At 38.8% G+C, this 61,736-nt stretch overlaps 3 protein-coding genes across 3 annotated transcripts; 2 read left to right on the plus strand and 1 right to left on the minus strand.

The window, feature by feature from the left end:
* Positions 1–29,448: 29,448 nt before the first annotated feature.
* On the plus strand, positions 29,449–30,046 carry LOC140873590 (UPF0057 membrane protein At4g30660-like). Its single transcript, XM_073276772.1, has 2 exons — positions 29,449–29,591; positions 29,684–30,046. Exons 1-2 carry the CDS (start codon positions 29,502–29,504, stop codon positions 29,810–29,812), a joined length of 219 nt encoding a protein of 72 aa, XP_073132873.1. The 5' UTR covers positions 29,449–29,501; the 3' UTR covers positions 29,813–30,046.
* A 1,754-nt stretch (positions 30,047–31,800) lies between these two features.
* LOC140873586 (F-box protein SKIP1-like) lies at positions 31,801–34,268 on the plus strand. Its single transcript, XM_073276768.1, has 2 exons — positions 31,801–32,384; positions 33,455–34,268. The coding sequence occupies exons 1-2, from the start codon at positions 32,041–32,043 to the stop codon at positions 34,026–34,028; spliced, it is 918 nt and encodes a 305-aa protein (XP_073132869.1). The 5' UTR covers positions 31,801–32,040; the 3' UTR covers positions 34,029–34,268.
* An 862-nt stretch (positions 34,269–35,130) lies between these two features.
* On the minus strand, positions 35,131–40,804 carry LOC140873584 (eukaryotic translation initiation factor-like). Its single transcript, XM_073276766.1, has 9 exons — positions 40,483–40,804; positions 39,782–39,853; positions 39,242–39,337; positions 38,921–39,142; positions 37,900–37,991; positions 37,459–37,546; positions 36,975–37,325; positions 36,611–36,853; positions 35,131–36,527 (listed from the first exon to the last, which is right to left on the minus strand). Exons 1-9 carry the CDS (start codon positions 40,645–40,647, stop codon positions 35,478–35,480), a joined length of 2,379 nt encoding a protein of 792 aa, XP_073132867.1. The 5' UTR covers positions 40,648–40,804; the 3' UTR covers positions 35,131–35,477.
* Positions 40,805–61,736: the final 20,932 nt, after the last annotated feature.

Consider the following 61,736-nt stretch of genomic DNA (forward strand, 5'->3'; position numbering starts at 1 on the left):
CAATCGGCAGAATACAATTGACGCTATCACAAGTGTATAAGTACTGTTATACAACCAAATCGAAGGTTCAGGGTAAATAAATCTCTACCATCTGCAACCTCGCACTCTCCAAAGCTTAATCCTGCCGAGAGCCGCTTAGACCGTCCAGCCTCAAACCTGCCCCGCCACAAGGTACACAATACCCAAACACAGGGGCATGAGCTAGAACGCTCAATACGAAGAAATGATATAAATACAAATATGCGCACACAGATAATTTAAAACTCAAGTGAAAACACTTGCTCATGGCACCAAGAATATACAGTACCGGCTAGAGAGCTACTCCGCGGGGTACTCGTATACTCCATATCAGGGCTGAGCCAACCCCATCCTGACCCGAATCCAAAACAGGATACAAGCCTCATATGGAAACTGTCATACATGACTCGAGTCCAAAATGAGATCATTGTTTCCTATGGAGACTTTCAATGACTCACATCTCTCCGGATGCAGTCACACGTAAAATCATGTATGTGCTAAGACGGTAAACATGCTAAAACACGATAAAGAATATAGCACATACTCATGCAACATACAAGCAAATATAACATGCTGGATATCTCGGTCAGTACTTACGTACCTCTAACACTGCTGGTCAAACCTAGCTCTGCTGGTCTAGACTCCAAGCCTACTAGTCCAGTCTACTAGCTACTACAATGCAAATATTCATGCATCAACAATTAAGCTCTAAAAGCCTTAATTAAGCTATTGCATACTCCTAAATATTTTTAGGATGCCAAAGCTATACCTGCGTTTGTCGTTATCCCTTTGCTGTCGATAGCCTCAAAACTAGGCCATAGCTCCGCGATGACGTCTAGATCACTAAGCCACTTCCGGATTACCGATAGGATTCCTAGATCTCCCTAGATCTGAGTTAGAAGGCTTAGGAATCAGAGAGAAGAGAGGGAATTGGTGTGAGAAATGAGCATCTCGAACCCTATATTTATAGGCGACGTTCGGAACCTCCGAACCTGGTTTGGACCATCCGAACACAATCGGAACCTCCGATCGCACCTTCGGAGCTTCCGATCGCTCAATATTACGTCAACCATGTTGTCACCTTGCTGACGTAAGAGATGACGTGTGCCCTGGTCTAGATCGGAGCTTCCGATCTCGCCGACGGAGCGTCCAATCTTGATCGGAGCCTCCGATCCTGGCACGGAGCTTCCGATCCACTTCGGATCGTCTGAACTCCTCTTCGGATCGTCCGATCCTGCTGAACCAATTCAACTAATTCGAGTGCTCTGAATCCATTTTTGAAGTCCGTTATCCCAACAGGAACTTACTTAATCATGTTTTACTTAATCTAAACATGATCACATGATTAATTACTCATTAATCGCTAATTAGAAATGCGGGTTACTACATTCTCCCCCACTTAAGAAATTTCGTCCTCGAAATTTAAGTCTTAGAGGAAAACATAAATAGCCAACCAAATGTTCTTTATTACAACTGAACAAGTACAAACTCGATGCTAAGAAGTACAAAATCTCAAAATAACTCGGGATGCTCGGCTAACATCCGGCTCTCCAACTCCCAAGTAGCTTCCTCTGTACCTCTGCGCTGCCACTGTACCATCACCAACGGTATACGCTTATTACGAAGTACCTTTTCCTTCCTGTCAAGAATCCGCTGGGGTTTCTCCACATACGATAGATCTCGATCTACCTTTTCCTCAGTCGGATGCAAAATATGCTACTCGTCCGCCACATACTGCCTCAACAAGAACACGTGGAACACATCGTGGATCTCCGAAAGATCGGGTGGCAAGGCCAGATGATAAGCAACATCCCCAACCTTCTCGAGAATCTCGAAAGGACCAATAAATCTAGGTGTTAACTTACCCTTGCGACCAAATCTCATCACCTTCCGGAAAGGTGACACACGCAAGAAAACGTATTCCCCTACCTCAAAATGAAGTGGCCTGCGGTGAGTGTTCGCGTAACTAGCCGGTCGATCCTGGGCTGCCTTAACCCTGCGTCGGATCAACTCTACTGCATCAATCATCTGCTGAATCATCTGAGGACCCTCAACCTGACGCTCACCAACCTCGTCCCAAAACAAAGGTGTACGACAACGGCGTCCATAAAGAGCCTCAAATGGTGCCATGCCAATGCTGCGATGGAAACTATTGTTGTAAGCGAACTCCACCAAGGGTAAATGATCATGCCACGCTGGACCAAAATCCATCACCGCCGCGCGAAGCATATCCTCTAAAGTGCGAATAGTATGCTCCGACTGTCCGTCCGTCTCTGGATGATAAGCCGTACTCAAGCTCAAAGTAGTACCAAGGGCTCGCTGGAAACTACCCCAAAATCTCAAGGTGAATCTCGGATCTCTATCGCTGACAATGCTCAACGGAATCCCATGCAATCGAACAATCTCCCGCACATACAATTGCGCCATCCTATCAAAGGTGTAATCGCGGTTATAGGGAAGAAAATGCGCTGACTTCGACAACCGATCCACGACAACCCAAATAGCATCACAATTCCTGGAAGACATTGGCAAGTGGGTGACAAAGTCCATCGTCCACTTCCATTCAGGAATCTCTAAGCTGTGAAGTAACCCTCCGGGTCGTCTAAACACTGCCTTGACCTGCTGACACATAAGGCATCGGGATACGAACTGATAAACGCTGCGCTTCATCCCTTTCCACCAAAATCAAGTGCGAAGATCCTTGTACGTCTTAATGCTGCCTGGATGTACAGAGAATCGACTACGGTGAGCTTGCGATAAGATCTCATCCCTCAAAGTAGAATCCTCGGGTACCACAACTCGACCAAAAAGACACAACAGACCGTCTCCTTTCAGATGAAAACCAGAAGTATTATCACTCTCAGCCAAACGGGTCAACTTCTGAGTCTTCAGATCAGAATTCTGAGCTTCCCGGATTCGTTTGTATAGCGCTGGCTCTGCAAGCACAGAAGAGACATGAATCCCTTGCTGTTCTTTCTTATGACAAAATGTGAATCCCAAAGAACAACACTCCTCCACTGCCTTCGAAACCGAACTGGTACGAAGGGAACTAACATAGATCTTGCGACTAAGCGCGTCAACAATAGGATTAGAAGAACCTGGATGGTACTTGATCTCACAATCGTAATCCTTCAATAGATCCATCCAACGACGCTGTCGCATGTTCAACTCAGCCTGAGTGAACAAATACTTCAGAGTCTTATGATCGGTGAAGATCTCAAATCGTTCTCCGTACAAATAGTGACGCCATATCTTAAGAACAAAGACAATGGCTGCAAACTCTAAATCGTGTATGGGATAGTTCTCCTCGTGAGTCTTCAACTGTCTGGAAGCATAAGCGATCACGTGGCCATTCTGAGTCAACACACACCCCAAACCCTGGAGAGAAGCATCAGTGAAGACTACAAAACCACCTGATCCAGACGGTAAAGCAAGAACTGGAGCTGTCGTCAAACGACGTCTCAACTCACGAAAACTGTCTTCACAAGCATCATACCAAACGAAAGAAACGTCTTTCTTCGTCAACTGAGTCAAAGGCTTAGCTATCTGAGAGAAATTTTCCAAAAAACGACGATAGTATCCTGCTAAACCAAGGAAACTACGAATCTCAGAAGCTGTAGTCGGACGTGACCAATTCAGAATAGCCTTTTTCTTTCTAGGATCAACAGATACGCCATTGATAGTTGTGTTTTTGTTGCATTTGTTAGTATCATTTTAGTGTCGTTTAGCATGCATTTATATGTTTTATTTTAGCATTTTGTTCATTTTGCATTTTCAGTGTTTGCATGATGGGATTCTTGTTTTTATGGTTAGGTCTCTTATTTTGCGGACTAAGAAGGAACCCCGGAGGAACGGAAGTTTGAAGCAAAAGAAAAGGGCCGGGAATTTTCTGGGAAGCATCTCTCGCTCGATCTGCAGAAGTATGCGGATCGAGCGAGCGCACACATTATGAAGACAGTAGGATGATGAAGTTGGTCTCGCTCGATCCGCAGAAGTTTACCGATCGAGCGAGACCCATTTTCCGCAAGACAGTAGCATCTGCATATTTCTCTCGCTCGATCCGCAGAATGTTGCAGATCGAGCAAGAGCCGTGTTTCGGAAAATTTTTTTTATTTTTGGCAACTTTGTTAATTTAGTTCCTAGCCTTTATTAGACTTTTATTCTGTTTTTATTAACTTTTATCAGACGTTTTTTGGGAGGATTGGAGGCTAGGGTTGGTTCTTGAAGATTAATTCCTATGTTTTTCTTCTTTTCTTTGAATTTTTATGAATTTTATTATGAATTGTGTTGGCTAGTTTTTAATACTTGGTTAAGGAAGACGAAGCCCTTGATTAATTTACTCGTGAGATTTTTGTTTTACAGAGTTTGATTATTGTTGAGTATCAAGTATTATTCTGATTTATTTCATGATTGTATGTTTGATTATTAGATTGATCACCTGATAATTCTTATATATAATCTAATGCTAAATTGGAGTTTGAATCCGTAATTGTCCGAATTATCTGATTTGCGAAGCAACTACAATTAATAGTAGTCCGCTTGTGAGATTAGGAATTGTAGGGATAATAATTGACTAGGCTAAATTCATCCGCTTGTGTATGAGTTTTCTAGATTTATCAGTTTTACTAGTTTGCATGCTATCGTGAGTTTAAATCTAATCGCTTGTATTGGGTTGATTCATTGATAAAGGTTATCTTAGAGCGCTTGTGTCTAGTTAACTAAGATTAAGGTAAAACAGGAATTTAATTTCCAATGATGAATATTCAACGTGATTAAAGATTTTTAGATAATCGATGATCGAACGAATGAAATCAAGGGTGTAGTTGACCGAAACCAAGTCTCGTCTCCTATTGAATTTCTTCAATCTTTATTTAATTTTGCATGCTAGTGAATTTTAGTTGCTTAAATTTCTTAGTAGTTAATCCAAACTTGAAAAACCACCTATTTTATTTATTTAGAACACTTTTAAATTTACCCTTCCTTGTGGGAACGATCCCTACTCACACTACTACATTTTTATTGATTATCTGATTGAGTTGGGTAATTTGGGCGTACACGATAAGCGCGACCAAATTTTGGCGCCGTTGCCGGGGAACGGTGTTAATTTATTGTGTTCTTTTTCTTTTTGTTTTTATTTGCATTAAGCTCACTCTCTTGTCTTTTCTTTGTCACTAGTTCTTGCTAGTTCATGCTTTCAGGTGATTTTACTGAGGAAGACTTTCTCTACGATCCGGAAATTGAAAGAACCTTGCATAGAAGGAGAGAACTTCGTAGGCAACAACAAGAAGCCGCTGCTCGAGCTGCTTTTCCTAAAGAAGAAGAGATGGCTGATAATGCGAACCTGAGCCTCAGACAATTGGGCACTCCAGATTTGAATCAACAACCCTTATGCATTACTTTTCCCCCATTAGAAAATAATGCTACATTCGAATTAAAATCTGGATTAATTCACTTGTTGCCTTCTTTCCATGGTCTTGCAGGTGAAGATCCTCATAAGCATCTGATGGAGTTCCATGTAGTGTGCATTAGCATGAAGCCACATGGAGTAACATAGGAGCAGATCCAGCTTCGAGCCTTTCCTTTATCTTTGAAGACTGCTGCTAAGGATTGGCTATACTACTTGCCCTCTGGATCGATTACAACCTGGACTGACATGAAAAGAATTTTTCTTGAAAAATATTTTCCAGCATCGAGAGCAGCAAACATCAGGAAAGAGATCTATGGAATCAAACAGATGACGGGGGAATCACTTCACGAATATTGGAAGCGGTTCAAAAAGCTATGCGCTAGTTGCCCGCAACATCAGATAAGTGAAAACCTCTTAATTCAATATTGCTATGAAGGTTTGCTACCTCATGACAGGAGTATGCTAGATGCTGCTAGTGGAGGAGTTTTTGTGGATAAAACTCCGGTGCAAGCAAGGAACTTAATAGAGAATATGGCTGCCAATTCTCAGCAATTTGGCACCAACAGAACTGATCATGCACCGAGGAGAAACAATGAGGTAAATGTCTCTTCCCTTGAACAACAATTAATTGAATTAACCACTATTGTGCGTCAGATGGCTGTAGGGAATGGACAGACTGCGAAGGCATGTGGCATCTGCGCTGCAATAGGACACACCACTGATATGTGTCCTACACTTCAAGAGGACTCAGTTGAACAGGTAAACGCTACTGGCGGATTTCCTGGACCACCACCACGGAAGTATGATCCGTATTCCAACACGTACAATCCTGGTTGGAAGGATCATCCTAATTTTAGATACGGGAATCAACAAGCAATTCAACCTGGACCTCAGGCTCCACCGCAGAATCAAGCTTTTAGGCCACCATTTCAACCACAACAACAGCGCCCTCAGATTCCTGCACCAGGTGAGTTTCTTGAAAAGATAGTTAAGGATCTTGCAACTAACACTTTGGCTTTCCAACAGGACACCCGGACAAGTATCCAAAACTTAACTACTCAAATGGGACAGCTCGCTACCGCAATCAACAAGCTGGAATCACAAAATTCCGGCAGTTTGCCTTCCCAAACTGTGGTGAACCCAAGAGAGAACGCAAACGCAATAACTCTAAGAACTGGGAAAGAATTGAAGGTGAAAGAGAAAGAAGTTGAGGTTGAGCCCCAAGAGAAGCTTAAGGAAGAAGAAGAGAAAAAGGTGAGTGAAGAAAAATCATCCAAGGATGATTCGTCAAAAGGTAAGTTTCCTCCTCTATCTGAATATAAGCCTGTTGCCCCTTTCCCCTTAGCTCTTAAGGACTCTAGGAAAGGTGAGGGAATTAAGGAGCTATATAAAACTTTTCGTAGATGTGAAGTTAACATTCCATTGCAAGATGCCATCAAGCAGGTACCTCGATACGCAAAGTTTTTGAAAGAGTTATGCACCGCAAAGACGAAACAAACTTTGAAGGGTTGTCAGAAAGTGGAGTTAGGTGAGAATGTATCTGCAGTGATCCAAAGAAAATTACCCGCCAAATGCAAGGATCCAGGTATGTTCTCCATCCCATGCACTATAGGAAATATTAGACTTGAAAAGGCCATGTTAGATCTAGGAGCATCAATCAATGTCATGCCATACTCTATTTATGCATCCTTGAAACTTGGCCCACTGAATAAGACTAGAATTGTCATACAATTAGCTGATAGGTCTAATGCATATCCTAGGGGCGTGGTTGAAGATGTGCTAGTGCAAGTGAATGAGTTAGTTTTTCCTGCAGACTTTTATGTGCTAGACATGAAAAACGGTGATCATAATAGTCCTATTTTGTTAGGCAGACCGTTTTTGAAAACATCCATTACTAAAATTGATGTTCACAGTGGCACACTCACTATGGAATTTGATGGCGAGGTTGTGAAATTTAATATCTATGATGCTATGAAATTTCCTGATAGTGATGATTGTGTGTTTCCTGTTGACATTGTGGATTTCTTGGCCCAAGATATTTTTGAGCATGCAGGAAAAGATGAGCTAGATGTGGCTATTACAGCACCCACTATGAAGACAGAAGAAGGAATTAGATGCAGCCGAGAAGTGGATGAGATTGAGGATATTCTGAACAGTGCTCCTGAGCTACCACAGTCAGGTGATGTATCTTATTTGTCTTTACCGATCTCTAACACTCGGCGCCTTCCAGCTGTTTTGCAGGCACCAGTGGTTGAGCTAAAAATGCTTCCAGCCCACCTTAAGTATGTTTTCCTTGGAGAAGGAGAAACGCTACCTGTTATCATCTCCAGCAGCTTGGAAGCCGAGCAAGAGGAACAACTGGTCAAGGTTCTAAAAGAAAATAAAACTGCTATTTGGTGGACCATAGCAAATATCAAGGGAATTAGCCCTTCCACATGCATGCACCGAATTCTGATGAAGATGGTGCAAGTCCCTCACGGCAACCACAGAGGAAGCTGAATCCACCTATGATGGAGGTGGTAAAAGCTGAAATTCTGAAGCTACTTGAAGTTGGGGTCATCTACCCAATTTCTGACTGTCAGTGGGTCAGTCCGGTACAGGTGGTACCCAAGAAAACTGGAATTACAGTGGTGAAAAATAAGGACGACGAATTGGTTCCCACCCGCATTCAAAATGGGTGGAGGGTTTGTATTGATTATAGGAAGCTTAATGCAGGAACCCAAAAGGACCACTTCCCTCTCCCCTTTATTGATCAAATGATTGAGAGGTTAGCATGTCATCCTTACTATTGTTTTTTTTATGGTTATTCTGGTTATTTTCAGATTGCGATTGCACCGGAAGATCAAGAGAAAATGACATTCACATGCCCATTCGGAACTTTTGCATATCGACGCATGCCCTTTGGTCTATGCAATGCACCGGCTACTTTCCAACGGTGTATGATTAGTATATTTTCTGACTTTGTAGAGCATATATTAGAAGTCTTTATGGATGATTTTACTGTCTATGGTAACTCGTTTGAAGACTGTCTAGCTAATCTTGCTCTAGTTTTAAGAGGTGTGTCGAGACCAACCTGGTTCTTAATTCTGAAAAAATGTCATTTTATGGTTGGACAAGGTATAGTATTGGGTCATGTTGTCTCATCTAAGGGGATAGAGGTAGATAAAGCAAAAATTGATATTATTCAGTCTCTACCTTACCCCATAAGTGTGCGGGAGGTGCGCTCTTTTCTTGGCCATGCAGGTTTTTACAGGAGGTATATTCAGGATTTTGCCAAGATTGCATCCCCTATGTGCAAACTTCTGCAGAAGGATGTGTCGTTTGAATTCAATGAGCCATGCAAAATTGCTTTTGATAAACTCAAGGACTCATTGAATTCAGCACCAATCATCCAACCACTGGATTGGACCAAGCCATTTGAAATCATGTGTGATGCCAGTGATTATGCCGTAGGAGCGGTATTGGGACAAAAAGTTGGGAAGGCATCGCACGCTATCTACTACGCTTCGCGAATTCTGAACGATGCCCGACGAAACTACTCCACTACTGAAAAGGAGCTTTTAGCAGTAGTGTTTGCTTTAGAAAAATTTCGTTCATATTTACTTGGTGCTAAAGTTATTGTCTATTCTGATCATGCAGCTCTTCGTTTTCTGATGGCAAAGAAGGAGGCAAAACCAAGACTGATAAGATGGATACTACTACTGCTGAGCGAATTTGATGTGGAGATTAAGGACAAGAGGGGGACTGAAAATCGAGTGGCTGACCACTTGAGTCAGCTAGTTCATGTTGACGAAGAGCTGAAGTTGCGAGAAGAATTTCCCGATGAGCAGCTATTTTCAACCAGCACGGAATTACCATGGTACGCAAATATTGTGAATTATTTAGTTACTAATGGATTTCCGTCTGAATTCTCTAAGGCACAAAAAGATAAGGTCCGAAGTGACGCTAAATATTATGTGTGGGATGATCCATACTTGTGGAAGCACTGCGCTGATCAAGACATACGACGATATGTATCTGCTAGCGAGGTAATCCCAATTCTCACATTTTGTCACTCATATGCTTGTGGTGGCCATTTTGGAGCACAGAGAACAGCTAGGAAGGTATTAGAATGTGGATTTTTTCTGGCCATCCATATTTCGAGACGCTTACATGTTTTGTAAGTCCTGCGCTCAATGCCAAAAGACAGGTAATATATCCCAGCGTAAGGAGATGCCTCAGCAACCCATTTTAATATGTGAAATCTTTGATGTATGGGGCATCGACTTCATGAGGCCTTTTCCTAGCTCATATGATTTTAACTATATATTACTTGCTGTGTATTATGTCTCGAAATGGGTGGAAGCCAAGGCCACCTGTACTGACGATTCCAAAGTAGTTGCAGAGTTCATTCAGCATAATATTTTCTCTCAATTTGGAATCCCAAGAGCCCTCATTAGTGATAGAGGAATGCACTTCTGCAACCGGACTGTGGCTAGTTTATTGAAGAGATATCATGTGACGCACAAACTCTCCATTGCATATCACCCGCAATCGAATGGCCAAGCAGAGGTCTCAAATCGAGAAATCAAATCCGTTTTGGAGAAGACAGTGAATCCTACTAGGAAAGACTGGAGTTTGCGTTTGGATGATGCACTGTGGGCATACAGAACCGCATTCAAGACACCGATTGGGATGTCCCCATATCGGTTGATTTTTGGAAAACCATGCCATCTGCTTGTCGAATTGGAGCATCGAGCCTACTGGAGCTATTAAAAATTTCAACATGCAGATGGATGAGAGTGGAGCGCACAGGAAGCTGCAGTTGCAAGAACTAGAAGAGATACGCAATGATGCATATGCAAGCTCAAAGATTTATAAAGAAAAGACAAAGGCCTTCCATTATAAGATGATCTCTAGACGGGTGTTTGAAGTCGGTCAAAAAGTTTTGCTGTATCACTCACGACTTCGATTATTCCCAGGTAAGTTGCGTTCTAGATGGATTTGCCCGTTTGTTATCACTGATGTCTTTTCTCATGGTGCAGTGGAAATAAAAAGCTTAGAGACGGCAAAAACATTCAAGGTGAATGGCCAACATTTGAAACATTATTTTGAAGGGGCCAAAGCAAATGAAGAAGAGGATGCACATGATCTTCAACTTGATGATCCGCCACAAATTGATTGAAATCACGGCATGCAGTCGAGCTATAGACTAACTGCAAATTTAGCGCTGACTGGGAGGCAACCCAGTGTTTCTTTTTTTTTCCTGCTTTATTTAGTTTTAATTTTATTTTTTTTTTTGTTGCTTTTTGTTTTGTTTTTTTTCGAAATTTTGAAAAATCCAAAAATATTATTTTCTTGTGTCTCGCTCGATCTGCGGGATTTTACGGATCGAGCGAGCGTGCTTTTGCTCGGGGCAGTAGGGTAAGTATTTTGGTCATGCTCGATCCGCAACATCTCGCTCGATCCGCAAGATCTTGCGGATCGAGCGAGAATGTTTTTTGCTTTAAATATCGCAGATCGCTTCCTTTCTTTTCTATCTTTTCTTATTTCCTTCCCCTCTCTCGTTCAACCTCCCTACACCTCCCTAATTCTTGCCTCCATATTTTCTCTAATTTACTTCTTGATTCAATTTCTCTCGCAGGGATCTCTCGGACGCACCGCTCTACCTCATCGGAATAATATTCTCCGGTCACCTTCTCCGACATCTCTATCGTCAGAACTTTGCTCAATCGCCGGTCCCCGTTCGAAGTATTTTATCATCGTGGGTTGTTTTTCGTCGGGTTGCAATTCTCCGTTGGCATCTCCTACATTAGTTCATCATTATTGATCTTATATTCTTCAAGGAGTGACGGATTCTTATTCGCCCACAAGGTGTTCGACAAATTGTCCCTACCACTACTACTCTCATCTTACTACTCTTCATGGGTCCTAAACCCGCACGACAAAAGGGCGAATCTTCTTCTCGGGCCGCTGAGCGAGCCGCTGATCATGTTTATCAAGAGTTTGTGGGCCACTTTGTTAGTGAAGCCGCTCGTAATAGATACTTCAAAGCCAAGGTGAGTCGTTTACCCATCCCTGAACGTGGCTTTGAGGCAAATTTGGCCTACCCCGAGATTGTCCATCCTATTCATGACCGTGGGTGGACGAAATTCTGCGAGGACCCTGCACCAGCTGTGGTGCCGCTTGTACGGGAATTCTATGCCAATGCAGCTGAGAGCACTGATAGCAAGGCATTTGTATGGGGGAAATTGATCTCTTTTCTCCCCCATGAGCTGAATGCCTTATTAGAAATACCGGAGGTAGACGACTTGCTCTACCAAAGCCTGCAAAACGGTCCACTTTTGACCGAATTACTTGATCAGCTGGCGTTCCCCGGTGCTACATGGGTCAGGCCCGCTTCTATACTGAGCTTCAAGGAGCGGTTCTTGCGTGTGATACCTGCTACATGGTATGGCTTTGTGATTCGGCGTCTGATGCCGATCTTGCATTCTAGCGAAGTCAGTCTAGAACGCGCCACCATTCTTTATGCACTGGAAGTCGGCGCACCCATTAACGTGGGACGGATTCTGCATAGTGAGATCCACCGGTCCATCCATAATATCACACTGGGTCTCTACTTCCCCACGATCATCTCCTATCTATGCTTGAACGCCGGTGTTGCAGTTAGGAATGATGAAGAGTGGTTGTCACCTCAGCGACCACTCGACTTCGCTTTCATCGAAGCAAAGAGGGCACACCGTGCTAAGCACTTTATGAGGGATGGCCACTTCCAGCCACCGCAAGCTCCGCTAAGACCACCACCACCTGCTCGATGATCTCAAGCTGACGCCATCCGCGAGCTTACAGCTTTTGCCCAACATCAGAATGCCTACAATACGGTAGCGGCGCATAATGCGCAGGCTTTGGATGCTTTGTTGCGTAATCTGACGATCCATCATGGACTTGATCCAAATGCCGTGCCAGCCGCTCTGCCGTACCCGCCACCCTTCCCATTTCAATACGCTGCCCCTGTCCTTCCTCCGGAGGCTGAAGAGGAAGATGTCGCAGATCGCTAGACCAGGGGAGTCCCGTTTTGTGTTTTTTGCATTTCATTCTGTTTAGTTATGTGGTTGTGTTCTTTTGTTTTTTCTGCATTGAGGACAATATATTGTTTAAGTGTGGGGGGGTTGCATTACATGCATTTTGTTTATTTTGTTTCGTTGTTACATTCTGTTTTGTTGTTATGCATCGTATTGCTGTTATGTTCGTTTGTATTGTTCAATTACATGAGTTAAGGATGATTTCTAGTCTTCTTAGCCTATGATGAGTTAGTTGAAAAAAAATGGATTTTTTTTGAAAAAAATTTAACTCTTGATTGGATTTGAAAAACTGTAGGTTGTTTGTTGAATATTCTTAAGCACGCATGTTTAACCAGTGAAGTGTAGCGATGTATGAGATATCGTGGATGTCTGTTGGACCATTGCACGACAATAGGTGTTTGTGAAACCTGATAAAGTTTGAATCTTGATGATTTCTTTGATATGGCATAAATGATCTTGGGCGCACCTAAAAAAAAATAAAAAAAAATAATAATAACAAATATACAACTCCATCCGGGCCTTGACAGGATTGAAATCCTAAAAGAGCAAGATCAAGGCTAAGTATGCGGATAAAATGGGGTTGATGCTCCATCCGGGTTATAGATGAGTGGATTGAAATTCTAGTCCTGTATTTGTTGTAGCTAAGTTGCGGGTAATTATTGGGGCTATTGCAATACCGGGTGCAAAATCCGGAGGTGCGTAATTATTCTCAAGAAATTTGTGTTGTGTTGAAGGATTGTTAGGAGGAAAGTTCTTGATGGTGTAGCTTACACTGAGTTGTTAATAGGTCGGCGAACAGTTTTGAAACTTTGTCTTTTGAAGTTGCATGTAACTGGGGTAACATGGCACACACTCACATTCGCATTCGACTGAAGGTGTATCATTGATAATTGAGAGTTGCTATGAATTTATTTTTAGTTGAAAGCGGTTTTCTCTGAGGCTATGTTTGCATGATTCATCCTTGCTTGTGTTTTTGTTCTGTTTCATTTTGTTTTGCATAACTTGCTCGAAGGCGAGCAAAGTTCAAGTGTGGGGGTATTTGATAGTTGTGTTTTTGTTGCATTTGTTAGTATCATTTTAGTGTCGTTTAGCATGCATTTATATGTTTTATTTTAGCATTTTGTTCATTTTGCATTTTCAGTGTTTGCATGATGGGACTCTTGTTTTTATGGTTAGGTCACTTATTTTGCGGATTAAGAAGGAACCCCGAAGGAATGAAGATTTGAAGCAAAGGAAAAGCCGGGAATTTTCTGGGAAGCATCTCTCGCTCGATCTGCAGAAGTATGCGGATCGAGCGAGCGCACACATTATGAAGACAGTAGCCTCTGCATATATCTCTCGCTCGATCCGCAGAATGTTGCAGATCGAGCGAGAGCCGTGTTTCGGGAAATTTTTTTTATTTTTGGAAACTTTGTTAATTTAGTTCCTAGCCTTTATTAGACTTTTATTTTGTTTTTATTAAATTTTATCAGACGTTTTGGAGGGAGATGGGAGGCTAGGGTTGGTTCTTGAAGATTAATTCCTAAGTTTTATTCTTTTCTTTGAATTTTTATGAATTTTATTATGAATTGTGTTGGCTAGTTTTTAATACTTGGTTAAGGAAGACGAAGCCCTTGATTAATTTACTCGTGAGATTTTTGTTTTACAGAGTTTGATTATTGTTGAGTATCAAGTATTATTCTGATTTATTTCATGATTGTATGTTTGATTATTAGATTGATCACCTGATAATTCTTATATATAATCTAATGCTAAATTAGAGTTTGAATCCGTAATTGTTCTAATTATCTGATTTGCGAAGCAACTACAATTAATAATCGTCCGCTTGTGAGGTTAGAAATTGTAGGGATAATAATTGACTAGGCTAAATTCATCCGCTTGTGTATGAGTTGTCTAGATTTATCAGTTTTACTAGTTTGCATGCTATCGTGAGTTTAAATCTAATCGCTTGTATTGGGTTGATTCATTGATAAGGGTTATCTTAGAACACTTGTGTTTAGTTAACTAAGATTAAGGTAAAACAGGGATTTAATTTCCAATGATGAATATTCAACGTGATTAAAGATTTTTAGATAATCGATGATCGAACGAATGAAATCAAGGGTGTAGTAGACCGAAACCAAGTCTCGTCTCCTATTTAATTTTTCCAATCTTTATTTAATTTTGCATGCTAGTGAATTTTAGTTGCTTAAATTTCTTAGTAGTTAATCCAAACTTGAAAACCCCCCTATTTTATTTATTTAGAACACTTTTAAATTTACCTTTCCTCGTGGGAACGATCCCTACTCACACTACTACATTTTTAGTGATTATCTGATTGAGTTGGGTAATTTGGGCGTACACGATAAGCGCGACCATGGATAGGGATCCCAGGTTGGATCTCAGGCTTCTACTTTTCCACGACAGCAGCCAGCACCATAGAGTTCTTCTGGTTATCGTCCACAGTCTCAAGGGCAGGTATTTGCTCTGTCTCAAGAACAGGCTACTGAGGGAAGCGATCGCATGTTGGCAGGTACCTTTTTGTTATGTGGTATTCCTGCACTTGTCTTAATTGATACTGGAGCATCACATTCCTTTATTTCTAGTCGCTTTATTAAGAGACATAGATTACCTTATGTATCATTAGATATGGATTTAGTTGTATCTACTCCGCTGAAGCAGGAGATAGTAACTAAGCGTCTAGTGATGGGTTGCCTTCTAGAGTTTGAGGGTAATACATTATTGGCTAATTTGATGATATTAGCGATGGCAGATTTTGACTGTATTTTGGGAATAGATATGCTGACTTTGTATCACGCTACTGTGGATTGTTATCAGCGTCTGGTACAGTTTCATCCTGCTGAGGGTGATAGCTGGTATTTTTATGGTGAGGTTGCGCGACCTCCGATGCCACTTGTTTCGGCTCTGAAGGCATGTCATGTCTTGGAGTCAGGTGGGGAGGGCTACCTCATCTATGCAGTTGATATGTCAATGAGTAGTACAGGTATTGATCAGCTACCGATAGTCAGTGAGTTTCTTGATGTATTCCCTTATGAGATTCCTGGTTTTCCTCCGGTTCGAGAGGTTGAATTTGGTATTGATCTAGTACCAGGAACTACGCCTATATCCCGAGCACCTTATCGTCTGGCGCCGTCAGAGATGAGGGAATTGAAACAACAGTTACAGGATCTGCTTGATAAGGGATATATTCGTCCGAGTGTTTCTTCGTGGGGAGCACCTGTTTTATTTGTCAAGAAGAAAGATGGATCGATGCGATTATGTATTGATTGCAGGCAGTTGAATCGTGTCACCATCAAGAATAAGTATCCTTTGCCGCGGATTGATGATCTTTTCGATCAACTACAGGGTACTTCTGTCTACTCCAAGATAGATCTGAGATCTGGATACCATCAGATGCGAGTACGGGACTCAGATATTTCTACGACTGCTTTTAAAACCAGATACGTGCATTATGAATTTCTGGTTATGCCATTTGGTTTGACGAATGCACCGGCAGTCTTTATGAATCTGATGAATCAAGTATTTCAAGAATATCTGGATAGATTTGTCATCGTCTTCATTGATGATATTCTTGTCTATTCTCATGACAAAGATGAGCATGCACAGCATCTGAGGATTGTGTTGCAGAAATTACGAGATAAGCAGTTGTATGCAAAATTGAGCAAGTGTGAATTCTGGCTTGATCGGGTAGTGTTTCTCGGTCATGTGATTTCTAGTGAAGGGATATCTGTTGATCCTAGTAAGATAGAGGCAGTGCTGAACTGGTCTCATCCGACGACGGTTGCTGAGATTCGTAGTTTCTTGGGTCTAGCTGGTTATTACCGTCGGTTCATCGAGAATTTTGCACAGTTGGCCAGGCCTTTGACACAGCTTACACGGAAAGATGTTGCCTTCATTTGGACTTCGGATTGTGAGGAGTTATTTCACGAGCTACGTAGACGTCTTACTACTGCACCGGTGCTAGCTCTACCATCTGGATCAGGAGGATATGTTGTCTATACTGATGCCTCTGGTCAAGGGTTGGGTTGTGTTCTGACACAGCATGGACATGTTATTTCCTATGCTTCTCGACAATTGAAGACGCATGAGAATAATTATCCAGTACATGATCTCGAGTTAACCGCAATTGTATTTGCACTCAAGATCTGGAGGCATTATCTTTATGGTGAGAAATTTGAGATATTCACGGATCACAAGAGTTTGAAGTATTTATTCACTCAGGCAGAGTTGAATATGCGACAGAGACGCTGGATGGATCTTTTGAAGGATTATGATTGTGAAATCAAATATCATCCAGGTTCTGCTAATCTTACTGCTGATGCCTTGAGTCGGCAGGTGAGACTTTCTGCACTTCAGACTAATGAAGTATCTCATATGGTTCAAGAGTGTTGTTCATTGAGTTTTATGCTCAAGCACAGAAAATGGAGGAATGGAATTCGATTGTATACTATTTTATCTAAGCCAGCATTGTATTCTCGGATCAGAGATGCTCAAATATCTGATGTTAAGACTCAGCGTTTGGCACGTTTAGCCAATGGGGTTAATACATCTGGATTCCATTTTCAGGCAGATGGATTATTGTGCTTATCTAATCGAGTGGTTGTACCTAATGTTGTGGAGCTCAGGAATGATATTCTTTCTCAAGCTTACAGGAGTCGATTATCAGTTCATCCTGGAAGCATGAAAATGTATAAGGACTTGCGAACTAGATTCTGGTGGAAGGGGATGAAGCGTAGTGTGTATCAATTTGTTTCTCGATGTTTGGTTTGTCAACAGGTCAAGGCTGAACACCGACGACCAGGTGGATTACTGCAGAATCTTGAGATTCCCGAATGGAAGTGGGAGCACGTGACTATGGATTTTATCACCCATTTACCTATGACTTCACGCCAGTGTGATGCTATCTGGGTCATTGTTGACCGTTTGACGAAATCAGCACACTTTATTCCTTACAACCGGGAGTATTCTTATGATCGCATGACACACTTATATGTCCAGGAGATAGTGCGATTACATGAGATTCCAGTAAGCATATTCAGTGATAGAGACCCGCGATTTACCTCACGTTTCTGGGGTAGTTTTCAGCAGGCGTTGGATACCACTTTGAGTTTGAGCACTGCATATCATCCGGAGACTGACGGGCAGTCAGAGCGGACGATTCGTACTTTGGAGGATATGTTATGTTCTTCTGTTATGGACTTTGGCTTATCTTGGCAGGATCAGTTACCTTTGATCGAATTTGCCTACAATAACAGTTATCATCGTAGTATTGATATGACACCTTTTGAGGCATTGTACGGTCGACGGTGTCGTACTCCGTTATTCTGGGATGAAGTCGGGGAACGACAAGTCGAGGGTCCTGAGTTGGTGCAGCAGATTGTAGACAAGGTGGATTTGATCAAACGGAGGATCAAAATTGCTCAAGATCGACAAGCCAGTTATGCTAATATTCACCGCAGGCCACTTCAGTTTGAGTCTGGTGAATATGTATTCTTACGAGTATCACCTTTCAGGAAGGTGATGAGATTCGATGTGAAAGGCAAGTTGTCTCCTCGTTTCATTGGGCCTTTCCAGATACTGGAAAAGATTGGAGATGTTGCATATCGTTTGGCGTTACCTCCAAATATTTTCAGTATACATAATGTTTTTCATGTATCGTTACTTCGACAGTACATAGCTGATGAATCTCATGTGATTCAGTCTACTGATATTCAGCTAGAGCCAGATCTGTCTTTTGTTGAACGACCACTCCGTATCCTAGACAGGAAGGAGAAAGTTCTTCGGAACAAGACTATACCACTTGTGATGGTACAGTGGCAGCGCCGAGGCGTTGAAGAAGCAACTTGGGAAACCGAGAGCCATATGCGAACAGAATATCCTAAGTTGTTTGCTTTATACTTTTGATTACCATATAAAGATATAATTACAGTTGTTGTAATAAAACATGGTTTGATGTTTTATATTGTTATCTTAATTTGTCTTTAGATTTTATTTCGCGGACGAAATATCTAAAGGTGGGGAGAATGTAGTAACCCAGATTCCATTTTAAGATAATAATATGTTAAACATGATTAAGGATTAGTAATTAACCAATTTCGGAGTGTAATTGGACTTCAGAAGAAAATTTGGGCTTTTGACTTTGGGCCGGATCGAAAGCTCCGAACCCAGATCGGAAGCTCCGATCCCAGCCATTTCGGAAGCCGATCGGAAGCACAGAGATCGGAAGCTCCGATCCAGGAACGGAAGTTCCGATCTCCAGCTGCCAGCAATGCTCGATGACTCAGCCGCAAGTTTTGACAAGTGTCGAATGGAGCGTAGATCGGAAGCTCCGATCGTCGGATCGGAAGTTCCGATCCTGGCGTGTCAAGCATGCACGCAGTGAGCGGATCGGAAGCTCCGATCCTGAAATCGGAAGTTCCGATCCTGGCCGGGAATTTTGCCTATAAATAGGGCTTGTCTGATTTCATTTGAATTACAAATTCCCGAGTTTCTTTCTTCAGTTATATAGTGTGAGTTATACACTTGAGGGCCCTATCGGTTATAATAGAGGTTCTGGAATAACCAAGGTGTGGTTATAGTCATCCGGGACTAGTGACTCCAAAGGGCTTACTACGGACGAAGGTATGGTCCGAGAATATATTTAAAGTTTTGGGAGTACTTATTAGCTTAGTTAAGGCTTATAGAACATGTGTAGTGATACGGTAAACTTTTGAATATAGGCTTAAAACCTAGGATCCTACTATACTTGAACTAGCCTAGAGGTACGTACACATTGACTGAAATTGCCAGCGAGTATACATGTTTATATGTTGCATTTTATTTGGCATTATTATATGACATGAGATATGATTTACCGCTTTCTTTATTCATATGTCATGTGCATATACACGTTGAGCCTATACCTTGTTATACCTGACTATAGAGCCACTCAGTTCTATATTCGATAGTCTGTCACTGAGAGTACCGCGACGGCGGGGGCATTTATGTCTGACTACTCTGGTGTACTAGATGAGTGTGGTTGCACCCAGAGGTTGATCCGTGCGGTGGCAGCACTCATGTGGCGCCGGTACTGAGCATGACTTTTCAGATGATCCTTTATCAGTCATCATGTTGCATGCATCGTATATATATGTTTACTCATTTTTATGTACTGGGCGTTAGCGCTCACGTCCTAGTTGTTATCTTGAAAACCCTATTCCACGGGGCAGGTCGTAGGATGGACGGAGCTGGTAGTTCAAGGCAGGACTAGGGAGCAGGAGCCTTGAGGAGTTAATTATACAGCAGGATTCGATATAGCTGTATAATTTAAATTATTCGATATGGTTGTATCATTACAGATTTAAGTCTGAATATGTTTTACTAAGCTGATATGTAATTATGGATTAAGTTTCCGCACGTTTTACTATGTTAAGCGTTATTGCTTTATTAAGTTTAATGCATGCTATTAGTTGTCAGTTAGTAGGTGATACCATGCAGGGTCACTACATATATGTTCGTGAGATATATAGATCGATTTAATTCATATATACATTGAAAAATAATATTTTTTTATTAATCGAATCGGAGATCCGTCTTAGAAAAATTGACTCGTGAGACAGTCTTATATAAGTTTTTGTGACGTTGAATTGGTATCCTATGAGACGGGTCAATTCAATCCTTATTTGCATGAAAATAATAAATTTGACAAAAAAAAAAATTAACAGGGTTCCATAAGTCAGGTCGAATTGGAGTTCCTGTTAACAAAATTGACAACTCTCTCATACGGTTTGATAATAATATATAATAAATTTTGAGTGGAATATGTCGATAGTAAATCTTTTAAACTACTATGTTTTTAATCTATCATCAGTTAACAATGTAAAACATGAAAATGTTATATTGAATGATTTATAATGAATTATTCCAAATATTGAAACATGAACAGTACAATTTTTCTCAAAGTATAAAGAAATAAGACACCATCAAAGGGCATCATAGCGACAATATCATTTCGCTTACTCGATTGATGAGTGTGCATGCAGAAAATCAAAAGTACCTCACTTAACCTTACTGAAAAATTAATGTTGGGAATTTTTTTTAATAACATATGAACCGCAATCGTTACTTTTCGATAAACACTGGATAAATTTCGAACTAACGCAATAGCCTGCAAACCATGTTATTTATGTTAATTATTTGACGGATTCGACGATCACATATATGTGTGTATGTATACACATGAGGAGGGGTACATAGTTACACGAGTCTCGTATTGAAAGAAGCATATAGAAATTACGTGCATGATTATTGATTTCTTGTAAAATGGAAAGGCCTATGTTCCTCTCACATGGGCCTGTTCCAATTAACATTTAGATGTGTACAATATCATCTATATTTAAATCAACAAACTATATATACTTGAAATATCTCTAACCTAAAGTATCAAAAAAAATAAAATAAATAAACATCTCAATTTATTAATTAGGTCACAATTTTTTTTATATATAGAATACGCTTAACAAGGCTTATATAAGAATAGGCATGACTAGACATGGCCAAGGGCCGGATCTAACCATCGGCCCTTGGTCAACAGGTTTGACCTAGAACAATGATCGGACCGGTTATTAGGTGATCTAGTTACGATTTATGAGTATCAAACCCATCGACCCGACAGGTCAGTATTTTTTAAAAAAATGAAAATTATATATATATATATATACACACACACACATATATATATATATATATGTATATATATATATGTATATAGTTTCTTTCAAGTGCCTACCATCATGCCCACCAATGATGTGCCACTATTCTATAATGAAATCCGAGTGAATGCCATATAATATAATGATTTAATAGCTTTTTTTTATTTAAGATGATAAAAATTGAAATTATATATATATTTTTATTTAATAAATGTAATAGATTTTTTGTTGAGATAATGAAATATTTGATAGAGTTTTTATAAGTTCAATTCTGAAAACTTTTTTTTTAATTTTTATTATTTTAAAAAAATAAAAGGGTCGGCCCGAACCTGACGGTTAACCGGACCAAAACAGTCGGTTCCACGACCCGTACCGGAACCGACCACGAGCGGGCCGGTTAAGAGTTGATATTTTACCGACCCAGACCCGAACCAAACTCGGCCCGTGGCTAAGTCTAGGCGTGACAGAGAGGCGAGTCTCACCAAACCCGGCATACGACTCATCCCATCAAATCGATGGATCTAATTCGATTGAAGTCGCTAGAAATTCTATTTTTAAAAACTTAGTCATTATATATAATAATTTTTTTAAAAAAATAATAAATCTATATACCCATAACAAAATAAAATTATAATTATATATTTTGTTTTAAACACATTATTATAAAATAAAAATATTTTAGTATTAAAATATTAGGAGCTAAAATTAGGAATTAAAGTATACATTATTCAATAAATAAACTATATAATTAGATTCTTAATAATATACTAGTTTCGGTGGCACACACGATACATATACGTAAAATAAATGATATGATATGTCATGCTAATCAATAAAGTTTTTTTTTTTGACGGTACTAATCAATAAAGTTGATGATATAATATTTTCATGAAAAATACAATATTTTTGTGGAAAAAAAGAAGGAATTGGAAGAACAAAAAAATTGTAAGTAATTACCGACTTTGAATCGTGAGAACTGGATCGAGAAAGCAAGTAAAGTAAAAGTTTTACCTTTTCTTTCTTTGTTTTAGGCATTTTATCGGATTTTTTTATGTGCTTTTGATTATTTTTTATTGCTCCGATCCTCTCGATCTTCAGCCTTCGTCGTCCTTCGCCTTTTTTACAACCCTAAAAAATCAAGGCATTTGGATGAGGAACTGTGGTTGACGGATTTCTTTTAGAGAAAAACGGTTTTTTTTTTCAAATTTCAAATAAACTTGCTCCGTGATCCAATCATTATCTAAGTTGTTCGAAAAAAAAGAAGGATGATATTTGAAATTTATCATACCATCGGACCAAAAAGAATTACTATCCACTTCTCAGCCTTAATAAAATATAAAAGATGTATATGTATATTTATAATATATTGTATTGATCAGAGTTCCGTTTTATGCGATTGAAATGGTGAAACATGATTCACATGTCGTTTATATGTGGAAAATAACTTAAAAATCAATTCTGAGATATCCGAAAATGGTTCGGGAAGTCCAATGACCCGAGTAGTTCGGATTCAGCCACACTGGTTCGGAAGCAGAGGGTCAGTTCGGACCATCGGAGCTTCCGAACTCCATCAGACACACACCTATATGAGGTGTCAAAAAGATGTTGACAAATGACAAGTTCGGTCCCTCCGAAGGGGATCGAACGATCCGTACAACAGTTGTCCAGTGAGGTGTCTAAGTGTAGTTGATGCGTGAGATGCATGTGAGATCGAAGCGTCTGAAATGTGAGATCGGACTGTCTGAAGATGATCTGAGCTTCCGAAGACAGGCTTCCAGATACGTTTCAAGACATGTAGGATTAAATCTTCCAAGCTAAGGTTCGGAGCTTTCGAACTCCGTATATAAATAGACCAAATATTTTTTATTCTAAGTGCATGTTTTAGGTGTTTGGTGTGTGTTAGTAAATATTTTGAGTGTTTTTAGTCACATTCTCGAGGGCCAGGATGGTTACTAATTAAATAAATCATGGGATTAATTGGAATTAAAATATGAAGTACAAGCTTCGGAACCATCAGAGAGTTTGGAAGATCCGAAGTCTAGTTCGGAGGCATCGAACCAGGGCCTTGACAAGTTCAGAAACAGGGCAGTTCAGAAGGTCCAAACTCCCCCACTTCGGAAGCAACGAAGTATGCATTGTTGGTTCGGAAGCAATGGACAGTTCGAAAGTTCTGAACCCATGATCAGAACGTCCGATCCCAGTCCAAGCCAGTTGTTAATGAGATGTCCGAACCAATGTGATTCTCAATTGCATGCAAGTTTCGGAAGATCTGAACATGAGTTTGGAGCGTCCGAACCTAGACACCCAGATATGTGTCGGGCATGCAGAGTTTGGAACGTTCGAACCCGAGTTTGGAGCTTTCGAACTGTGCCTTTAAATAGGGGTCCAAGACTTCATTTTCAAACCACATATTCAGTCATTCCTTTCTTGATTTAGTATAAATAAGATAAGTCTTCACTGGTGTTAGTTGTTCTTTGTTTATTCCTAGCTTTAGAAATGCATCATAAAAAATTATGTCAGTAGAGCTTTCGGAGTTCACCAATACTTTATTCACAGAGAAGTTAGATATCTGGACTGAGATGATTATCGCATCATCATTCTTAACTTGTGGGTATTTGAATTTTTCATTGCTGAAGTATAATTGTTCATGTATCTTAATGATTTCAGACGCGGGCTGAGAGGTGTAAGCTGACAGACGTGAGAGAAGGTTCTTCCTCAATAGCTCTTAGAAGATTTTTTCCCGCATTCTCCATGTCATCACGAGCTGGCCCCGTATTTATCACCGCAATTACTCCTCCAATGGTCACGTGTTCTTCCCAAAGATCTTTAGGATGCATATCGTCTCTCCTTGTTCAATCAACTTCTCTATTTCAGCTCGCAAGTTGTGGCAATCTTATGTCGTGTGTCCCTTATCTTTATGGAAATCACAATATTTGTCAGATCGTTGGCGATTTGGATTTTTTTCATTGGGTATGGGGGGGGTTTTAGTAAGCCTTGTTGTTCAACTATAATAACAATGTCGGACAAACGTGTTTTCAATGGAGTGCACTGAAAGTGGGTGCTATAAGATGTTTGCTTCTCCTCTTCACTCCGTACTTCTTGTATTTATTCTTCTCCTCTTTTTCCTCCGTCAGGTTTTTCCTCTCGTTTTCTCTTCTTGATATAACTAGGTTTCATAGCTTCTGCTACACAGGTATACTCCCATGACCTTTCTAACAATTATTCTAGAGTATTTGGAGGTTTTCTCGTTATTGATTCTTTGAGTTTCCGATGATGGAGATTATGCTGTATAATACCCGTCAGTAAGTCATGATTAACGTGTGTAACCTCATGAATTTCCTGAGTGAACCACTGTACTAATTCTCTCTCGCTTTCTCATTCTTTCTGGACTATCGAGAACAAGTATACCGTTGTTTTTGGATACTTTCGATTAATGGAAAATTGGTGAAAGGAGCGTTCTGTAAGTTCCTCAAGACATCCTACCATCTCAGGAGGTAGCTTGTTGAATCATGTGAGAGCTTGTCCTGATAGAGTAGTTCGGAAGATTTTACAGTATGCAACGTCGCTGATGTCATAGAGATCAGCCTTTGCGTAGACTGTCCAGAAGATCTTGCGTATCCCCCGCAACATTAAATTTAGGTAGGTGTGCTATTGACTCTTGTTGGCACTTGGCAGTACCTCCGCCAAGATAGCGGTGGTGAACAGACTGCGACGAGCGAGCAAGATGGCTAAGGAGCCCTTATCTCCTTTGGCACAGCGCAGCTCCCTAAGGAGGGGTGGTGTGTGACTATCTTCCACAACTTTTCGAAGTTCGGTCCTTTTTCATGTTCACATGAGGCACTTCGTTAGTTCTGACGACCTTGTTTTTCCTATGGGAACCTATCGTAGTGATGAGAATGCACGTCTCCGTCTGGTGGACCCTTGTTCGCACTACCCTCCTGCTGAGCCACCAGGTACTGTGCCATAACTTCAGCTACAACCCTGGTTTATGCATCCTCCAACAAGGCCTTCAGGACCTCTAAGGTGATTAGGAAATCCTGATTTTTTCGGGAAGCTGAAGGTGGGTGATCTGGTTCCTCTTGGGTGTCGCGAGCTGCATGTGATCGTGTTTGCATTCTTAGTGATTAGATGACTCTTTCCCACAGTCGGCGCCAAACTGATGCTCCCTAAATAAGGAACTCCAAGTGACCAGTCAATTAGGTTGAATAGTAGCTTTGGGAGACCAAATGCTCCTTATGTGTATAATCCAGTAAAATTTGGATCGTCACCCGTGTCAAGAAATAAGGTTAGAGACGCCAGGGGATGCCCTGCAAAAACTTCCAATGTTCAAGTCAGCGATCATCTCAAAATATGTACTAACGAAAACTAAATAACTTTTAAATCATAAATTGAGAGAGAATAAGAGTGTAACTTGAAATAGAAAAATGTCTTCTTATTTATATACTTTCCAATATGGATTATGGGCTTTGAAAATGTGGGCATCTTCTTCCGGGCTTAATAATTTTTATAATTATCTAAGTTTTCTAATTCTATAATTAAAGTAATTTTATTTTCCATACTTTTGAACATATGATTACAAATTGGACCGGTACCTCTCATATTCACTAATCTTACTCTAGGAGATAATGGGACGTTTGAAATTTATGACTTTAAAAATTAGAAATAATTTGATTGTATTATATTATGCTATGTTTGGATTAAAAGATTTATCAGATATTTTGGATCTTAAATTCTTATCTAAATTCATTTATGAAAGAAAAACTAGTTAGCTATATAGGTTTGCTAACAAAGATATGACTTATATTCTGAATTTATATCGACAATTGTTCAAAACCTATGGACGAACAGATGAAACATCAAAGACTCAAGACTTTTGTTTTCAAACACCATTTTCTAGACGACAAATGTGAAAATTACACTCTTTTTAGATCAACTCCAATTCTCAAGGTTTACATCAAATTTGGAAGTTATCTTCAAGATTCCAAGTTCTATTTCAAAACAGAGACACTAGATATTTTTGACAATTACTGCAAACTCTATTCAAGAATGGTTATAGACATGCTTCAAGATGAATTCGATCCAGAACCAATAAATGACGATGAGCATTATGACCTCATGGATCTTCTAGGAGAAGAAGGATTACATAATATTGATACATAATTCAATATTATGTCCAATTTTAAAATTCAAGTTCCTTGGAATTTTCAAAAACCCGGGAGGGAATAGTGATGACAATACTTTCAAGAAGTTGTATTATTGTAATCTATTATTAAAAAGAAAAAAACAAGAAAAAACAAAACAAGAAAAAGAAAAATCAGACTACACGTGAAAAAACAGTAGTAAGTTGTCAAGAAAAAATACATTTCAAAAGCAGACTACACGTCAAGAAAAAGCAGTAGTCTATTTTCAAAAGATGCAAAGATTATGTCGGCCAACACAAGCAATTATTTTGCTTTACGACAAAGAAAAAAAAAAGACAAGACGTCCACTTCGCCACCAAGAAAAGCAAAAGAAGATAAGACGTCCACTTCGCTCAATAGTCAAGATTCTCATCAAGTGCTTTCAAGAAAGCAAACGAGACAAGACCCTTCACCATTATTGACAAGGAAGAAATCCTACTACAGGCGTCCCTCAACTGCTATAAAATAGGCAGGACAATCAAGAAGAAGGAAGAGCCAATTTAGACAGAGCAAAACATAGAGAGATAAATTTTCATATTTTCCTTCTGTATCTGTTTTAAATTCCTCCGAATCAATTCAAGTTTTTGTAATTCAATCTTTCAATATTTTTGTATTTCATTCTTTCAAGTCTATCAATAAAATTATTCTTCGATCAATCCATCTGTTTACTTCTATGGGATCATATATATATATATATATATATATATATATATATAGAGTAATGATACCCTGCACACCCTTACCCTGCACACCTGTGGGCACCTGCCTACGTGGCGCGCCCACAACCACACAATTGTTTTTTACAAAAACTGGCTGACCAATCATGGACCGCCACGTATGCGGTACTCATGTTACCCTGCACACCTAGGGTGCAGGGTATCATTTCTATATATATATATATATATATATATTATTCAGCAACATGAATTGATTAATTTGTATATCAATGTCAGTGAGAAGAACTGATGATTTTGTCTGAAGCAAAAACCTGCCTCATGCATTTCTATGAAAGTGTGCTATAGGAGAAACCAAATTCGCACTTGTCAAGAGATACGTAAGAGTGAATTTTACATAGTCGAAAATTGTACGTGTGATACGTGCTTTTGTACGATGAAATGTTGGAGGTCTCAAAGAACAAAACCAAAATCCCCACCAATCACCATCCGACGCTAGCGGCAGTAAAAGTGGTGGAGGTGAATCTGGCGGCAGTGGCGATGGGGATGCCGCCGGCGGAGGAGGTGGAGATATATCCGTGACAGTTTATTTAAAAACAATGTTATTGCATGCTAGCTAGCTACTTGCTACGATACAATAATAACTCCACATTGTTTCATTGGATTTTTTTATACTAACTCAAAAACTAATAATAATCTTATGATTGTGGAGAAATACAAAACGGAGATTTGTATTTTGAAACTTGTCAGAGTAATTACTAATTAGAATACAAGTCCTATCTTTGTTAGCAAACCTATACAGCTAAGTAGTTTTTCTTTCATAAATGAATTTAGATAAGAATTTAAGATCCAAAATATCTGGTAAATCTTTTAATCCAAACATCGCACAATAATACAATCAAATTATTTCTAATTTTTAAAGTCATAAATTTCAAAACATCCCATTATCTCCTAGAGTAAGATTATTTTTTTGTTTTTCCAGTCAATTATGAGCCTAAATCCAAAATTCATATTCTTCGTCAAATGCCTTGATCCAAATGAAACACGAGGCCGTTGGCAGACGAATCCACGTGTTGCCTAAATTCTTGGGCCAACCTACTTTAATAATTTATGCCATGAACTATGATTGATTGGTTTCTAGAAAATATTTGAGGATGTTGAACTAATTTTTTTTTTTTAAAAAAAGAATTTATGTTTTGATGTGTTTGATCGTACAATGAATTAAAAAAATATTTGATATTTTCAATTTATTTTAAGTGGATTTGTATGGATTTGAAATCCCAATAAAATTAATCAATTCAAATGCAACTTAAATTAATTTTTTTTAGCAAACTTAAATTATTATTTTTAAATATAAATTTTTTTAAAAGGCTTTCATTAAACTACCATAATGAATTTTAGCTTAAAAATTAGTTAATTTTTAAAAATAGCCTCAAGTTCCAAAAATGACCATTAAAATATATTTTGTGTTTAGCCTTCTTTTAAACTTTAATTTTTCTATAGAAACACAAAACACATATTAAATTTCAAATGAACCGTTCATAATAAAAATCTGAAAGTTTATGCAAATAAAAATCTAACGACTAACATATAACAAGGCATTTTCTACCAAAATTAATATTTATTAAATAAAAAATAAGTTAGTATTTTTTTAAAAAAATAGTAAATTACAAGCAATTCTTATTTTAGATGAGATAGTTAACAACTTAACGGTGAATTAAAACTTTCATTTTTTTTCCTTCTTTTCATCTTGTAATTTTGTCATTTTATATGTGTTATCAAATTTCGATTTTAGTAATGTACTTTTTTATATATATATTTGGTAATTTTAGCTTTTTTTTTTATTTAAAACGTTGATGTGACAGTATACATATCAACATTGTATTAATTTTATAAATGAATAAAATCGCTAAAGACAAATATATCGGAGCCAAAAAAAATCCAAACAATTTTCCCAAAATTTATTTGAAAACCAATTAATTCGATACATATTTATAATAAAAAATAAATTTTAACATAAAAAATAATATTTTTTTATAAATTTTATTGAAGCCAAATCTGTATCACCAAATAATTTCTAAAAAAGGTTGACTCTAAAGGGGATCCCATTTCATATGAGTCAGAGGCTCATTGGCCCATGCGGAGGGTAAATCGAGGGATGTGCACGAGCCGCAGGGACCTGAAAGAGGGAGCACATGACCCAATCCCCAGAGCATACCCCACAATATTTCAGCAAAAAATATGCTCCACACGAGGATCGAACCCGCAAAACTGGGAAATTTCTTCCCACCTCATCTCAGGTCTTACCAACTCGCCTATGCGCCGTATCACCAAATAATTTGATCCGCGACACGGAGGAGTAATAGATGTATTAAATTTATCCAAAAGTATTAAAACACCACCTTCCATCAGCTTCGCTGTAAGATCTGTATCTCCTTTGGGCGAATCAAGAAACTTGAGCACTCGAGAAAATGTCGTCGCCTTGCGCCACCCTTTGCGAAATCCTGTTCGCGATCCTTCTCCCTCCGCTCGGCGTTTGCCTCCGATATGGATGCTGCACTGTAAGTTATCGGCCCTTCGATTCGTTCCGCGAAATGAAGCCTGTTGATCCAATTTTTTGCTTTTACTGATGAAATATCCTTGTTTTGAGCAGGTGGAGTTCTTGATTTGCTTGGTTCTGACCATTTTAGGGTACATTCCCGGGATAATTTACGCGCTCTACGCGATTCTTTGCGTCGATCCCGAGAGGTTCCGCAGTGACCAGTATGAGCAGCTCGCTTAGTACTTGTTGTTCGTGATATTTGTGTATTGCCGTGTTATTTATCGTTGGAATTTGTGGTTTGGAAAGGATTGTGCTTTCTCGGAATAATTGTGGATTTTGGTGTTGCGCGTCATCTGTTCGACATTTGCGACGCCTTTTTCATGTTCAATTCATGATAATGAATTGATGGATTTGTTTTTTTTACTTACTGTTTCAGTGTTTTCTCTCAGTTTCCCTCGAATCCTTTGAAGTTTTTATCTTTTGCTTATAATTTTGATTTACAAAAACTCCCTTGAAACCTTTTAATTACTGAACCATGAAAAAGTATTGCTTTATTTCATATATGGATCGAAAAGATCCGTTTCACTTGTAAATATCTGTGACACCGTCTCCTTTGGTGTGCTTTTTCTGTTTGAAAATTTTTATGTTTTTCCGTGTTCAATTCAGGATATCAATAAATAGGTAAATTTTACTTTTTTGATCATGGTTTGAGTATTTTCTCCCAGCCTTTTCTTTTCATCCTCAAAGTTTTATCTGTTGCTTATGCATGAGCAGTCTGTAATCCCTGCAGCTAACTGAAAACTTGAGTTGAAGCTATACCACCATATGCATTTTTGGGAATTCTTGTAGGATAATGTGGATATGTTACTTCATGTTTCCAAAAAAACGAAAGCCTTTTTCCAAAAGCTTATATAAACAAGCATTGCGACGTCCGATTAGATTTGCTGCTAAGGGAGATTCATTTTGTGACATCAAAATATGATGCTTGTGTTGTTGTCCTGTTGTTTTCAATCGACGCCTTCTTCAAAGTTACGACTAATCTGCTAAGGGAGATTCATTTTGTGACATCAAAATATGATGCTTGTGTTGTTGTCCTGTTGTTTTCAATCTTCGCCTTATTCAGCAAAGTTACGACTGGATGTCATAAGGTATATAACCATGGAGAGTAAGCATAGGTGCAAGGCAATGCTATGAGCCTTATTGAAGGTGGGGTGGTGCCATGAACTGTATGTAATATCTAGGAATCCAATAAATGTTCTAACAGAAGATAGATGAGTAATAATGTTGATTCACCTTGGATGCACCCTTGCTATATTGAAGGCGTGCTTAAAAGGCGCGCGCCGTCTGAATTCAATGCACACTCATGCTTCATTGTTGAGATGCAGACTTCATGAATTCTGGCTGGGATTCTTGCATTTATCTCTCCTATCACTGGTGTATTTGACACTCAACTTGTTCATCAAGTGTAACTTATCGTTCATTTGATCTTAAGTTTGGAACGAGGTTTGAAAACCAACAAACATAACAAAAATGAATTGTCTTGTCACTTGTAATTTGTAAGCATCTAGTACATCAGAGGTTGCTAGCGAGCACACAAATTTTTATATACTATTTGTTGCTCAAATTATTATCCCATATTTGATAAATTTTGTGGATAATTTGGCGAATTAAAATTATTTTACTGAACTTGATATTATATATATTATGAAAGATAAATATTACTCCTTCCGTTTCACACATTTAGTCATTTAGATTTAGATTAGGTTACTCTTCCAATTATATAGTTTAGTTTTCATTAATATTATCTTTCCTACTCTCACAACCCACTCATTTAGGCTATTTTTTTCCATCCGTCACAATTATAATCTAGTTTTCATAGTAATCTTAGTTTTCTTACTCTTTTACGGATTTATTTTATTTAAATTAATATCTTTAACTACTTTATAATTTATTTATTCTATTAAAAGCTTCATTAAATTAAATAAGGTCAAAAATAAGAAATATCTTTATAAAGTTTTATTATATTAAAATGTGTATTAAGTAAGGAAAAAAGGATATTAAATTTTGATTTTCATGAAAAAATACAAGAAAAGAAGTATTTCGGACGTTCTAAAATCTATATCAAAAGTCAAAACATTATTTTGCATCTTTTGTGAGTTACACCAACAAGGTACCAAATTTTACTACTTTCATTTTCCATAATTTTCCTATTCAATTTCTTCTTTACAAATCATTTAATACCTTTGAATTTCAATTCAAAAAATAATAACAATAAAACCTTTACATTTTAAATATAAATTAATCACATACTATTAAAATTTATGTACAATAACCATGCTTACCCCATGGATAGATAGATGGAGTGATATATACATATACATTTTTTTAAAAAATAATAATAAATAAAAAAAAAACTACACGTTGGATAATACATCGAAGGTGATCATTGCGACGAGAAGGTTTCACCGATGGACGGCGAGAAAGGAGGAGAAGCCGCCGCTGATTGGGCGGAGTTAACGGAGGAGTGCCTCTTCAACATCCTCTCCAGACTCTCTCTCCAAGACCGATGGCGAGGGGTGATGCGAGTCTGCAAGCCCTGGCATCTAGTCTGCAAAGATCCGTGCCTCAACTCCGTTCTCAATCTCGATGCTCACTTCGATTCCGCCACTGATTTGCCTCGGTTCTGGACTCCAGAATTTGAGCGAAGGATCGATAATATGCTCCGATCCGTCGTTGTTTGGAGCGGAGGCTCCCTTACAGAAATTCGCCTCAGCCATTGCTCTGCTCGTTCTCTGTCTTTGGTTGCTGAAAGGTATTCACATGTATTTCTTTGTCATCTTAAACGGATGGATTATCTGCATAATTTTTATTTTTTTTTTCCTTTTTTAGATTCAGTTGTTGGTAAATATTCTGTTTGGTGTATATTTGAACTGAGGATGATTGAAAGCTGATTAATTTGAGTTTCAGCAAAATCGTTGTTTTCTTTGTTGATGGATGTTTATGTACCTTTTGTCGACTTTCTGGATGTAATTTTCAGAATTTCAGTTTTCATATTGATTGCTTTGTATCGCACGAACTTGCAAAAAGTCAAAATTGCAATAAAAGTGTAACCTGCGCCATCCAGCCCATTAAATTGTTGAATGGAAGATCTACGCTGATAGATAGAAAACCTAGCATGAGTTATGATGCATAGCATCACATGTTGTGCTGCAATAGCTCACATTGTCCAAGATAAGAAAGGAGTTGATGGCTGGAGGCCCAATTGGAATGGTTCATCGGGAAGTTTTTGTTTCGATTTAAAAGTATTGCGATTTAAACATGTATGGTAATCAGAAGGCTTATAAAGTATGCATCATCTTTGTCTTTCGTGATAGCTTCTCGGCTGTAGCAGCACCCTGCAACTTTATGATTTATAATTTCTTTCTTCCTTTTAAATCCACTTTTACCTTGGAACATCGTTGTAATGTTGTAATTATGCGATGACGAGGCTTCGTTGAGTTGAATTTTAAGTATAACCAATGTTTATTACAAGCAAATGAAGACATTTAGTCCTTTTAGATTACTTGTGTCTTTTCACTGTAATGATTAACGAATTGTTGCTTTTTTGCCAACTTGCTCTTAGTTTTATGATTCAAAGTAAGCTAGAAGCACGCTTTCTTGTGACGAGTGAGTGTTGATGCTGGGTGATTTTCTCAATTTGTAACGTTTTTCTTCTTCTATGTTCACGGTTTCACTAAATCTTAGAGCATCTCCAAGCAAGATACACAGGGAAGTATTACTAATCTTGGTGGTTGAAAGCTCTCAGTTGTGGCTTAAGTAAAAATACCAAAAGATACACTGAACGGTTTATCAAATTCTTGTTTGTCCTTGAATCTTTTCCAGGTGCCCGAATCTTGAAGTCCTTTCTATCAGGAGCTGTCCTCATGTCACAGATGAAACTGTGGCTGAAATAGCATCTGGATGCCCCAAGATCAAGGAACTGGATTTCAGCTATTGCCATGAAATATCTCACAAGTCTCTGGCTACAATAGGATCACGTTGTTCCGATATAAAAGTTCTAAGGCGGAATTCAATGAATTGGCTGGACCCTTCCCAGCATATGGGAATAGTCCCAAAAGACTATCTGAATGCCTGCCCGCAAGATGGAGATGCAGAAGCTGCTGCCATCTCAAAATATATGCCTCATCTTTTGCATCTTGAACTTCGCTTCTCAAAGTTGACAGCCAGAGGCCTTGCTTTGATTGCTGAAGGGTGTGCAAATCTGGAATATATTGATCTATCTGGATGTGCAAATGTGACTATTCGCGATATTGTAAATCTGACATCTAATCTGAAGAACTTGAAACATCTCAAGAAGCCCAACTTCTATATCCCAAGGACCACTGTTCATGCTGAAAGATATGGGCATTGGAATTTGTATGATGAGCGATTTCAAACAGATGTGTTCAGAATTTGATCCGACGGTGAAAGTATGGAAGGATAACAATTGTGTTACTGCCGAGCTGCTGGCGCAACTAGTCACATGACCGGGACATGACAACTCAGGGGTGGTTTATTCCGAATCTCCGATAATGAATGTATGTTAAAAATTTTAATATAATTCCATTTGTACCTCAGCTTCTGTTGAATGTTGTTTGTTTAGTTAGTGTGATTTGTGTAATCAACTTAACCTCATCTGTTTTCCTAGTGAAATAACCTTGTAAATATTCATTTTCTACTGTGATTACTTCTTTTTGTACCACTATTATTTTTTAATTTGAGTTCGAGCTCGAAATTTTAATCCTGCCAAAGCTGAATTATGAATTGATTCGAGCTCCATTTTTTCAATTTCATTTCATGGATGAACTTTATCAAGCAAATGCTCAAACATCACCTTAATTTATTAATTTATGGAAAATTATGGAAAATAAGAATTTTTGTAAATGTTTAAAGTTTAATCTCACACTCCTCTCTTCTTTTGTTGGCATTCTACAAGATATACATGCATACAAGTCAGTTTATTGGTACTAAAGAGCATTATGATATCTAATCGATCAATAATTTATGATATCGAGTAATCTTTACATCAGTTCACTTGCACTAAATAGGTTTTACAATAACGAGTCTCACTTCATTAGAATGATACCATCATGATGCTGAAGAGCTTAAAAACTACTGCAATAAAATTTTATCGATCATCCTGTAAGGACTTCAACATATAGCCTTCATAGTCTTAATTCACGAAGTGTCGAATTTATGATTTTATGATCTTCACGAAGTCGTTTTGTAATTTGTCGGTTTTAGAATCTATCGAAGTTGAAGAACTACATTATCTTCCCGAAAATGATATATGTTCATCTAACAATCATATCAAGTTCTAGCAAATATTCTGGGTTCTCTATCTTCTGGTTGCAAGTTTATGGAGACTCATAAATTTTCTTCCTAAAAAATTTGCTAGAACTTGTTGCGAATTTGATACTCGTAAAAAAGTATATATAAGTAGACCCCTACCACAAACATGGCAATCAAAACGATAGGATTCCAGAACTTGAAAATTTTAGAAGAATCAATTAAATGGTAGCATCAGATTCTATATAAAATTGTTCATAGTAGCATGTCATGATCCACAAATGTAACAAGTCACCAAAATTTAAAACTAATCAAATACAAAACAACTGGGGTACTAAAGGACAAATCAGTCTCAAGCAACCATGGCCTGGGATCTGCCACTTTCAACAACCAAAAATCTTTTTACAGGTTCTAATTTCTTTCACTATTATGGCCTCTTGAACAAAAAGAAAAATTAAATATACAGTTTCTCATAGCTCCACCTCCAACTTATTGCTCAACAAATAATGTGTCAATAGCACATACTGGAGGTGAGAAAACCTCAAGGTGTAAATAGTCTCCAGCAACCGAGTGAGCTCTAAAATAAGCTCTCGCAGGCTGCAACATCCGAGAACTGCGAATCCAACAGCTCATTGCCAGAAGGGTCGGATTTGACAATCTTTATTATAGCATTGAATACGACTTTTTGGAGAAAATCATCACTCGCCTTTGTCAGAATCTCCTTCACGACCTTAAAGTCTAATCCTCCTGCTATAACAAGTTTTCCGATAATCTCCCCAAAATTAGCTGGTGCTTTTGGTAAATCGATGGCTAGATCATCCAGCAAAGTAGCATAGAGAAGGCATCCACCAATGATATCCGTCGCACTAAGAACATTTTTTGCATACAGGTACTCCAAAAGTTTGGAGACAGGCTCCACGCAAGGTGGGTTTTTCTCCAAACCAAGGGAGATGGCTAATTCGACGACTTCTGGATGATAAGAAGGCGATTTCAATTCTTGTACACATTGAAGTGCTTCGTCCAAATGTCCGATACTAAAGTATTCCTCCAGAAGAGAAACTGTTTCCTTCTTCAGCGCATCTTTTGATTTGGCAGATGGAGCCACAGGTTTGCCTGTAACTGGCGTCACAGATGGAGCAGTAGGAGCCATTTTGTATGGCGCAGTCGCGTGAGATCCAGGGTCCATACCATAATGTACTCCATAGCTAGATGGGCGAGTGGGAGATGCACCACTCCCCTGCAAGAGGGCACTAGTTTTGGTACCTGTGAAACCTCCAGTACCTTGAGGTAAAAGTTGCTGGTTCACTGAAGGGGATTTCCCAATTGGCGGCTGAACACGCCCAGCAGCCTGAATGGTTGAGCCATCACCTCTTGGGATAGATCGAGACCTAGGAACTTCCCAGTTTCCATTTTCTAGTCCTGGCATCCCAGGCATCTTCCTTCCAGGCATCCCAGGCATCATACCACCGGAACCAGGGCGATTCATTGGGAATCCAGTGGGAGAAATACTCCCTGAATCACCAGAAGCAACAGCTCGACTATTTCTAATACTAGCAGTAGCACCTGGACGTAGCCCCAGATTTTTCTCAGCCTCTGAATGGATCTCAGTAATTTTTTTGGCTTTCACCTGGTATGTCGAAAGAATAAACCAGAAAAGAAATTAGGAAGGAGAACAGTACGAAAAGTGGCAGTAAAAACAGTCACACTCACCTCTTCTCGGCGTGGAACCCAATTATTGGCACGCAGATCTAGGACATCACGAACCATGAATCTCAGTCTTGAGGCAAGCTGAGAATTTGTCGACAAATCCTTCAAGCGATTGAAATATACATCATTGATGCGCTTTGATTTTTGGTTGTCACTGAGATGTTTACCAATGGTGTTGAAGAACTGACATATGGCCTCGACATTCTCCTCGGCGGGACAGCTCTTGGTATCATGCCCCAGTAGTTCCTGCTCAAGAAAATCTCATGCTATCACACCAGCTTGTAAATAATAAAAGACGGATAGACAAACTCATTAGACTGATAGACCTACATGCAGATAAATAGATAGATAATGTGTGAGATCGAACCTGAACAATGTGGTGAACTATTTTCTCAGGGACCATCTTCTGCTTCAGAAGTTCTCCAATTAGACGGATGTTTCCAAGTGTGCGCAGTTTGAGTAACCTCTCTTTATCTCTTCGTTCCGATTCTTGCTCAGGCGCAGTCATCTGCGCAAGCTCTTCCCTCAAATTTTCAGCACCTTCAAATGCCTCCTGGCAGTTGTTCAAGAGAACCCGCTTAAAAGTAATTTCTTTCCCACCGGGCTCATCCGATGGAAATGGAGGGAGCTTTTCATTTAGATTTGAACACAGCAACGCATACATAGGGCAAAATGTTGGCTCCAGCACTGCTTTGTCAAATATCAAGGAGATAACTCCCTAAAAGTAAGAAGGAAATACAACAGAAGCTTACATGAAAAGGCACAAAAATAGACATAATGATAAGAAGAAACCATACCAGCAAATTAGAAGTACGTAAAAACAGAGTCTAATACTAATATCAAAACAGTACCTTCAAAATATCAGCTGAAGTAATCCCAGAGTCAATCAATTGATCCTTCAGAAGATCAAATTTCTCAGGGGTCAGTTTATTCAGGATGCTGCATAATATACGAGGATCAGCAATAATTATTAATATAACAAGGTCAATGTCATAAAAAAAAAAGAATTTATGGTGGACATCTGTTGGAAAATATACAAAGATCGTGTCAGCAAGTAAACAAATAAATGACAAACTTTTTGCCATTTCATTATTTTACATGTTGCACAAAAATTTTGAAGGAACCTGATGTCAATAGCAACAAGTGCAAAGGTCACATCAGAGTAAGCATATTGGTTAACGTTTGAGAACCTGAGTTACTACAATCAGAAAAATTATGGTAGGTAGGAAGTTAAAACATCTAGGTATTCTATATGCATTACACGCGACAGGTGAAAAATGGAGATTAATTACCCCTTCACTGTTTTTAAAACACGCTCCTTTTCAGAAAGGTTCCCCCTTTTAGCAGACCATGGTACATCAGCCTTGGTAAGAGCAGGTGCAACCTGTTTCACAAGCCATACATGAAATAAAGAAAATGTTTTGAAGCAACAGACTGCATGGTGGTCATAATCACATGCCATATATGACTGCTTACACACCCTCCAACATAACTAAGATCAGCAGAAATGCCTTAAATAACATTTCCAGCAGACATAATCACATGCTTGAAACTTTATGTAGACCAGCAAGTAATAGAGAAACAACATCAACAGAGAGATTTAAATTGTTTGCTAAAAGGAACGGCCCTTAGAATAATATCATAAGTTGAACTTCTGAACAAGTGCAATACTTTAAAGATTACCACACTGACATGTGTGACAAGAACGAAGTGTAAAAATAAAAGAGAAAAGATAACTACGCCTTTATATAGCAATTTAGCCAATAGTACTCAAAAAAGCTTAAAGAACCCAAAGACGGTGCAGGTAATTGCTTTCAGTTGGTCTACATTCATGCGAGGGCAGTCTAAAATTATTTCCCACATGTGAACAAGCACATTTACAATGGAAGTGACAAAAATGTTGTACATCAAATATTCAGGTGAATATCAACTATCAAGTATCGCTTTCTCTGATAGCATGGTTCAGATGAACTAAAATAGAAAAAATATACGAGAACACCATGCATTACAGCATATCATAAACCTTATTATCATATTCTTAAGAAAGTATATATATGTAATAATACTTCATATCCATCTCCAGCACAAACTAGCAGAAGAGGAACATGATAGACATGACAAATAGCACAGAATGACACAACAGAGAGAACGTAAATAAACATAGAAACCCGAATAATTATTGATTAGCTAGTTCGCACTCTTATCTGGTTTGCTAATGCACAAATACTAAAGCATATTTGGCAACCAAATTTAAAAAGGGTCCAGAAACAGCCGAGAATATATAATGGTGCAATTTTAATGAAAATACGCTACCCCTTGGTTGGAAGATATTTGTGCTTTTGAAAACTGCGAGTTCAGCTGCTCTTGCTTATATTGGTTCACACCTTGTTGCCTCGGGTCAAAATTGCTGCCAAAGTCTTTCTCTTTCATTGCCTCCCAGGATCTCTCATCAGTAGGCAACGAAAATTGTGCAGAACGATTACGCCAGTCACGATTGTCTGTCTCAGAATATCGGTTTGGAGCCTGATTCGGGAGCTGCAAAGAGGGCAATTTCTATCAATTATCATCAAAACCATAAAAAAATGGGAATTAAACAAACTCAAATTAAGCCCAAAGAAGGACAAACTCAATTACATTATTTTCTCCTCGAATCCAACTTGGATCTGCACCAAAAAATTCAGAATCAACTTCTTGTTTGACTTTCAGAATATCCTCTGGAATGATTATGACCTACATAAAAGCAACGAAACACGTGAAAAATATTAAGATACATGTCATGGCTGGAGCAAGATATCAGCAGCAGCCAGCTAGTAAATAACGGTTCAAAAGGTATCATTAAAGCATATCAACAAATGATTAAGCTACTGGCTACACTTAAAGTGATTACTAAAAAAAATGTCAGTCCGTATTTAATGATTGTTAAAGCTTTTAAAGTAAACGCCACAAACTTTGCAGTTTTCAACTTTTCACCCGTAAAAAAAGATTCGAATGGCCCACCAAACCCGTAAAACTAATTGATATACATGCGTACAAGAAAAGTGGTTACATAACCGATCGAGCTGATTCCAAAGTAATGCTCATACCAGAATTATGCAAAAGAAATCCAGAAAAATGTATACTGCCATGCACATAAACGGCGGCATCACATGTGAGGAGATCATAAATAAACCTTACCTCCCTTAAATGCAGTAGCTGGTCTTTCGTATATTGGATCCGTTCACGGCCATCAAATTGAGAGTCTCCTGTCTATTAAAATTTAAATAGAGTTTGAACACTTGCATATAACCGGTAAACAGTTACTGGTAAAATTAATTACAGATCAAAAAGGATCAAGATATTGGGAATCTATTTGAGCAGAACGAAGGCATATATTCGACAAAAAGTTATTGATCGTGTATTCCTTTTCACGAGGTTCCAATAAACTAGAATTTTGTCACATTCACATAAAACACGAATTTTATCTGCACTATCAAGTGTCAAGAATGAGAAATCGACCCCAATTCCATCCGAGTCATCTCCCATGATTGTTAAATAGGATAATCCATGTAAAGATCTTTACTTTCTACAAACAAAACTTTAATCCTTCACTTAACTATCCAAACGTATGTTTTTTTGTTTTACCTATAGCGCGACTCAATCCCATGGAAACTAAAGCACGCACATCGAATGATTTCTTCATGGACTGCACAATATTAAAACTCACAGAATACAAGTCTATGCCACTGGCCCGACGATGAACATAAACACCAAAAAGAAGCAGCGGAATACATCAATGCTCGGTAAAAAAACAAATAAAAATATCAGCGATTCTCGGAAGAGAGATTCAGAAGGAAAACAAACAAAAAAACGCTGGATCTGAATAAAAAAAATCCAACCTTGAAGAGAGGGAGTGAAGTTGCAGGGGTACCACCATGAGGACGCAGCAACGGGAGATCAGAATTGGCCGCCGTTGATGAATCTAAGCGCGGTCCGAATACTCTGCTTCCGCCGCGACTGCCACCACCTGGTCTCAAGCTCAACACCGACTGATCAGACTGCATAACTCCAAATCCAACAGATAAATAAACAAAGAAAATTTCCACCGTCCAAACAACCACAAGCTTTCTCGCAAGAATTCTGATCTATCTCCTGTATGAAAACAGGCAAGATAGAGAGAGAGATGGATAAGAGAGAGAATTAGGGTTTCCTCTCTCTACTGGTGAGAAGGAGAGGAAGAAGAAGTTAGATTAGGATGATGCTGTGTTATATATAGAGAAAAACCCTTATTTTCACGATTTATTTATTTATTATGTAATGTAAATTATAATCTTTAATTTAGAGATAATATATTGGATATATACCCTCAAAAAATATTATTGGATATATGTTAAATTTTTATAATACTTTAAATATTTTTTAAAATAGTCTAATAATTTTTTTTATAAAATAAGACAATAATTACATTTATAATAGTCTAATAAATTTAATTTTAAATAATTTATAAGCACGGCCTGTTTCGACCTTAATTTAATTATATTTATTTCTATCTTTCAAAAAAAAAAATATCCGTTGTTTAATGTGATCATTCTAATAATGAAGATACTAGCGACATGCGTCTCAAAAAGATGTCTAAATTGGTTAAATAGTACCGCATTTAGCCAATGGTAAAGTGTTCGATTCCTCAGTTTGCATGTTATAGCATTAGTTCGGGGATTTACCTAGTGCAAACCCAAAGGTAGCAACTGCGATTCCAACGTCATAAAAAAAATTTACATCTTGACAAACTTTTATTGGAAAAAAACTTTACATTTCGTTTATGACGTAAGAACCCGCGGCCACTACGTCTAGGTGTGCATTGTGTAAACCCACGGATTAACGCGATATCCTGCGAACTATGCTAGTCATGTAAACCGAACAAATCAAGTCATGTGCATAGACTAGTCCAAGAAGGTGTTGATAAGAGGAATCGACTCTTGACCTCGAACGCTCACTTATTCCATCAATTTGAATATCTACTCAGGGAAAAATCTTACATTTCATTCACTCTAAAATATACACCAGTGCAATTTTGTTAAAGAGTCGTCAAACAATTAAAGTGTTATAATTCAACTCTTTTGGTTAGACGTAATCGAAAACATGTGAATTTGGCATACGAGTGGTGCTCGTGTGCCAACATCAATGACCCAAATTTATTTGTAATCGTTCGATGTACCTTCGGATTACTACTCATAAATAGCAGTGAATTTTTCTGAATTTAGACCATATATGTGAAACAGTAATATTTTCATCTCTATATAAATTACCGCTGAATAAGCAATTTAACAAAATCCTAAGCTTGAATTGGGGGCAGTCCAAAAAAGGAACAATGAAATGAAACTTGTAGCTAAGCAAAAACAACCAAATTGATTGAGATGTTTGAATTGGTGTAGTAAAGAGCGTTTGATTAATGATCATGATTTCGATATCCACTAAAAATATTTTTTGAGAGAGTTCTGTCGCAAATGGTTTATCATGTTCGGTATGTTAATTGTGTAACTTGTAAGTTAATAGATCAGCCCGAATTTATTCAATGCACACCAAAAAGTAACAACTTTTAAACCCAACTAACAAATAAAATCTTTTTATTTTTCCTAATAACGTATTCATCTTAGTTAAGTCACCAATGTTAGCCAAGATTAAGAAAATCGAATCACAAAAATTAATTTTATGTAATTCCAATAATCTCATAAAACAGGATCATGATTGTTTTACGTATTTAACACGAATTAATTAATTCAACATACAAAGGAATTGAGATTACCCTTGAAGCGTGCTTTACGTTGTCTTGTCTGCAACAGATCTGCAACTCAACGCTTCAAACCTTCAACGTTTCTCCGGTGTTCTCACAAACTCAAAACGTAGGATAATTGTACGTGGTTACAACTTTCTGTCAGACTACGTTATATCAAGCAGTCTAGAAAGATAAGATAATTTCAAAAAGAAATTATCTCCTTTCCATAAATTAAAAGATTATCAAAGCTTATCAAATCTTATCGTATCGATAAAGTTTTAATTAAAACTTTACATAGATAAAGATACTATAATCATATTAATTTATTCCTATGAAATCCATAAATTATAACTCATATAATTTATTTGAGTTTATTTTTGAGCTACCAAAGGGAACTGATCGGACCCAATTAAATTAAGCTCCAATAAATTAATTTGATCTAATCAACTCATGATTAATCAAGATAATTTATTAATATTATTCTACTCCACTAAAAGAACAAGATTGCACTCTTAATTTAATTGAAATTACTGAAGCATAAAATCAATAATTACATCCTCAGATTGATCGACCCAACATATCACCCCCGTCGATCAACTAGAACATCTAAAATAGGATACCATGACCATGTTTCCTATATTAGATATTCATAACCACTCATCCTCATCTTCTATTTGACAGCCACATGTGATCGCATCACATAATTAATTCAACTAATAATATTGAATTACTGAGCTCAGATTTTACTGTCTTTTAGAAGAACTCGTGAGTTTATGATCATGTAGGTGACGGATTCCATCTTGCAAATATATGTTCTTTGTTATTTCACTTTGATTCCCAAAACATCGAGATATTGACCAATGGTCTGGTCTCACTTATTGATGTCTCAAAGAACTTCAAGTTAGTAATCAAAGTTCATTACCCGCTCAGAATTAAGGTGTTATGTACGATAACCTAGTGGATTTGAATTAGTATGGTCAATTCAAATTCAAATCTCACGTGGTCCAGTCCAATACATCAAAATGTATCTCCAATTTTATTACCAAACCAAATATAGACTTCAATAAAATTGAAACGATTTTGTCAAAATAATTTGTCCATATTTATTTACTGATCGTGGACATTAAAAAAAAATGAATTGAATTATAAATTGAATCTTTCTGTGTTTAACAACATAAACACTCAATTTATAATAATACAACAATCCAATGGACATATGCATTGCTCAAAAAAATTTATTTAAGAATAAATAAATAAAACATTATTATAATTACAAAATGTCATAATACATGAGAAATTACTCGATGGACAAATACTGTTAAACATTCTTCTCCCACTTGCCCTAGAGTAAATGAGACATGTCCAACACACCCATATTTCGAATATGTTCCTCAAAAGCTCTAGCAGGTAAGCTTTTAGTAAACGGATCAGCAAGATTTTCAGCAGATGTTATCTTGCACACTGTCACATCCCCTCGTTGAACGATATCTCTCACTAGGTGATACTTTCGTTCAATGTGTTTTCCACGTTGATGGTTTCTGGGTTCTTTTGCATTTGCCACTGCACCACTATTATCACAGTATAAAGTAATGGCATTTGATGCAAAAGGAACAACCTCGAGGCTGAGCAAAAACTTTTTCAGCCAAACAGCTTCTTTTGCTGCTTCACAAGCCGCCACATACTCCGCTTCTATAGTGGAATCAGCAATGCAAGATTGCTTGATACTCCTCCAAATAACGGCACCACCACCCAATGTGAACACAAATCCTAATGTAGACTTACGAGAGTCTTTGTCAGCTTGAAAATCAAAATCAGTATATCCCACAGGTGTCAACTCAGAAGTTGTATAAACAAGCATATTCCCTCTAGTTCGACGAAGATACTTGAGAATATGCTTTACAGCAGTCCAATGCTCTAGTCCTGGGTTTGACTGATATCTACTAACAATCCCAACAGCATAACAAATATCTGGTCGGGTGCATAGCATAGCATACATAAGACTTCCTACAGCCGAAGCATATGGAACTCTTTTCATGTATTCTATTTCACTTTGAGTCTTAGGATTGTGGTCCTTGGAATTCCAAGTCCTTTCCATGTCTAAAAGGTGTTTGACCTTTCTTGAAATTTTCCATTGCATATCTCACCAATATTTTATCAATGTATGAAGCTTGATATAAGGCAATCCGTCTGTTCTTCCTATCCCGAAGGATCTGTGTAGTAACCCAGAACTCATTTTAAGATAATAATATGTTAAACATGATTAAGGGTTGGTAATTAATTAATTTCGGAGTGTTATTGGAATTCGGAAGAGAATTTGGGCTTTTGACTTTGGGCCGGATCGGAAGCTCCGAACCCAGATCGGAAGCTCCGAACCCAGATCGGAAGCTCCGATCCCAGCCACTTCGGAAGCTCAGCGGAAGCACCGAGATCGGAAGCTCCTATCCAGGAACGGAAGTTCCGATCTCCAGCTGCCAGCAATGCTCGATGACTCAGCCGCGAGTTTTGACAAGTGTTGAACATAGAGCAGATCGGAAGCTCCGATCGTCCAATCGGAAGTTCCGATCCTGGCGTGTCCTGCATGCATGCAGTGAGCTGGATCGGAAGCTCCGATCCCGAAATCGGAAGTTCCGATCCTGGCCGGGAATTTCGCCTATAAATAGGGCTCGTTCGATTTCATTTTGAAATACGAATTCCCGAGTTTCTTTTTTCAGTTATATAGTGTGAGATATACACTTGAGGGCCCTATCGGTTATAATAGAGGTTCTGGAATAACCAAGGTGTTGTTATAGTCATCCGGGACTAGCGGCTCCAAAGAGCTAACTACGGACGAAGGTATGGTTCGGGAATCTGTTTAAGTTTTGGGAGTACTTATTAGCTTAGTTAAGGCTTATAGATTTTATGTAGTGATACGGTGAACTTTTGAATATAGGCTTGGAACCTAGGATCCTACTTTACTTGAACTAGCCTAAAGGTACGTACACATTGACTGAGATTGCCAGCGAGTATACATGTTTATATGTTGCATTTATTTGGCATTATTATATGGCATGATATATGATTTATCGCTTTTTATATTCATATGTCATGTGCATATACACGTTGAGCCTATACCTTGTTATACCTGACTATAGAGCCGCTCAGCTCTATACTCGATAGTCTGTCACTGAGAGTACCGCGACGGCGGGGGCATTTATGTCTGTCTACTTTGGTGTACTAGACGAGTGTGGTTGCACCCAGAGGTTGATCCGTGCGGTGGCAGCACTCATGTGGCGCCGGTACTGAGCATGATTTTCGGATGACCCGTTACCAGTCATCATGTTGCATGCATCATATATTTACGTGTACTCATGTTTATGTACTGGGCGTTAGCGCTCACGTCCTAGTTATTATCTTGGACACCCTATTCCATGGGGCAGGTCGCAGGATGGATGGAGCTGGTAGTTCAAGGCAGGACTAGGGAGCAGGAGCCTTGAGGATTTTATACAGCAGGATTCGATATAGCTGTATAATGTTTACTGTTTCGATTTGGTTGTATCACTACAGATTTAAGCCTGGATTATGTTACTAAGCTGATATGTAAATTATGGTTTCGTTTCCGCATGTTTTACTCTGTTAAGTTATTTTGCTGTATTAAGTTTAATGCATGCTATTAGTTGCCAGTTAGTAGTTGATACCATGTAGAGTCACTACATTTTTTGTATCAGAGCATGCTTAGATTTTGGGATTAGTACTTGGGATTTAGTTTAATCTTGAGTAATTCTTGCGCATTTGGGATTTTAATGTGCAATTCTTTTCAGGATATGGCTGACGAGAGTCACGGTAGTGTTGGCCAGGGAGGTGGCCATCATCATCATCGTCACCGCCATCATGATGATCAACATCGTCATAATGAGGGTAGATGTCGCTACTTTATCAATAAGTTCATGCAAGTAGGACCGAAACCTTTGGTGGGAGGCGAGAATCCTGAACATGCGAGGAGTTGGATGTCTAAACTCGAGAGTACTTTTCGTGCTTTCGAGTGTACTGAGGATCAGAAACTGAAAGTTCTAGAATTCGTTCTAGAGGATCGAGCACGTTTTTGGTGGGATGCCAAGGCTGCTCAAGCATGTACTGAGAGAGGACAGGTGACTTGGGGGGATTTCTGTCGGAAGTTCCAGAAATTTTATTTTCCTTCGGCTGTTTGCCAAGCACGATCGATGGAGTTTCTTACTCTGAGGCAAGGATCAATGACTATTGATCAATATCAGCAACGATTTCTTGATCTGCTACCTTTCAGTCCTCATATCAATGAGAGTGATGCATCGAAGTATGATATCTTTCTACAAGGTTTGAACCAAGATATCTACTCACAGGTTGTCACTTGTGATGACCCGGTATCTTTTGAGACTTTGGTAAACTGTTGCCGTCTTGTGGAGACTAGCAAAAGGTGAGCACAGTTGATGATGTCAGCACAGCCTAGTGGATCTTTTGAGCCTAGATCGCAATCTATTGTGCAATCTGGACCTACGTCTTCTTCTACTCCTACTACTTCATCTGGATCTCGTGGTTCACGAGGTATGTTCCGTTTTAGGAAGAAGAAGGAGGAGGAGGAGTTTTGTAGTCATTGTGGAGGGAAGCATCCTGCAGCTTCATGTCGGAGAGCTACTGGTGCTTGTTATATTTGCGGTCAGTAGGGACATCTGCGGAGAGATTGTCCTCAGCGCATGGGTTCTGCTAGTGGATCGGGATCACAAGTTGGATCTCAGGTTTTTATTGTTCCACGTCAGCAGCCAGCACCACAGAGTTCTTCTGGTTATCGTCCCCAGACTCAAGGGTAGGTGTTTGCTCTGTCTCAGGAGCAGGCTACAGAGGGAAGCGATCGCATGTTGGCAGGTACCTTTCTGTTATGTGGTATTCCTGCACTTGTATTAATTGATACTGGAGCATCGCATTCCTTTATTTCTAGTCACTTTGTTAAGAGACATAGATTACCTTATGTATCATTAGATATGGATTTAGTTGTATCTACTCCGTTTGAGCAAGAGATAGTAACTAAGCGTCTAGTGACGGGTTGGCTTCTGAAGTTTGAGGGTAATACGTTATCGGCTAATTTGATGATATTAGCGATGACAGATTTTGACTGTATCTTGGGAATAGATATGCTGACTTTGTATCACGCTACTGTGGATTGTTATCAGCGTCTGGTACAGTTTCATCCGGTTGAGGGTGATAGCTGGTATTTTTATGGTGAGGGTGCGCGACCTCTGATGCCACTTGTTTCGGCTCTGAAGGCATTTTATGTCTTGGAGTCAGGTGGGGAGGGCTACCTCATCTATGCAGTTGATATGTCCATGAGTAGTACGGGTATTGATCAGTTACCGGTTGTCAGTGAGTTTCCTGATGTATTCCCTGATGAGATTCCTGGTTTTCCTCCGGTGCGAGAGGTTGAATTTGGTATTGATTTAGTACCAGGAACTACGCCTATATCCCGAGCACCTTATCATCTGGCACCGTCAGAGATGAGGGAATTGAAACAGCAATTACAGGATTTGCTGGATAAGGGATATATTCGTCCGAGTGTTTCTCCGTGGGGAGCACCTGTTTTATTTGTCAAGAAGAAAGATGGATCGATGCGATTATGTATTGATTACAGGCAGTGGAATCGTGTCACCATCAAGAATAAGTATCCTTTGCCGCGGATTGATGATCTGTTCGATCAATTACAGGGTACTTCTGTTTACTCGAAGATAGATATGAGATCTGGATACCATCAGATGCGGGTACGAGACTCAGATATATCTACGACTGCTTTCAGAACCAGATATGGGCATTATGAATTTTTGGTGATGCCATTCGGTTTGACGAATGCACCGGCAGTCTTTATGAATCTGATGAATCAGATATTTCGAGAGTATCTGGATAGATTTGTCATCGTCTTCATTGATGATATTCTTGTCTATTCTCATGACAAGGATGAGCATGCACAACATCTAAGGATTGTTTTACAGACGTTATGAGATAAGCAGCTGTATGCGAAATTGAGCAAGTGTGAATTTTGGCTTGATCGGGTAGTGTTTCTCGGTCATGTGATTTCTAATGAAGGGATATCTGTTGATCCTAGTAAGATAGAGGCAGTGCTGAACTGGTCTCGTCCGACGACGATTGCTGAGATTCGTAGTTTCTTGGGTCTAGCTGGATATTACCGTCGGTTCATCGAGAATTTTTCACAGTTGGCTAGACCTTTGACTCAGCTTACTCGGAAAGATGTTACCTTCATTTGGTCCTCTAATTGTGAGGAGTCATTTCACGAGCTGCGTAGACGTCTTACTACTGCACTTGTGCTAGCTCTACCTTCTGGATCAAGAGGTTATGTTGTCTATACTGATGCCTCTGGTCAGGGGTTAGGATGTGTTTTGACACAGCATGGACATGTTATTGCCTATGCTTCTCGACAGTTGAAGACGCATGAGAGTAATTATCCAGTACATGATCTCGAATTAGCCGCCATTGTATTTGCACTCAAGATTTGGAGGCATTATCTTTATGGCGAGAAATTTGAGATATTTACGGATCATAAGAGTTTGAAGTATTTATTCACTCAGGCGGAGTTGAATATGCGACAAAGACGCTGGATGGATCTTCTGAAGGATTATGATTGTGAAATCAAATATCATCCAGGTTCTGTTAATATTACTGCTGATGCCTTGAGTCGGCAGGTGAGACTTTCTGCACTTCAGACTAGTGAAGTATCTCATATGATTCAAGAGTGATGTTCATTGAGTTTTACGCTCAAGCACAAGAAAGGGAGAAATGGGATTCGGTTGTATACTATTTTGTCTGAGCCAGCATTGTATTCTCAGATCAGAGATGCTCAGATATCTGTTGTTAAGACTCAGCGTTTGACACGTCTAGCCAATGGAGTTAATACATCTGGATTCCATTTTCAGGCAGATGGTTTATTGTGCTTATCTAATCTAGTGGTTGTACCTAATGATGCGGAGCTCAGGAATAATATTCTTTCTCAAGCTCACAGGAGTCGATTATCAGTTCATCAGGGAAGCATGAAAATGTATAAGGACTTGTGAACTAGATTCTGGTGGAAAGGGATGAAGCGAAGTGTGTATCAATTTGTTTCAAGATGTTTGGTTTGTCAACAGGTCAAAGCTGAACACCGACGACCAGGTGGATTACTACATAATCTTGAGATTCTCGAATGGAAGTGGGAGCACGTAACTATGGATTTTGTTACCCACTTACCTATGACTTCACGTCAGTGTGATTCTATCTGGGTCGTTGTTGACCGTTTGACAAAATCAGCACACTTTATTCCTTATAACCGGGAGTATTCTTATGATCGCATGACACGTTTATACATCCAGGAGATAGTGCGATTACATGGGATTCCAGTGAGCATAGTCAGTGATAGAGACCCGCAATTTACCTCACGTTTTTGGGGTAGTTTTCAAGAGGCGATGGGTACCACTCTGAGTTTGAGCATTGCATATCATCCGGAGACTGACGGGCAATCAGAACGGACGATTCGTACGCTGGAGGATATGCTACGTTATTTTGTCATGGATTTTGGCTTATCTTGGCAGGATCAGTTACCTTTGATCGAATTTTCCTACAATAACAGTTATCATCGTAGTATCGATATGGTACCTTTCGAGGCATTGTACGGTCGACGGTGTCGTACTCCGTTATTCTGGGATGAAGTTGGGGAACGGCAAGTCGAGGGTCCTGAATTGGTGCAGCAGATTATAGACAAGGTAGATTTGATCAAGCATAGGATTAAAGTTGCTCAAGAGAGACAAGCCAGTTATGCTAATATTCGTCGCAGGCCACTTCAGTTTGAGCCTGGTGAATATGTGTTCCTTCGAGTATCACCTTTCAGAAAGGTGATGAGATTCGGCGTGAAAGGCAAATTATCTCCTCGTTTTATTAGACCTTTCCAGATACTGGAGAAGATCGGAGATGTTGCATATCGTCTGGCGTTACCGCCAAATTTTTCCAGTATACATAATGTTTTTCATGTGTCGTTACTTCGACAGTATATAGCTGATGAATCTCATGTGATTCAGTCTACTGATATTCAGATAGAGCCAGATCTGTCTTTTGTTGAACGACCAATCCGTATCTTAGACAGGAAGGAGAAAGTTCTTCGGAACAAGACTATACCACTTGTGATGGTACAGTGGCAGCGCCGAGGCGTTGAAGAAGCAACTTGGGAAACTGAAAGTCGTATGCAAGCGGAATATCATGAGTTGTTTGCTTTGTACTTTTGATTTACCATGTAAGATGTAATTACAGTTGTTGTAATAAAACATGGTTGATGTTTCATATTGTTATCTTGATTTGTCTTTAGATTTATTTCGCGAACGAAATATCTAAAGGTGGGGAGAATGTAGTAACCCAGAACTCATTTTAAGATAATAATATGTTAAACATGATTAAGTGTTGGTAATTAATTAATTTCGGAGTGTTATTGGACTTCGAAAGAGAATTTGGGCTTTTGACTTTGGGCTGGATTGGAAGCTCCGAACCCAGATCGGAATCTCCGATCCCAGCCACTTCGGAAGCTCAGCGGAAGCACCGAGATCGGAAGCTCCGATCCAGGAATGGAAGTTCCGATCTCCAGCTGCCAGCAATGCTCGATGACTCAGCCGCGAGTTTTGACAAGTGTTGAACATAGAGCAGATCGGAAGCTCCGATCGTCCGATCGGAAGTTCCGATCCTGGCGTGTCCTGCATGCACGCAGTGAGCTGGATCGGAAGCTCCGATCCCGAAATCGGAAGTTTCGATCCTGGCCGGGAATTTTGCCTATAAATAGGGCTCGTTCGATTTCATTTTGAAATACGAATTCCTGAGTTTCTTTCTTCAGTTATATATTGTGAGATATACACTTGAGGGCCCTATCGGTTATAATAGAGGTTCTGGAATAACCAAGGTATGGTTATATGAAAGAGTTGATGCCCCGCTAGCCAACTTGTGGCTAAGGGCTTTGAGAGTCTCTTTTTGTAAACAATCTTTTTTTAATATAATATACGTTCTTTAAATGGCGTTCACTTTATCTTATTATTATATAATGATATACTGTTGTTATTTTGATAAAGACCTTGAATATACTAAAGTAAGATGAGATAGTGAATAAAAAGAGATCACTGTCATGAAACACATCTTATGTTCACTGTATATTCTAAACAGTTCCTAGTCAATTGAGCCGTCCACAAATAAGGATAAGGATCGCTCAAGATTGAGACTAGCATTTGCGATGTCGAGTAACACATTTCATTGGTATGAAAAATAGAGATGTTCGAAGAATGCAAATGGATATTCATATGATGAATGATCGAACTACCCTATTCGGACTTTCCAAGTGGTTATCACTTATCGAGTGGATATAGTCCGCGGTTTTGGTTGTACACCATTAGTCCTTATTACTTGAAACATCATTGAGACTCTATATGCTAGTACTGTGCTTTGACTCATTTACCGAATCTATTAGGGTCATCAGGTGTCGGGATTGGGTACAGTTAAGACACATATAGGAGTCGATGCTTTGTTTTCAAGGATTCACCGCACACTTGCGAGTGTGGATATCCTATGCAATCTGAGGAGATATTAGTGTGACGAATCTCTGGCCAGAGTACATGATGTGTTTTAGGTTACTTGGTTTCCTAGTAGCACATGCGATGTCAATATTTGATCTTCAAGATGAATTGCATAGTTATCGAATCTCGAACGACTCTCGATTTACCAATGGTTGTTGATTCGATCGGGATATATGGATGAAGGGACCGTACTGTACGCTAACCAAAATCTATTAGTTCTTGCAGGCACTATCAGTGATACCTAGGGAATCATGGGGCGATGTTGCTAGGCGCTCTTACCATGATTCGTTGGGTAAGTCGGAAATTGTCCGAGTCACAAGGAGTTGTGAGCCCACGGCTAGCTGTATCCCTGAACCATTGAGGGTCACACAAGTAATGGATTTCTAATCCCCGTTGAGATAATTAAATTTAAAGAATTAAATTTAGTGAATAAAGAAGTAGGACTTCTTATTTAAAAGTAGAGGGAGTAAGATTTCCTAAAATGACATATTGATGGACATTTTTGGAAACCACTGAATTCGGATTCAGAAAATTTGTCTTGACTTTCAAAATATGCAGAAATGGTTTCTGTGCACATTGGTGAAATTGGTTTATCAATCTGAGTCACGATGAATTTTATATTAATTTTTGAATATGCGGGCTTTGCTTGTCAGACTTGAACTTATGACTAATGGGCTCTAAGCTGTTAGCAGCACATATTATAAATAAGTTATTGCAGTGCAGAAATTACACAACACAGGTCAAAAATTTCAAAACCCTAGAGAGCATTCTCTCAAGGGATTCGACCGACCCCTCCCCCTCTCTCACAGTGTCGAAAATTCAGTCTGTGAATTTTTGAATTTGCAGACTGATTTAACAGTTCATATCTGTTCTATCTCATCGTAGAAACTTCTGATAGATTTTTTAGTGCAGTCTATCAGAGGGATTAAACTTCTGTTCGTGGACCTGATTGAAGAAACGTTCGTTCATCAGTTCCTGGGATATACAACAAGAGCAGTTTAATCTGTTGGTGTCCATAATCTCGTTTCGAGATTTTAAGGTAAAATTTATATTGTTTAAATTTTATGTTATCAATTTTAATCGTAGGAATTTGATACCCATGATATGGAATCGTTCCATATAAAATTTTAAAACTTCCGCTGCACCGGGTATCACTTTCTTTTTCGATCCGGAGAACGACCGTGTTCCAACAGTGGTATCAAAGCCAGGTTGTTCTTGGATTTTACGATTAAAATTTATTCGATTGTACCAGCCTCGATTTTTTAGAAAAATAAAACGAAAATTTTAAATTAAATTCCAGGGCAATCGGGCAGTGAGTGTCGCTGCCCGGGGCAGCGCCAGGGCAGCGACTTGATCGCTGCCCACGGGCAGCGATTGGCTGCCCACCTCCACGTGGGCAGCCCTGTCCCACGTGGAGGCCGGGCTGCCCGGGATTGTCCCGGGCAGTCCAGAAATTTTAAAATTTGATTTTTTGATTTTTTGAAATTTTTGAAATTCCAGTTTTTGGTCCGATTGAAAATTGTTTTTGATTGGTCCACGAGGCATCGGATCAAATTGTTTGAGTCCGAAATTTTAAAAATTGATTTTTTGGATAAATTTGAATTTTTGGAAAATTTATAAATTTTATCCATTAAATTAGATTTTATAAAATTAATAATTTTGGTACAATTGATAATAAAATATGATTTTATGTATAAAATTGGATTTTATATGTAAAATATGATTTTATGGATAAACTAGATAAAATATGATTTTATATATAAAATAAGATTTTATGTATGAAATATGATTTTATCTATTTATATTTATTGTCATTGCATGATATCCAATAAATTAATTTTTGAATTAAATATTATTGGATAAGGATGATCGATTGTTATGACCAATATTATAGGTGTATGTTAGGTTGTTTACATTTGGTTTTAATTATTGTTGTTGGATTTATTAATGAGTCTGGTTTATGGCCCAATATGAATTGTCATATGTAATAAAAGTGGGCCTGGTTTATGGCCCGTTCCCACCCCTTAAATATGTATCCCCTGCTTGTCATCGAAATTTATTATAAATTTTAGACTTAGTGGGAGATGAAGATTTGAAGACAAAGGTGGGCCCAACAGACAATAAAGAACGAAGAAATGTAAATTGTAAGCTTAATGTAATAGGATTGCATTGCATACTTGCATATTACCTAGGATTGGACTTAGACTCGTGATTGGCAACCACGGGTCGATTAGTAATGGAATCGATCATCCTAAAATAATATATAATATTATTGTTGTATGCATGTTTAGACTAAATTGTGTGAATCCCGCAAGCATACAAATTTTAAATGATGAGACAAATTTTTGAAATTAAAATCCCTCATTTTAAATTTTATTTAAAATTGATATCAAGATTAACAAAAGGGAATTTAAATATTGTTTAAATGTTCCTTCCTTCCATCAACGATTAATGTATGAGATGCTACCCGCGGGCATGGTCCGACTCATATTATTGGGGGGGCTCGTTCGTCGGAAAGCTGTACATTGGATCGACACATGTTGTAAGTTGGGTGGAACTCCCATGGGATTGGCTCATATTATTGGGGATCCACATGGCGACCGTCCATCACAACTTAATATTGATGGGTCATCTTGACATGTCACAATAAACGGCGTCATATTATTGGGCCCTTATTGGACATGAGGTAAATAACATGGGGATTGTTTTGGAAACAATTGGGCTCTACCTTTTGAAGAGCATGGTTGGCTGATATTATTCGGGACCATGTTTTGTCAATTGGGCTCCATGTTCCCACTAAAGAAAATAATTCTCTCGTTTTCACTAGAGGGTGGTGGAATCGTCAAAATAGTGGGAGTGTAATTCATAAAATTAAACTCGCCTTATTTTATGTCTTAGTAAATTAATTAAACAATCACTGATTATTGTCTGTTTCTTTTCAGTATTTCATTAAGATGAATTCGCGCAATCCACTATTCTCTATTCTCGAACAAAACAAACTGACTGGTGCAAACTATACGGAATGGTTCCGTAAGTTGAAGATTGTCTTGACCTCGGAGAAGATGTTCTACGTGTTAGAAAAATCTCCTCCGAAGGAAGCACCAGCTGATATAAGTCCGGAAGAGTTGGCCAAACTTGATAAATGGTGGGACCATGATATCAAGGCCAAATGCTATATGCAAGCTTCGATGTCTGATGAACTCCAAACGCGATTTGAGGATACCATGAATGCTGCTGACATTCACGTACAACTCAAGGAACTTTTTGGGGCTCAATCGAGAGCTGAAAGGTTCGCTACTGAAAAATAGTTAATGACGTGTCGCATGCGTGAAGGGACTTTGGTCCGTGATCATGGGGTACGCGTGATTTGGCTCATTTAAAAGTTGGTAATGCTTGAATTGGTATTGGAGCATGAACTCAATGTGGACTTATTACTTCTCTCTCTTCCTTCATCGTTTGACGATTTTGTGGTGAATTTTAATATGAACAAGATGAGGCCTACCTTGAAGAGATGGTCAATATGCTTGTAACTTATGAAGCCACTTTAAAGAAGGATAAACCGGTTCTCTTGGTGGGCTCCTCTTCTTCTGCTAAGAAGGGGCCAAGTACAAAGGGTAAGAAACGTTTTGCCCCATCCAAGAAACCGGACCCGAGAAGAAGAACAAGACAAAGGCTTCAAACGGTGAAAAATCCAAGGATGTTTGCCATCACTGCAAGAAACCCGGTCATTGGAAACGTAACTGCAAGGAATATCTCGAGCAGTTGCGAACTGCGAAGGGTATGTTTTATATTAAAATAAATGTTTCACTTAATACTACTTCTTGGGTATTGGATACCGGATGTGGATCTCACATTTGCAATGATTTGCAGGTGATGACAAGAAGTCGCAAGCTTAGGATGGGTGAGACCCAGCTGAGGCTCGGAAATGGTTCTCGAGTTGAAGCCAAAGCTGTGGGAGACATTTGTTTAATTTTGCAGAATGATTTAAAGTTATTTTTTAGAGATGTTTTATATGTGTCAGATTTGGTTAAAAACATTATTTCTATTTTTATGCTTGATAGAGATGGTTTTTCTTGCAATTTTTTGAATGAGATTTGCAATATTTACAAGAATGAATGTTTAATTGGATGTGGACAACTTGAAAATGATCTATATAACTTAAAATTAAAAGACGTTCCAATTAATTATGTTGATAAACCGGTAACAACAAATAAAAGGAAAATTGATAATCAAAACCCGGCAAACCTTTAGCATGCTAGGCTAGGTCATGTTTCCTCAAGGAGGATGAACAAGCTAGTGGGAGAGGGCATGTTTGATATGTTTGATATTAACTCTCTACCTACTTGTGAGTCCTGCCTGAAAGGAAAAATGACTAAATCTCCTTTCAAAGGAAAACCTGAGCGTAGTCAAAATCTATTGGATTTGATCCATACAGATGTTTGCGGACCATTTAGTATTGGTACAAAATTTGGTCACACCTATTTCATTACCTTTACTGATGATTATTCTAGGTATGGGTACTTATATTTGATGAAATATAAGTCTGAATCATTTGAAAAGTTCAAAGAATTCAAGGCTGAAGTAGAAAACAAACTAGGTAAGAGTATTAAAGAACTTCGATCAAATCGAGGTGGAAAATACTTAAGTACCGAGTTCTTGGATTATCTAAAAGAGAATGGGATTCTCTCTCAGTGGACTCCTCCTATGACACCTCAGCTGAATGGTGTTTCGGAGCGTCGCAATCGAACCTTGTTGGATATGGTTCGATCTATGATGAGCTTCACTGAGCTCCCACCTTCGTTTTGGGGCTATGCTCTTGAAACGACGGTATTGTTGTTGAACAATGTCCACACTAAAGCAGTAGATAAAACTCCATACGAGTTATGGAATGGCAAAGCTCCTAAGTATTCGTACTTAAGGATTTGGGGATGTCCTGCTTACGTGAAGCAGACAGTGGGAGATAAGTTGGATAGTCGATCCACCTTATGTTATTTTGTAGGATATCCAAAGAATTCAATCGGATATTATTTCTATCATCCTACTGAAACAAAAGTGTTTGTTTCAAGGAATGCCACCTTCATGGAGAAGGAGTTCTTATTAGATAAGAAAGACAAGATGATGAAACTCAAAGAAATTCGAGAAGAACCCGAGATACAAAATAATGATCCTACACCTTAGGAACCATTGATTGACACGCCTATATCTAGGAGATCCGAAAGGACTTCTAGACCTCCTATTCGATATGGTCTTCTTCTTGAAGGGGATCAAAGTGAACCCGACATTGGATGTGATCCAAGAAACTTCAAGGAAGCAATTTCTGATGCGGATTCTAATTTATGGCTTGAAGCTATGCAGTCGGAAATAGACTCGATGCATACAAACCAAGTTTGCTCTTTAGTAGATCCTCCCGATGGAATTGTTCCAATAGGGTGTAAATGGATCTACAAGAGAAAACTTGGGCCTGATGGTAAGGTACTGAACTACAAGGCATGATTGGTTGCAAAAGGTTACACTCAAAGACAAGGTGTTGACTATGATGAAACTTTTTCACCAGTCGCAATGTTCAAGTCCATAAGAATCCTTATTGCCATTGTTGTATGGTATGACTATGAGATATGGCAAATGGATGTGAAGACTGCATTCCTTAATGGAAACATTAAGGAAGAGATCTATATGATGCAGCCTGAGGGATTCACATCCATGGGAAGCGAGCATAAGGTATGTAAGCTTCAGAAATCGATCTATGGTCTCAAACAGACATCAAGAAGTTGGAACCAGAAATTTGATGAAACAATAAAGGACTTTGATTTCATCAAGAACCCGGAAGAACCGTGCGTGTACAAGAAAGTAGTTAAGAATGCTGTGACATTCTTAGTACTTTATGTTGATGACATCTTACTCATTGGGAATGATGTAGGGATGTTGCAGTCAACAAAGATATGGTTGTCAGGTAGATTCTCGATGAAGGATTTGGGTGAGGCGTCCTATATTCTAGGGATACAGATCTATAGAGATAGATCTAAGAGAATGATAGGACTTACTCAAGCTACCTACATCGACACTATATTGAAAAGGTTTTCAATGGATGAGTCCAAGAGAGGACATCTACCTATGTGTCATGGAGTCTCTCTATCCAAGTCTATGTGTTCCAAGACTGACGAAGAGATAGAGAAAATGACACACATACCATATGCGTCAGCCATAGGGAGTATCATGTATGGGATGATATCTACCAGACCGGATGTGGCATTTGCTCTGAGTGTCACAAGCAGATATCAAGACAATCCCGGTCAAATGCATTGGAAAGCCGTGAAGGATATTCTTAAGTACTTGAGAAGAACTAAGAATGTATTCATGGTTTATGAAGGAAGAGAACTGAAATTGGAAGGCTATACTGACTCTAGCTTCCAAAGTGACGTGGATGACTCGAAGTCAACCTCTGGATTTGTGTTCATGCTCAATGGCGGTGCTGTCTCTTGGAAGAGTTCCAAGCAGGACACCACAGCGGATTCCACCACTGAGGCAGAATACATTGCGGCATCAGCTGCTGCTAAAGAGGCCGTTTGGATGAGGAATTTCGTCCAAGAGTTGGGCGTTATTCCTAAAGCTGTTGGTCCAGTCCCGGTGTACTGTGACAACACGGGTACCGTTGCTCAGGCAAAGGAACCAAGGTCTCATCAAAGATCCAAACACGTACTGAGAAAATACCACATCATCCGGGAGATCGTGGAAAGAGGAGACATCACTGTCGAGAGAGTGGCCTCTGCAGACAATATCGCTGATCCACTTACTAAGCCCTTGTCAGGACCATTATTTGACAAACATCGCGAAGCAATGGGACTACGTAGTATGACTAGTTGGCTTTAGGGCAAGTGGGAGATTGAAAGAGTTGATGCCCCGCTAGCCAACTTGTGGCTAAAGGCTTTGAGAGTCTTTTTTTGTAAACAATCTTTGTTTAATATAATATACGTTCTTTAAATGGCGTTCACTTTATCTTATTATTATATAATGATATATTGTTGCTATTTTGATAAAGACCTTGAATATACTAAAGTAAGATGAGATAGTGATTAACGAGAGATCACTGTCATGAAACACATTTTATGTTCACTGTATATTCTAAACAGTTCCTAGTCAATTGAGCCGTCCACAAATAAGGATAAGGATCGCTCGAGATTGAAACTAGCATTTGCGATGCCGAGTACCACGTTTCATTGGTATGAAACATAGAGATGTTCGAAGCATGCAAATAGATATTCATATGATGAATGATCGAACTACCCTATTCGGACTTTCCAAGTGGTTATCACTTATCGAGTGGATATAATCCGCGGTTTTGGTTGTACACCATTAGTCCTTATTACTTGAAACATCATTGAGACTCTATATGCTAGTACTGTGCTTTGACTCGTTTACCGACTCTATTAGGGTCATCAGGTGTCGGGATTGGGTACAGTTACGACACATATAGGAGTCGATGCTTTGTTGTCAAGGATTCATCGCACACTTGCGAGTGTGGATATCCTATGCAATCTGAGGAGATATTAGTGTGACGAATCTCTGGCCAGAGTACATGATGTGTTTTAGGTTACTTGGTTTCCTAGTAGCACATGCGATGTCACTATTTGATCTTCAAGATGAATTGCATAGTTATCGAATCTCGAACGACTCTCGATTTACCAATGGTTGTTGATTCGATCGGGATATATGGATGAAGGGACCGTACTGTACGCTAACCAAAATATATTGGTTCTTGCAGGCACTATCAGTGATACCTAGGAAATCATGAGGCGATGTTGCTAGGCGCTCTTACCATGATTCGTTGGGTAAGTCGGAAATTGTTGTTCCGAGTCACAAGGAGTTGTGAGCCCACGGCTAGCTGTATCCCTGAACCATTGAGGGTCACACAAGTAATGGATTTCTAATCCCCGTTGAGATAATTAAATTTAAAGAGTTAAATTTAGTGGATAAAGAAGTAGGACTTCTTATTTAAAAGTAGAGGGAGTAAGATTTTCTAAAATGACATATTGATGGACATTTTTGGAAACCACTGAATTCGGATTCAGAAAATTTGTCTTGACTTTAAAAGATGCAGAAATGGTTTCTGTGCACATTGGTGAAATTGGTTTATCAATCTGAGTAACGATGAATTTTATATTAATTTCTGAACATGCGGGCTTTGCTTGTCAGACTTGAACTTATGACTAATGGGCCCTAAGCTGTTAGCAGCCCACATTATAAATAAGTTATTGCAGTGCAGAAATTACACAACACAGGTAAAAAATTTCGAAACCCTAGAGAGCATTCTCTCAAGGGATTCGGCCGACCCCTCCCCCTCTCTCACAGTGTTCGAAAATTCAGTCTGTGAATTTTTGAATTTGCAGATTGATTTAACAGATCATATCTGTTCTATCTCATCGTAGAAACTTCTGATAGATTTTCTAGTGCAATCTATCAGAGGGATTAAACTTCTGTTCGTGGACCTGATTGAAAAAACGTTCGTTCATCAGTTCCTGGGATATACAACAAAAGCAGTTTAATCTGTTGGTGTCCATAATCTCGTTTCGAGATTTTAAGATAAAATTTATATTGTTTAAATTTTATGTTATCAATTTTAATCGTAGGAATTTGATACCCATGATATGGAATCGTTCCATATAAAATTTTAAAACTTCCGCTGCACCGGGTATCACTTTCTTTTTCGATCCGGAGAACGACCGTGTTCCAACATTATAGTCATCCGGGACTAGCGACTCCAAAGGGCTAACTACGGACGAAGGTATGGTCCAGGAATCTGTTTAAGTTTTGGGAGTACTTATTAGCTTAGTTAAGGCTTATAGAATTTATGTAGTGATACGGTGAACTTTTGAATATAGGCTTGGAACCTAGGATCCTACTTTACTTAAACTAGCCTAGAGGTACGTACACATTGACTGAGATTGCCAGCGAGTATATATGTTTATATGTTGCATTTATTTGGCATTATTATATGACATGATATATGATTTACCGCTTTCTATATTCATATGTCATGTGCATATACACGTTGAGCCTATACCTTGTTATACCTGACTATAGAGCCGCTCAGCTCTATACTCGATAGTCTGTCACTGAGAGTACCGCGATGGCGGGGGCATTTATGTCTGTCTACTCTGGTGTACTAGACGAGTGTGGTTGCACCCAGAGGTTGATCCGTGCGGTGGCAGCTGTAAGGCCCGGGATTATTTAATTTTAATCCGAGAATATTTAATTTGGGAATATTTAGAGTTTAGAATTAAATTCTAATAATTCTTAAATTGGAAGGATTGAAATTGAATTAAATCGCTTTTCCGAGGACTGAATTGCAAATAGTCAAAAGTTCAGGGACTAAACTGCAAATATGCTATATATATCTCATTCTCCACTTGAATTATTCTGAACACACGTGATATATCATATTTTGGAGAAGGAAAAACAGAGAACTCGGCTGAATCCTTTTCCAAGCCATTTTTGTCCGTTCAAGCTTCGATAACTCGCGCTCCGGTTGTTAGAAATTCCAGATAAATATATATCTGCGATCACATCTCCGAGACCTTCGATTTGGTACATGTTTTATTCACATATCTCAGATTTTATTTTTATGTGAAAGATGGAAAATTATGATTTTATCATATATGCGTATATCAGCTGTACCGATCGTGTATTCGCAGACGGTTCGGAAAAAGACTGTCGTTCGGATTTTATATGAATTTGGGAAGAATAATTCGAACACTACCATGTTTGATTGATACTGATTTTTATGGTAATGAGA

This window comes from Henckelia pumila, unplaced genomic scaffold, assembly GCF_033568475.1.
Source record: "Henckelia pumila isolate YLH828 unplaced genomic scaffold, ASM3356847v2 CTG_674:::fragment_3, whole genome shotgun sequence".
NCBI classification, from domain to species: domain Eukaryota; kingdom Viridiplantae; phylum Streptophyta; class Magnoliopsida; order Lamiales; family Gesneriaceae; genus Henckelia; species Henckelia pumila.

What these genes read in the sequence shown, in the direction of transcription:
- LOC140873590 (XM_073276772.1), top strand. Translation starts at nt 29,502, where the DNA reads ATGTCGTCGCCTTGCGCCACCCTTTGCGAAATCCTGTTCGCGATCCTT. An exon ending in TCCGATATGGATGCTGCACT is followed by an intron (nt 29,592 to 29,683) that starts GTAAGTTATCGG and finishes TGTTTTGAGCAG; the next exon opens with GTGGAGTTCTTGATTTGCTT.
- LOC140873586 (XM_073276768.1), top strand. Translation starts at nt 32,041, where the DNA reads ATGGACGGCGAGAAAGGAGGAGAAGCCGCCGCTGATTGGGCGGAGTTA. An exon ending in CTGTCTTTGGTTGCTGAAAG is followed by an intron (nt 32,385 to 33,454) that starts GTATTCACATGT and finishes AATCTTTTCCAG; the next exon opens with GTGCCCGAATCTTGAAGTCC.
- LOC140873584 (XM_073276766.1), bottom strand. Translation starts at nt 40,647, where the DNA reads ATGCAGTCTGATCAGTCGGTGTTGAGCTTGAGACCAGGTGGTGGCAGT. An exon ending in AGCTACTGCATTTAAGGGAG is followed by an intron (nt 39,338 to 39,781) that starts GTAAGGTTTATT and finishes GCTTTTATGTAG; the next exon opens with GTCATAATCATTCCAGAGGA. An exon ending in CTTCAGCTGATATTTTGAAG is followed by an intron (nt 37,326 to 37,458) that starts GTACTGTTTTGA and finishes TCTTACTTTTAG; the next exon opens with GGAGTTATCTCCTTGATATT.